Source organism: Myodes glareolus, chromosome 2 (assembly GCF_982192425.1).
Source record: "Myodes glareolus chromosome 2, mMyoGla1.1, whole genome shotgun sequence".
NCBI classification, from domain to species: Eukaryota; Metazoa; Chordata; class Mammalia; order Rodentia; family Cricetidae; genus Myodes; species Myodes glareolus.
In genome coordinates this window covers 62,263,162-62,335,250 of record NC_142027.1, presented here as the reverse complement: position 1 = coordinate 62,335,250, position 72,089 = coordinate 62,263,162, and the positions used below count along the sequence as shown (strand labels likewise).

Genomic DNA, 72,089 nt, shown 5'->3' with positions numbered 1-72,089 from the left:
CTAAAATATGATACGATCCTGTTTCTAGGTTAGAAGCTGCTTAGAATTTTTGATTTAAAAAGAATATGGTTGTCTTATTATGACAGCAGAAATAATGATTAGAACCCTTTATTTTTCTAACATAATTCAGTTTGTGACTTTCAGCAAAGAGTCACTGGAAATACGAACCACAATCCCAGTGTGTTTATTAGCAAATAGGGTAATATTGGTGAGTGGATACAGTGAGTGCTCTATAATAGCCATCAGTGCTTCCATTTTCAATTATTTTCAGTCTAATGGTTTTGACCAGGCATTTCCAGAAATAAGCATGCTGAAGTAATTCAAGAAACAAGGAAAAGCCCTACAAATATGGGGATGATTTAAAAGCTTTCTTCAACTTATTCAGTATCAGTTACCTAATAAAGTTGTTTCCTGCAATTGAGCATGTGTAAATACATAAGCGCCAGGAGATAATAATACTGTAGTCACCACAGACGCTTCATAGAAAGTGTCTATCTTATACCAGCAAGCTGTCCATTTTGGGCAATGTCTAAAAACAATTGAAAAAGCAAACGGCAGTTGAGGTGCAATGTTAAAAAAGAGCAACCATACACCAGTATTTCCACAAGCGCTTTAAAGTCCACGAATTCAGCAGTTTTTAAATAATGTTTTCTCCTTTTGTGATAACATAAATGCAATATAATTTTAGTTTTATGTCTGCTTCTTAACTAATCTACAGATTCACGCTTTTATCCTGATCTAGAAGGAGAAAGCTAGGTGAGAGGGCCACACCTATATTCTGAGATCTCAGGAGGATGACTGCAAGTTCAAGGCTAGCCTGAATGACATAGAGAGAGACTCTACTTCAAACAAATACATGCTAACTTATTCTGCTTTTAGATTCCTTAGAGTAGAAGTACTTTTCAGATTGCTGAGCTGAGAAATCCTTTGTACTTGTGCATGAAGCTTGTTTAGTCACATTTTCAAGTACAGCTAAATGAGTTTTTTTACTTTGTCCATAATACACAGCCTAAAATTCCGAGACACAGAGCTAATGTCAGGCGCTACAACTAACTTTATGAGTATCTAAAGATCCTATGGCTCTCCCATTAGTAAAAACACCATTGGGTTATGCCTGTAAGATACCAAAATACCAGACGAAAAATATAAATAGGATTGGGCTGAGAGGTTTTTGAACATAGTGCCTAATGAAAGGGGGAAGGAGAGAAAAAGGAATGATTGAGGGTATGTTCAATGTAAAAAAAAAATTCTTATACAACACTACTACTATGAAAAATATTCTCATACAATATTACTATGAACAATGAATATATCTATAAAACAAACAAACAGAAATCTACTTTAGGGCTGTAGGGTTGAATGTGTTGTCCTAAATGGAAAATTAAAACATGAGTATTTATAAGCTTCTGCATGTAAGTGAACTTGGATCCATTTTAAAGCACAAAAAGAATTTTGAACATGATGGTGAACATTTCATCGAACGAAAATGACAAACTACAAGTTGGTTTCATTTCTAAGTAATATAGCGGTTTATAGTAGAGCCTTGGCAATGCAGCAGTTTATAGTGGAGTTAATAATTGGCTTTAAAGACAAAAATCTAACTTGATTCTTCATAATGAAAAGACATTTATTCTAAATGATGCAAAGGATGTAAATCTCTTGTAAGTATGACCCATAATTCTAACTTACATAATCATAGTTTCCGATCATGTGCTGTGTCATGGAGGAATTTGGATTTGCCTTTTCTAGCTGCAGTAGCTCACTCTTCGAAGGTGTAGCCAAATGACTTTTAAAGGATGTTCCGGAAGAACCAGCCAATTGGAGGAGTCTTCTTAAGCAGAGTGCCTTCTTGCTCTAAATTCAAAATCTTTTAAGAACTACGGTGCATCGTCACTTTCTGATTATGAATCATTAAGTCCTTTTCTGGACAGGATAACGGCTCAACTCTCCACTTCTGGTGCTATCAGATGCTGATGAATATTTTATATGAGTAAAATTATTCTCTGGTAGAAGCATATGCATATTATCAGAAAGCACAATTACTCAGACATTTAGCCAAGAAACACAGACTGGAAGACAGGAAATTTCTTTAATTGAGGGCTTAGAGCTTACATATAACTGGAAATTTTTCTTTCAGAATTGTGTGGGATATGTGGCATTGTTGTGAACAACATTTTCAAAGGAAAAAAGTAATAAATAATGCCAGCTATTGTATCTCAACCATTTTATCTTTTCCTTGCTGAAAGCCTCTAATGGAATTACTGTCTTTTTTAGCTAACCAGTGTGTAGAGTATGTGGGTAGTGGTATTCAATATTTATGAAATGCTTGTTTCTCATAAGACTAAAGGAACTGATTCTTTTTCTAGAGATGACAGAATTTATCAATTGCTGCTTGAACCTGTTGTATTATCATCTTACGACTTAAAATGGTGGAGGTCATGGCTGATACATGTTCAAAGTAAAACCTGAGACATCTCTTAGTAACACCTGGCTGAAAAACCTCATTGTACAGACAGACATGTAGGAGCCTCCAGAGATGAACAAAAGCTGATTCTCTCCATCAGCATAATTAGTACAGTGAAGTTGCTATTATTATGTCTATGTTTTTAATAAATTCTGAAATTATAAGGAATCTTATGTCTGTCCATCTGCCTGCTGTATATGTATGTTTGTTTTACAGTGCTAAAGGTTGAATGATGGCCTTGGTGTGTATTAGGCAAGCCCCCTACTATGAAGCTATATCTTCAGCCCTTCAAGGAAGTTTATGTTAATAGAATTTGAAAAAAAATCAATAGGGTTCTGTACCTCTCTTTGACTCATGTAAAAGAATATTAAGCTTGTTTTGAGATCTGACACCCCTTTGTAAAACAGAGCTTAGTGTGGAAAATAGCAAACTCTCTGAACATTAAACAAGAGGTAGAAGGCAGTGTGAGTAGCCTTGGGCTGTTATTCTTCATGGGTTACATTAGCTTTGAAATCATTTACTGTTTTGGAAAAGCCTTGGATTCCGAGGACTGGCTGCGAACTTAAAGAGGCTGAACTCCTGAGCTTCAATCCCAATTCACAATACCCATAGGCAACTCACCTATAACATGAAGGTAACTGAGAGCTTAAATGTTGTTAATGTTCTCTGAGCCAACTGAATAAAACAAAGTCTTATTCAGTTATAGCCCAGTGGCATTACTGGCTGAGTATTATGCTTTTTTTCAGGAGAGCCATTATTAAGTATAAGCAAAATGCTATAAATCAACACAATGGATTTCATCCTCTTGTATCCCTGAGAATAACAGGACACAAAGTAAAGCTTTGCCATGGCTTCTTTGAAGTGCCTTGAAAGGTATCCCCAAGGCATCTGAGTCCCAGTTCCCCACTTTTCTTTCCAAAGACAAAGCACAGGAGTAATTTGAATGGAATGCATATTTGACAGCTAGTTGGGTTCAAGGCTGCCAATGCTGATGGGGTGGGAATTATTTTGAGGCCCCCAAACAAAAGCCCGAGATTATACAGCTGGTTGAGGGTCTGGCTTCTTCATCACAATTGGGTCCTGTTTGATTTGTTTGCATTGCCATTTTCTGAGTCATTATTACCCCAATCAAGCCCATTTTCACAACGATATTCCATGACCCTTTTTCATCGCTACATGAAATGTAGCATTGAAAGGGCCAGGAATCTTTCACGAAACACAACAGGACATTGACAGTCAAAGAGATTATCTCCCAATTCAATCCAGGGGCTTACTTCTTACTTTACATTTCTTTTTCTCTGTAGACCTGCAGACTTTCCCTCATCAGGCTGACCAAGGCTGTCTTCACACATACCACTCAAGACTTCTGGACAGCGTCAAACAGAAGATCAAAAGCAGGTATGGAAAAAAGGAGCCCGAGACTGAAATGAACGCTGAAATAAGCTCAGGTTTCATGTTGGTGATGATTAGACTCACAAAATCTCAGAACCGTGGAAGCATTTCTACTCGTCTAAAAACCCAGCTTTCTCTTTCATTGAAAAGACTTTTCATAATAAGCAACTCTTCTCTCATTTGAAGGTTGGAATCTTTTCTGAAAAAGTTTGGTAGGCATTTGAACACTGTCACATGCAGTGAACCAGGCACATGGAGGACAGCTGACTCCAGAATCAGGAACTTGGGTAAGTGCCCAGCGCTGAAGCCACTCAAAGTGGCCGCGAATGCTGCCTCTAAGTGATCATGGAAGACTCGTTTTAATTTAATAATGTTGTCTTACACAAGACAACCATTAGTCACACTCTCTGAAGTGGTTTCGGTTCTAGTGATCGGTAAAGGTTTGGAGTGGGAAACATGTAAGAGTAGCAAAAGGAAATGAAAAAAAAAAAAGATTGTTCCTCTTTTTGCTTCAGAAAGGTAGATACAAAATAAGATTTGTGTGTGTGTGTGTGTGTGCGCGTGTGCGCACTGCAGTCCTTTGTGATTATTTTGTTGAAATTTGGAAAGAGACCTACTATTTCCTCCATTTCTTTAGCGGTTTGTGTTGGGGTGGGGAGTGGGCCTTGAGATCCTAAGTTGTGTAGGCTTTTCACACCATACTTTGGTGTAAACTCTAGTCCCTTTCCATTCCCAGTCTGTTAGAGCCCAGAGATATTCGGGTAGTGGAAGGAAACAGTCAATTTATATTGCAGATTTCTTACCAAGGATCCAATGTAACAGAGAAGCTGGATGGATAAGGGTGGCATCATCTCTAGTTACAAAGATGATATCATAATTGAAAATAATTGTGTCTTGATTTTCTGCTAAATGAATATAATTTTAGCTACCAACTTTACCCTGTTAAGTTTTGCCCTGGAATCTCACATGACCTGTGAGAACTTACCCTTGACTGACTGGATACCATTGATTTCCATTTCATGGGAGCCTTTTCGTTCCTGTAGCTCTTTCTGTTTGACACTTACTAGAACTAGTTGAGTGTGTGTGTGTGTGTGTGTGTGTGTGTGTGTGTGTGTGTGTGTGTTCAAGCTGTGTTACTTCTTGGGTCCATATTTTTGAGACAATAATCCTTTTGGACTTTTGTTTGTCTTGATGAGTTTCATATAATTCACTTTACATGTTCAAGCAAAATAGTTTTTAATTGCTGGTTGAAACCTTTTTTTGCAACAAAAAAGGACATTAAATTTACTTAAACTCAGAATTTTTCTTCTTACATAATAAGAAATCTGTCTTAATTTTCTTTTCAATCACTGATCTTTCCTAGTATGACAGACTTCAAAACTCTTATTTGAGACATAGCTTCTAGTTTGAAGTGTTTAGTGTCCTTAAGTGATTTCTAAAACTCTTATTTACAATTATAATACTTAGCAAAATATAAAAAATTTGGAAATTTGCTGCATGTAATCTTATTTAAGATATTATTCAGAAATGTTTTAAAATACAGCCGTCATTCTTAATAAGTGCCTAATACAGTAAAAAGATCAGGATAGGTATTCCAGTAAATTGCACACATCAGGGGTTTTAAGCTTTATTTTCCCTCTTAAAGAGCACTTATGATACACAAATGACAGCTTAATTGTACTGCTGGAAATTTCTATTTTAAAGATAGATTTTGATCACTTGAATCAAGGGCAGATGCTTGGATTAAAATTCATTTAGCTACGGCATCAAAGCTTAAATAACCAAAGATTCACGTTTTTATGACCCTTTCGGTAGCCCAGGCACCAAGAGGTTCTTTAAGGGCAGAAGCGCCTGGTGATGTCTGCATCACTGGAAAGACTGTTAGGAATACCCGCTTGCAGCAAAATCCTGTAGTTGGCTAGTTTACCAAATTTATGCACCGTATTTCTGGTTTTAAGTTGGGATGTAAACTAGGTCAAGACTAAAAATTAGTGTTGGTTTGTTTGCTGTGTTTTGTTTTCATTGCAAAATGGTTTAGCTGGGAAGTGGATGTTGTAACTTTGCCAAGACCCAGCCAAGTCAAGCCTTAAGCTGAGTTCTACAAGCTTAGCATTATTCCTCATTGTGAGGTGATGTCAAGGTGGGCAATTAGAGAGCATCCCATGCCCATTTCTTCAACGATCAGGAAGAGAGGTTCCTTTAAGGAGCAGCCCAGCCACCTGGCCAGTTCAACATTGCTGTTCCAAATGCCAAGTGAAAATCACAGCAAGGTTCATGATCCGGGGCCTTTACTGAGGCTTACAAAAATTAATAACAAATGAATAAAAAAATAAGCATTTAAGTAAAGTTTCACACACTGTATTTAAAAATTTTGTGTAAATAGTCATACACTAATTGTTTTTGTTATGCCAGCGAAGTCCTCCACAAAACAAAATAGGAAATGTTTCATTTCTTGCAGATATCTATCTCAACTGCTATCTGTCACTGTAGCTCAAAGACAGTCGTAGAAAATAGTGGATGCAAACAAGCTGTGTTCTAGTAACACTATATCTGTTGATACCACATTTGAATGTTACGTAGTTTTTACACTTTTAAATGAGAGATTACGCTTTTCTTTTAAACATTCTGACCATGAATCTACAAAAATAGGTTATAACAAAATTTGGTATTAGTTTAGTACCTCTGGTGTCAAACTTTAACGTCTAGAACTCACAAAATGACAAGCTAACATAAAATAAAATAAGTAAAATAACATAAAATAAAAATAATATAAAATAATGCCCACAAGTCTAAGATATTTTAGAAAATTAACACTTAAAAGTGGAAACAAACTCAAAGAACCCCAAAGTTGATAAGTTTTAAGGACATCAATGCTAAAGCTAGGTCACTTAGCTTAGTGATTTCTGTCACCACCTGTCTAAAGAATTCAGACTCTAAAGATCTACTATCTAAGAGATTCTTTTATTTTTCTTTCACTAAATTAGAGCTGAGAGAGAAATAAAAACTCAGTGGCTTTATTGTTTGCAAAGATAAAAGTCTATGAAATAAAGCTTACTTGAAGTTTTTGTCGATATTACCCTCATTAACTCTAAAATTGCATCATTCAACAGAAAAGAAAAAAATGAACACCACTTGTTATTTTACCTTAGGCTGCAGGGTTTGTTAAATGTGTTTATCTTAGACATACCCAGCCGTATCCTCAGCTGTGTCTAGCAAAGTGTGTTCTTTTCCACAGGACAGCACAATCTGTATTTCGGGATCTGTCTTTTCATATTAAGACGTTTTTCATTAGAAAAGAAATATTATGGGCTGGAGAGATGGCTCAGAGGTTAAGAGCACTTGCTGCTCTTCCAGAGGTCCTGAGTTTAATTCCCAGCAACCACAGCCATCCGAAATGAGATCTGGTACCTTCTTCTGGTGTGCAGGCAAACATGGAATATTGTATACATAACAAATAAATAAATCTTTAAAAAAAAGAAAAGAAATATTATGATTTTGGGAAAAAAATTCACGGCCAACTTTTCTATTTCAAATGCAGTTTATGAAAATTTACATATAGTAAATTATAACCGTTTTGCAAATTTTAGGAATTAATCTAAATTCTAACCTTCTATAGAGTTCTTAATCATTTGTGGAATTTATTTATGTTTCAAACTCATATGCATTTAAACTCATGAGTTTAAGATCTGAGACAGAAGCTCTAAATAGAAATTTCTTTTGAATAAATCTTAAAATTGTGGGACAATTATATATTTCTGGTTTCTAAAAATCTTTGTTTTTGTCAAGTTTATAAAAATGCATACCATCACTATTAATAGCAAGAATGAAGACTTAATAAAAAATTGTGCTATTTACAATGAGTATTCTTTCATGTGATATTGATATTATTTATGAGGCACCAAAAATACTAGCTTAAAAGATTTTTAAGTGAGTCAATTAGTCAAAGTACAAAACATAAATAAACTAGTCAGATATTTTTTAGAAAAGTGGATCAATTTATCAACTAAATTCAAGTAGTTTTAATTTATATTTTTTATAAATTGATACAATTTCAAATCATTTTGTATATCACAAATCCCATTTCTTTTTTCTCTTTTTATGTTAAAGGAATATTAACCCAATATAAATTACTTTCATTTATTGGCAGCTGATTGAATTTTTAGTTGGTTAATGTTTACATCAAATTGAAAAGTTTCATTCCATTAGTGATGGAATATCTAAACATTAAAGTGTTGTCTTGACAAGGTCTAAATATTGATTCGCTTGATGTCGCACCTTTCCTTTGGTTGCAACAGAATCATCCATTAGCAAACAGTTTTTGAGAGTCTGCAATTCCTCTTGTCCTCTGCTAGATCCTAAATATCAAAGATGCGAGCACATCTTTATTCTTCAGGAGCTTATGGATTTATTAGGAGGGAAAACAAAGGTCCGCAAGGGTAACTGTGGATAGACACCACTGCCTGGAGTCTTTGAGGGTCACAGTTTGAGTGGCCAAGTGCGCTGTCACTCAACAAACAAAGAATTACCTGAACCAAATTACCAATAGCACTGACCTGGAAATTCTGAATTAAATGCAGTAAAATTTTAGGACTGGGATTATAGAATAAGATACAGATTTTTTCTCGGAACACAGGAAAAGACACTGTCAGATATAGAAAGAGAGGAGATGTATTGATGGAGAAATGCCCTGAAAGAAGAGTTAGCAGTAAAAAGACTCCTGAAAAGTGGGATAGAGAGAGACATTCTTGTGGAAGTAGCGGGAGAAGACTGGAGTACCTGCTTTCCAGAACTCCATGCAGAGGAAGCAAAGTGAGTCAGGGTGAAGATACACAAAACAGCTTCTCACCTCTGGGAGCTATGAGAACCCTTGAGTAGACAGGATGGCTGGAGGAAACAGAAACCTGGAGTTGGACAGGTAAGAAATTATTTATTTATTTAGCCAGTTCAGAATGTCACAGAGTTGAGTTGGGGACTTTCTTCTGCATTTGTTTTTGTTTGTTTTGTTTTGTTTTTTGTTTTTGTTTTTCAAGACAGGGTTTTGCTGTAGCATTGGAGACTGTCCTGAAACCAGGTCTTGTAGACCAGGCTGGCCTCAAACTCACAGAGATCCGCCTGGCTCTGCCTCCCGAGTGCTGGGATTAAAGGAGTGCGCCACTGCCCCAGCTCTTCTGCATTTCTTAAAATTCTCTAGAGATTTAAAAATTATACTGTGTGTGTGGTATATGTACACATGTGTAATGTTAGTGACACGATGAGATTTTGTTTTCATGTTGTCTTTAGTACAACATGGCCCAAAATACCACTAAGAAAATTTTCCTAGAGAAGAGATCTCAATGTCTACAATGATTTATGTTTAAATTTGTCCTACAAGCCAGTAGCCTAGTTACAATACAATATAATCTACAATCTTATTCACAGCGAAGCATCGCCATCTCGGGGCTCTCACTTCCTTCCATTCTCCTCCGTGGTCACTTTGCCTACCACCGAGTTCTTCCAAATGGAGAGCTTAACACTGGCCCCCAGCTGTGTCTAGAGTGGGGCTCCTCCTTCCGATCCCCAAAGCCACTGCTGTGAATGAGACAGGAGCTGAGAGTCATGTCTGGAGTTATGTTCTATATTCCCAACTCTGGCTAGTGCCAGACTATACTTTTGTTAGAAGTAGGCTCATCTCATTCAGACTCTACTCCTCATAAGCAGTTTGAAGAGCTAATACCCTTTCTCTCTGTCAACCTTGACAGTCTTGACTTTGATAATGGAAACGTCAGCCTGATTTCTGTCCCTTTGTGTGACTCAACTAGGGAAAGGATGAAATGCAATTAAGCACATCTGTGTGACATCGTTATAAAGGCTATTACTTGCTTAGATCACGTGGGTCTTTATTCATAGATAGCAAGAGCTGAAGGAAGGTGCAATGCGCCAGAGATGCCGCACAATGAGCTATTCAGAGATCATTTGTTTTTGAGCTTTCGTATGAGACATTTCAAGTACACTACATTGAAGTAACATAATTGTATAATTGTTTATATTTTGCATAATTCTCACAAATTTATCTTTTTTGATGACCCATTTAAAAGAGAAATACAGTTTCTACTTAAAGTCTAGAGTAACAGTTATTTCTTTTTAATGAGACAGTCCTTTTATCTGAACTTTAAGTTTGATACAGTGGTTATCTTTACTGATCTATGAATGAATTATTTCTAAAAATTAAAAAAAATTGGTAAAATAAAACCAAATGGTGCTTAGTAAGAAGATTAAGTAAAGCAGGAGAGATAGTTGGGTGAGAGAAGGAACTTGCTGCCAAGCTTGATAGCCTGAGTTGGATCACAGACCTGTGTGGAAGAAGGAAGGAACTCCTGGAAACTGTTCTTTGATCTCTGATCGTCGTACACATGGCATGACACATTCCCAAGACCCTCATTCGCACCCCCTGCTCTCTCTCTCCCCTTTTCTTTCATAGACATGTACAGCACACACACACACACACACACACACACACACACACACACACACAGTCTCTCTATCTCATACACATGCACACTCATCACACAGTCTCTCTGTCATACACATGCACCCACGCACATACATAAACACTGAATAAATGTAATAAAAACATCAAAAGGAAGTGTCAATATTGAGATTTAAATTTCAGATGTTCTTTGATTTCAGCATTTATCTGAAATAACTTCCGTGTAAAAAGAAACTTGCATACTTGCTCCAACTCACTGCCACTCCCATGGACCTCACGTTTTCCTCATTATCACTGCATCACATTTGTGTTAGTGGACTGCTTGCAAGCAACTAAGTCTTCAGTTTTAGAAATATTCTGGTCGCTGATTTTTATTCTCTTTATTCGGTTTACTCACAGCAATCATGCATTTAGTCTCTTGCTATCATTTCCTCTGCCTAACAGATAAAGGTGGTCTGTTGCTTCTCTGGTATTCTTCAGAGGGAGGCCACAAAACTTATTATTATTTCCCCTGAAACAACTTAACAAATAATATAAGAACCCAGGCACAATAATGAGAGCAGGGCTAAATGTGTATTTTAGGCAAAATAAAGTATTAGCACAAATTACCAGTGGCCTATTTTATTTTGTGAATATTGCTTCCTAAAGCCATTTGAAGAAAAGCACCAAAATTGTCATAGCAAGGAGACATTAAATAAGCTCACACAGCCAATGGCAATGTACTTTCCATATAATTTAAACTTTACTATTTTATTTCATTTTTTGTTTGTGGAAGGAAGAACCAAACTATCCCAAAGTGACAGGGTTAGTGCTTCCTTTAGGTCTAAGAAAAGGAGGCTGGGGGGCTTCCTCCATATTTTCTTTCTTAGAATGAAAAGTAAATATGACAGTCTTCTGGGTGTACCATCTACAGCTTCACCAACTGTCACGGTGGGAAGAAAAAAGCAGGTTACCAGAACCTTTTCATGTAGTGGTCTAACCTTGGATAATAGGCATAAGTGATCTTTCTCCTGCATCTGTTAAAGCTTTCTGGGTTTATAAGCTCTTTTTAGACTGACATCATTCTGCAACCCCACACTTCATACTTGAGGTAATGGATATAAGTTGATCTTGTGACTTTGTCAGGTCACACTGAAAATTAGCACAGAAGAGAGGCAGGATCCAAACTCATTGTTATGTTACTAACAAAAGTGTGTTAGTAATTGTGACACAGTATCACATTCCAGGAAATAGATACCATACCTGCAAATATCTGTTGGAAGCCAAGAGAAAGTTATTAGATGCCTAGATTATGTTTTATGATGCTGTGGCATTTTTTAAAAAGAAGGAATCTTTCATTGCATTTAGGTCATATAGTCAAAATTAATTTCTAGAATCTTTACTACTGTTAACACGATGATGAAGCTAAAATGTTTCCCCTTTGATCCCAAGCTTCCTAAGAGCACAAACACATGCTGTCTGTACCAATGCCAGTCACACCGCACTGGCATTTACTGTCAACCAGTTCAACCACAATTACCACAAACTGCGTAAACAGACTTCCCATTATTCTAGTTACTGTGTTCATTACTATATAAATGTAGACACAATTCAGGCTGAATCACTCTCAGTGAATTTAATACTAATGTAACTGCCATACACAATTACATCTACTGTAAAATAATTTTAACAATATTTTAACTTATGTTTGTGTGTTCGTGTTCTATCTCTTCATACACGGATGTTCAAGGGCAATTTGTAATATTCTGTTTCTTCTATACTGTGTGGGTCTTGGGTTCAAATTCAGGTTGTCAGGTTTGGTGGCAAGCGACTTTGCCTGATCAGTCATCTCACCTGAACAGTATTCACGTGTGTGACACATTTTTATGGCCTACGTTGATATGTTGGAAAATACATTGCAAGATTTGAAGATTAATATTCAATCAAATATATAAATTCTTCACTTTATCCTTCTAAACTTTAATTTTGAATTTCAATTCTTTTGGAATTTTATAGCCATTGATAAATGTTTGTTTCTGCATGAGTATATCCAGTCTTGTCTCTCAGTCCTTTAGTTCGAAACCTTGGACTCCTGAGATCAGCCCTTCCTGACATCCTCAGCTAAACCAGGTTATTCCTTTTGAATTTCTCAAGGAACCTTTTATGTTTCTCCTCCAGTATCACCAAATGCGTTTACAAACACCTTCTGACCTTGAGAGTTTGATGCTGACTCACTCTTTAGTCTGTAAGTGCTGTGGAGGGGAGGACCATGCCTACTTTGCTCCATCATTGCACCTCAAGAACTCCAAGTCTCAAACTTAAATGATAAAATGTTTAATAATTATTTGTAATAAACAAACAGTGAGCAGATTGACATAGAAATTTAAAAGACTGCAAACAATTTATTACAGAGTTAGTCAAGGATTCCCCAAAACATGCAGTTATATTTCCATTACTTAGTACTGTTGACAAGAATATATTTTTGATTATTGAGAAATCAGTTAGAGTCAGCTGGAATAACTCTTAAGATCATTCTCACTGAATGAGTCCTTCGCTGTGTCTTCTGGTAAATATTATGTAAATCATCTCTACTAAGAAAGAAATATTTTCATTCTGTAATAGTCATTCTAATAGTCAATTGTCTACTTAATTAGATGGAAGTGATTATGCTAATCAATGAAATTATCATTTTATTATTAATTGGTTATGATTACACTTAATGTAAGAAGGAGGAAGTCAATATCCTAACATAGCACCAAAGTTCCTTCAGAATGATAAAATATACAAATATTCTGCAAAAGAACTTAATGAATTATTAAGAAAACAAAAAGCTCTTAAAGTGATTTAGTTCAACGTGTCAGCTTCCTTACTCCCCTGAAACTAAGGTGCAAGGGTAAATGTTCTAAACTAAACACTGTGTGTCAGTTAATCTCTAGATGACTAGAGGAAACCCTCAGTAGGTAGACAGATGGAGAAGGTGGCAAAGGAAAGACATGGACCCTCCCTGTGTGTCACAGAATACTGGCATAGGTTTTTCTCCTAGGAGCAACATTTAGCTCTCATATTTCCTTGTGATATACATCAGCACATTCAGAGCTATAAAATTTTGCAATGTGCTCTTGATAGTGACACACATTTTCTTCTTTGTTTGAGGCATTGTTCTGAAACTCCATGATGGGTTTTATTCTTCATTTAGCAAGACAAGGATAGGTTATGTAAAGAATATATGCGTAATAATGGGTGTTTCAGTTGAAGGTTTTATATTTTCATTTTCTTTTCCATATATATGTTGCCTCTAGTGTCCAAGCATAATAGAAATAAACAATATAGAGCTTTAGTCTAGACATTCTGTCAAAAAACCATCTATTTTTATTAAAGAACCATGTTCTCCAGCACTCCAGCACTTTCAAAACAGTGATTTTGGAGGATTAGTAAACGCATTCTCCCTCCCCCACTCCCCACAGTGTGAAGACTGCAGCAGCAGGATTCATAACTCAGAGACAGGAGTCTCCTGGAAAGCATCAGTCCCTCTTTACCCAGGTCCTGTTGCTTGCTCCTGAGAGGGGAGTGGCCCTCATTTCCACACCTCATACTATGACATTTATTGAAATACATTTGTTTTCCTCTCTTTCTCTGGAAACATTAGTTTCCAGTTATTTGAAAGTTGTCTGAGATATTTAGGATGTTCCCTGGGAAGGAGGCTGAGATACATAATACAGAAATTTGGGGATTGTTTCTCTGGCTGCTATTGACTGCACAACTGTGCAGGGTGGAGAGAGCTGGGCAAAGATGATGCCAGAGCACAAGCCTTTGAATCGTGTGTGTGTGTGTGTGTGTGTGTGTGTGTGTGTGTTTCAGACTTTTAGGTTTAGCTTAGTGAAAAAGACACCAATCCTAGACTGTTCATTATACATTTGAAGAAACGATACTTAGCTTGCATTTTCCATTTTTCTTCCTAGGTATATAATTGAGCACATACGAAACCCATATAATTCAGAAAGCATGAATTTAGGTAAATTGTTGCACCCATTAGTCTTTGCAAAGCTCTTTTTCAAGTGCAGATGAAAAGTACTTTCAGGCATGTTCTCTCCCCACCCGCCCATCCCTGGTCACAGAGGAGGGGCAGGGATACTTAAGGAGTACTTAAGACTACTTTTCTCAGGCTCTACTTAGTATCCGCCTTTACACATCTGCAAAGGTTAATGCAGCTTCTCAAAGTGTCTAGGTTATTCCTAGAGAATAATTTATGAGCTGAAAAGTATTTTTTCTTTTTAAATTTGGGTAGTACTTAAATAGCGAGAAATGAAGTATAAGTTATGGGCAGAAAGAACTGGTTGTTTATAACTTAGAGCTGTTCATATGGATTGATGATAAATCTCTGACTGCTTCACAGACAATTTCTGTACTTCATTCCCACTTCCTCAGTCCTCACTCTTTATCTATTTATACCGACAGCATTTATCACATACATTTTTTATATTGTATTCATAGATTTCCCCCCCCTCATCTCTTTTATTACAATGTAAGTTCTATGCAGACATTCCTTCCCCCCATGGCTGTACTTTAGTTTTGTCCTCTTCACATAGTACCAGCTACATGAAAACATTCAGTAATTATTTGATAAATAAATGTTAGAAAAATACTGCATCCATCAACTGTACTTTGTGAAAGCGAAACTTTCATTTGATTTGATGCCTTGTGTGTCTTTTTGGACTAGATTGTCACACACTGGCTGGGCACACTTTCTAGAGTCTTTGAACATAGATCCTGTTATAAACTGGATGTTTAGCTTCAGGCTCATTTGTTAACAATTCAAATTCTTCATTTTATTTCCCCCAGAATAAGGAGAATAAATTACCTATTTGTCTAAAAGATATGTATGAAGTGCTTAAAACGTTCTGGTATACACTTGACCCTTACAGCTCATTTGTACTTTCACTAAGTCAATTTTCAAAAAAGAATGATATTCTTCATGCTCACCTTGCCTAAATAAAATATAGTTATAAAAATTACATAGATATTAAGAAATATTTTGGCTCAATCATCTGAATGATTTTGCTCAGAGCATATTTAAGCATTCATTATTAATATAATTTACTTTTTTGTGAAGTAGAAGGACATTAATTTTATTTATTGAAAAACTCAATGAAATAAAATTGCAGTATAATCATTGCAAAGGCCAGGCTGAATTTTTAATTCTGGATTGCCATTTCCTAAATCTGTGACCCTGTATAACTCAATTAAAGTCTTGCAACATGGGTAAACAATTAAATCTATATTAGTAGTTGAATATTAAGCACTGCTCTGTCATTGGCATATACCAAGTCTATACAAAAAAGAAAGTTCAAAATACTATTTTATAATAAAATCTAGAGAATGGTGTTTATGAGATAATTATATCAATTTTATGTTTATGAGAGAAGAGAGATTTTATTTTTCTCATTTTAAATGTAATCCCAAGCAAATTAAAAAATGTATACATTTGAAGAATTTCCCACTTTAAAAGGAACTTATAAGATGGTAAATATTGATATGTGGGGCAACAAATCATTTAGCAGCAGGCTTCCAATGCGTTGTTAATACTTATTAGTACCAGTTTGGGAAGTGTCAGGATTTCTTTGTTAAATTGATATTTATACCTTCTTTCTCTTTTCCTTGGCAAGAAACAGAGTGTTATTATGTATTCTGGATCACCCATGAATTCATGACAATTTTACTGCTTCGGTTTCTTGATTGCTAGGATAACAAACACACACTACATTGTCTGGATTCTAATCTGTTTAAAATTCAGCATTTGTACATACAATCCTCTTTTCCTCTGCAGCATTCAGCTTATGTTTATGACAGTCTTAAGTCAGATGTAAAAATCTTTTGCATATGAATATTTTCAAGTTTACTAATATCTAAGCATGTCACTGATATTTATAATTTTAACTGTTAGGCCATTTTACAAACCACTGTCCCTGCCTACATAGGTGTTCTGGTTGTTTTACTTACATGTGGTGGAGAAGAGTGCAGGCTCCTCTGCAGAGTGTCTAGGAAGAGTTCCCTGGAGCCAAAAATCACATGTAAGACAGTTTAGGGCATCCCATGGTGGTCTACAGATATCATTTGCACCTAAACTTTTTAGTAGGATTAGGACAGAAATAAACCCATGTGTGTAACAAGAAGAGCTGGGAAGCTTGAGCAGACAGGACAGCATCCTGTGATGAATGTGAATTAATTTTATTTCAGAGAGAAACAAAAGAAAAAAAGGCGCCATGAATCTCCCTTCCTGTTATAGCAAGCAGAGGGTCCTATTTCCTCTGCAGTCGGGAATGGTGGAGATAGAATAGAGGATAGGAATTTCGCAATTTTGCAAGTTGAAAGCTTTGTTTTATTTTCTCTTGTGAGTAGACTACAGAGTGCTTTTAGAAGTCTTAAAAATGCCATGAACACTGCCAATGTATATGTATTCAAAATATATATTCACCTATACAGAAGATGTTGATGTCCGCATACCACCAGAAATCAAGAAATGTTATCGACTGTCACTAACCCTTTTGTCTGGTGTTGGGGTGGCACAATGTTTAGTTGAGGAGTGCAGGTCTAGCCAGTGTTCTTTTCCTTGGTGATTCCAGTGCCAGAGAGAACTTATAGAGCAGTGTGTGCTGGCCCTGAATTGTAATTTCAAAGCTTTCTGTGCGCTTAGAATTCAGGGCTCAGAATTAAAGGCTCAAGATCAACATCCTGGCTTTGAAATGACAAACCCAACAAATGGCTGGGAAGAACCTGAATCCATACTTGCTAACACAAAAAGCATAAAGCAATGTGTTTTCTATTAGTGGATGCTGCCTCCTACTTCTGCCTCTTCTTCATCAAAAAATAAAGTGCCTCAAGTTTGAATCTTCAGGATGTGGCAGCAGCGTTTGTGCAAAAAATATGCATGGTGAGAGGCTTCTTTCGGATAGTCTGAGTTTTGATGTATAGCGCGTATTTTACTATGGCTCGTGGGCTGATTTAATTAGCAGGAGTATCCATCTATTTTCAATAGCACAGATGTGTCTAATATTTTTATGCTTTTTTTCACAATGAGAGAGGATTGTCTCCGTCAAAGGAAGAGACAATATCTATTTTCAAACTTGCAATACTAACACCAGATTTGCTTATTCATTCTCAGAGGAAAAGATCCATGAAAGGGTACAGTCTTTGAAAATGCAAAGGAAATGGCCACTGCTGATGGATGGAAATGAAAATGACAGCTCAATCATTTAGTAACTGCTGGTGCATAGGTAGCACGCTCATGCAACAGGCTTGCTCTCAGGAAACATTGAGGATAGAATGGCTTTTCCTTCACTCACTTTTCATGTCAGTTAAACATGCCGAGACTCAGTTTTTCTCTTCTGTACAATAAAGTAATAATCCCAACCTCATCCATTCATTAAAGGTTTATAAATGAGAAGATACAGGCAAATACATTATATAAATGAGAAGGTACAGGTGAACATCTGTGGGAAGTTGTGTTTTGTTTCTTTAAACAGAAGCTTGATGATGTTTCAGTCTAATAAAAATAATCCAACCAGATAAAGTTCCAGTCCATGGACCTGTCAGACACATTCTGTTTTTGGGAGTAAGCAGTATGGGTTTAGAGTTTCCAATATTTTCTGGGGCTTACCAGGGATCACAGTTATAAGGCTGTGGCAACATCCCATTCAGACTGCCCTGCTCCTTTTCCTAGCCATCTTTGAGCCTCTAAAAGAATGGGCTTGTTCTGTTCTATTTTAAGTCTCTTGATGACTAGACCGTGGTGATGTAGATGTGGTCAGCAGAACCCAGAGTGTGTGACAGCCATTCCAGTGAGCCCTTTGTTTATGGAGTGCCCCAAGGGAGTAGACGTAACCAGATAGACCGTTGTTCTCGCCAAAGTCATGAGGCTTGTGATTGAGGTGTGGTATGACATCGAAGGAAGGATGCTCCTGTTGAATTATGTTTTTCAGTCTATTTTGGAGAGTAAAATCATACCTTCCTTTCCCACATCCTCACCAAAGTGACTCTGTTCACCATAAACTTATCGTTCTAAACTGATGATTCAAAAGAGGCACATTTCCTTCCTTATGCTGAAGACTTAATTAATCATATAAGTCAGATCTTTAAGGGCAGTTAAAATATTGTTTTTACCCCCAAAGTCCAAGCTTTTAAAATGCATTTGACTGAGTAAACATTTATACTTTTGTCGTCTTTGTGCCTTTCATGTGTAGACCCAAACCACTAACTGAAATGATTATTTTTTTTTTCAGTAAACAAATGTTACTGTGGGAATAAATTGAACATTTCTGGAAGCCATTTTAACTTCATTAGGCCAATAAAAGCTCATCCAAGAAAACATTATTGAACATTCAGTCAATGCCCATTTATTTTTTCAAACCCACATTGGCATCTTACAGAACAACTTCCTTTACTTTATCCTAGGAATTCAGTTTTTTTATGCAAAGATATTAGGTTTCACATCTCATTTAGGAGCAGTCATTCACTGGAGCAACGATAGTGTGATTCCCACACATACAGCTTTCCTAGTCTTTTGCTTAATTCTTGTGCTTCCTGAGAAAATATTACACAAGTCATTGATTCTTGAGACAATGCAATAGTCTAAAATTGCTGTGTTGAAAGCAAGATATTTCTGATGTTCTTTGATAATTGAGAATATTGATAATATTCTCAGAATAGAGCATCGAATGCTTGAATACCCTGGGCTATTTGTGTACCCTGGATATTATTCAGGTACTTTTGCCTCTAAATTCATTAGTCTGCTTAAGTGTGCTGTGCGAACTGGCTAGATATTGAGTTGAGTTCATCCTACTTACAACTGATTTTTTTCTTTCTCATAGTGCATATAATCTAGTCCTCTTTTAGGAAAAAAAAACATTAGCTTTGTTACCATTTTCAAACTGAAGTCAAGGAATTAAAATTTGAGCCATTGTATCCAAAATCTCCGTCCTCATTTTTTATGATTACTTTCTATGACCTCCTGACTTTGACTGGTGATCTATAAGCTCTTTGTCCAACAAAGGGCTGAGATCTGCCTCAGTCTTTTCAGGAGGAAAAAGTGATGGTTGGTGATGCCCCCATGCTTGTTATTCTTTTCTAGATTTTACCATGGAACGGATATGGTTGCTGCTCCTTCTAGCTGCTAGGGTACGTCCAGGGTCTGCTCAGTTCAACAGTTACAACTGTGATGCCAACCTCCACAGCAGATTTCCTGGTGAGTCTGACCTTCATCTATTGTCTAATTGATTCTGAGAAGAACAGCTATGCGTGTTTAGCAGTCATTTAAATACATATAGAAAATGAGGTCTGTCTGTCTCTTTACGTTGATTGAATATTAACAAAGGAAGACGAGATCAAGACAATATTTTTAATTTATATACACATTGACATACAGAGTGGTTATCAAAGTCAATAATATCATAATGACTGCTTGCAAATATAAAAAGTATAGTCAGTTGACAATAAATTGTGAGTCTAATTTTTTTCAAAATTTGACTAATTGATGACATATTTCTCAACTTAATTCAGACTTTTTCAAACTGCATTTACATGTGAATATATTTATTTGGAGTCATGTTTATTAAAATAACTGTGAAATGTTATGTGATATTTCTAAAATATTGTTTCCATGAAATGTTTGTAACTATCAAATTGCTTAAGTCAATTTTCAAATGAATTTCACAAAACCTACCCATATAATAATAGTTGTGAAATTTGTTCATATTGGTGGACATGTCCTACAGATCAGTAAACCAACACATAATCAGGAGGTACTCTAAACCTTGTGTAAGTGTCATTCTTCATTAGCTAGAATTACCTCATCTCCATTCCACATTTACAAAGTAACTATCAGAGAGTTAGAAACTGCTTTGCAAGTCCACATGTGAACTGCAAGACCTTTGTTCAACATTTGCCTTCTTCATACTTGCCAAACTTTCAATTTTGGAATATGTGAGAGTAATAAACCAGCATAAAACAATAAGTAGGTGGCTTCATCTGTTGAAGTGAGACTGGAGTGTTGCCAAATGGTTTCATGAACTCAGACCTATTGTCTGGGTTCTTGGCCTGTGAGGCAAGATATAGAGGTCTTTGTGAAATATGTTCAGAGGTGAATCTGTAGAATATTTGAAGGTGAGATTTTAATAGTACTGAGTGTTGCAAATAAATTCCCTTTTAAAGTCACCTTTACTTTACAGCTAATCCTCACTTATAATTGAGTACATACCATGTTTGTCTTTATTGGTCTGGGTTACCTCACTCAGGATGAATTTTTCTAGCTCTACTCATCTTCCTTCAAATTTCCTGATGTCATGTTTTTAACAGCTGAGTAAAGCTCCATTGTGTAAATGTACCACATTTTCTTTATGCATTCTCTAGTTGAGGGGTATCTAGTTTGTTTCTAAGTTCTGGCTATTGTAAATAAAGCTGCTATGAACATAGTGGAGCAAGTGTCCTTGGGATATGGTTGAGCGTCCATTGGATATATGCCTAAGAGAGATATCACTAAGTCTTGAGGTAGATTGATTTCCCATTTTCTGGAAAACCACTATTTTGATTTCCAAAGAGGCTGTACAAGTTTGCACTTCCACCAGCAGTAGAGGAGTGTTTTCCTTGATCCAATCTTATCCAGAATAAATTGGCATTTGTGTTTTTGTTCTTAGCCATTCTGACAGGCATAAGATGGAATTTCAGAATCATACTGATTTGCATTTCCCTGATGGCTAAGGATATTGAACATTTCTTGATGTGGGATTCCCTTCTGTAGGTTGTGAATATCATTGGTTACTAAAAGAACTGCTTTGGGCCTATAGCAGAACTATAGGGGAACAGTGCTAGGCAGGGGAAAACTAAATGGAAATCTGGGAGGAAGAAATACAGAGTCAGAGAGAAGCCATGGAGCTACCACAGGAGACAGATGCTGAAACTTTAGCCAGTAAGCCACAGCCATGTGGCTATACACAGATCATTAGAAATGGGTTAAATTAAGATGTAAGAGTTAGCCAATAAGAAGCTAGAGCTAATGAGCCAAACAGTGATCTAATTAATATAGTTTCTGTGCGATTATTTCGGGGCTGAGCAGCCAGGAACAAACAAGTGGCCTCCATTTCAACAAACTGGTACCAACATGGCAAACTAAAATCCACTTAAAAACCTGAGAGAGCTTGAAAAGGAATTCTAGATACAAAAATATAGTTTAATACAGCTTCTTGCTGCTTGCTGGTGGTGTGCTGCAGCTTCTTTAACGGAAGTTTTCCTGACTCAGCAGTAGCAAAAACAAGCAAGCAAGCAAACAAACAAACGAAAACACACATGCTTCAAATGCTGGCTTTCTGGGCCGTGTTGTCAGCGAGATCTCTGGCTCTTTCAGGAGACTGAGAATTTGAATGGGGTTTGTAAGCAGCATGTTACAAGCTGCTTAACGGCTCGACATAGACTGGCTGCATACTTGGAACTGAGGCAATGAGCATGGCTTGCAGAGGTGGTGAATGGACTTCCACCATATTGGACTGTGCGGAGCAAGCATGAAGTACCATATATACCCTAGTAATACCTGTGGATTGCTTCCAGACTAATGTGGTTTAATGAACCAAGAAACCCTGAAATGTTGCCTTGAACATCCTTCAAAAATTACTTCACCCAATGCAGGATACACCATGAAAGACCTGATTAACAGCACCCCAATCACCAAGAAGTAGTCTAGAGAACTATGCCTGAATTCCCAAATATTGTTCATAAATGTTTGTTAATATTTAAAGGGGGATATGCTATAACAATGGATACTTTGAATTGGTATGGCTCTTGGTTTTTTGGTACAAATTTAAGGTCAATTCTGTTATATGTATTTCTGATCTTGATTAAGGTATTATGTTTGTCCAGCTCACTTAAAAATGTAATGTATACTCAAGGAATATAGGTTAATAGATAATCATCTATAATAGTCAAGCTTGTAGTCATGTTAGTTAGATTTTCTAGATGTACAGAGATATATTTCAGGTGGATAGGCATTCTTCAAACCTTTCAAAAACTACAGAATGTAGCATTTAAAATGTTTTAAGAATTTAAGACTTCTCATGACAATGAGACACATCTCCTCCTGGCCGCACCAATCTACTTCAGGAGGAAGATAGGCATCCAAGAAGCTCCTTATGGAGTTTGCTAGCCATTTGGACAAAAAATAAAATCCTGCTTTTGCCTACATGGGTTGGTAAACTGGACATGCAGTACCCACAGAGAAATGACTGCTGAACTTGCCTAAAGGTTAGTCGAGCCTTTGGAGTTCCTGCTTCATGAAAGAGTCTGCCAGACGTTATACAAGACAGAGAAGAAAGTAACTGACAAACTTCTAATATAGGCAGAGCTGTCTTTGAAATTTTCTGCTTTGTGGAAAAATCTTCTTGATACAACGGGCCTGTAGACTGAAGATTGGATGCCCCAATGGTACAGAAGAACTTTGGGTGATTGTCTAGGCAGTGAGATGTCTCTATCAATTCTAGAGGTTTGGAAGTTGCTTACAATGAACTTACTGTTTATTTAGGTAATAGTGTATTCTTCTGGAGTCTTTGATGGAGTTGAAGAATAGATAGTTATTATTATAATTATTGTTAGTTATGATAAAAGATAAAGTAGATATAAATATTGTAACTAATTCTTGCTTGATACCTGTTTTGTTATATGTAATTTTACTATATTAAAGTTGAAACTCTAAATTTTTATTTTAACAATTTCTTTAAGTGTTTCTCTGCCATTTGAGATTTTTCTCTTGAGAATTCTCTGTTTAGTTCTGTGCCACATTTTTAGATTGGATTATTTGTTTTTGGATGTCTAATTTCTTGACTTTTTTATATATTTTGGAGGTTCACCCTCTGTTGGATATGGGGTTGACAAAGATCTTTACCTATTCTGTAGTCTATCATTTTGTTCTGTTGACATAAGCTTTTCAGTCCCATGAGGTCTCATTTATTAATTGTCAATTGTCATGGCTCAGTAACAAAAAGAGCCCAAGCAGGACTCATGGATTTCCCTGGGATGAGGAAATAGAAGAGATCACCCAGGTAAACTGGGGGTAGGGATGGGAACTTGAGGAATCTGATTGGGGGGGTCATGGAGAGGAGAGTAATAAAAGAGAAGACTGGGAAGGTAGGTCATTTCTGGGTCAGGTATAAATGTGATGCAATGGAAACTCCCATGAATCTACAAGGATAAGTCCAGCTAAGACTCCTAACAGTAGTGGAGATGTAGCCTGGACTGACCATCTCCTGTTATTATATTGGTGACTCTTCTAGTTGTCATCAGAGAGCCTTCTTCAGCCAGTAACTAATGGAAAAAAGATGTAGATGCACAGCCAAACATTAGGCTGAGCTAGGGGAAACTGCTGAAGGGAGGGAGGAAGGACTGTAGGAGCCAGAGTGGTCACAATGAAATGTACAGAATCAACTAACTTGGATTATAGGAACTAAGAGCGTCTGAAACAACAACCAAAGAACCTGCATGAGACTGACCTATGCCCTCTACATATATGAAATAGTTGTGTAGCTTGGTCTACCTGTGGGACTCCTACCAAGGGGAATAGAAACTATTCATAATGCTTTGGCTGGATCTTGGGAACCTACCTCTTCTTTATACTGGATTGCCTTGTTCAGCCTTAATACAAGGGGAGGTACTTAATCTAATTGAAACTTTATGTAACATGCTCTATTTATACCCATGGGAGGGCTGGCCCTTTCTGAATAGAAAAAGAGGAGGAGTAGATTGGGGTAGAGGCTGGGCATAGGGGAGAAGAGGAATGAGGGGAAACTGGTCTGGATGTAAAATAAATAAATAAAGTAAATTAAAACAATCTTTAGGATGGACAATTTCAAATGTACACATAAGTAAGAAATAGTTTGAAAAATCTTAAGTTGGTCATAGAGATTAATTTACTATGTATGCTTATAATTTTTGTTTCATCTCTCCCTTCCACTCTTCTTTCTAGGCTATTTTAAGTAAACTTATTTTTCATGCTTTGGTATGCATATCTAATGGAAATAAGTTTAAAAATCATTAAACTTTATGCATATATCTAATACACTTAATAATTCCTTGATATGCTTTAATGTTCAGCCAAGTTGCTTCTAATTTGATCATTTGTTCTGTGCTATCAAATCTATAGGATCTTGACACTTTGGATGCAGCTGCATGCAAGTCAGAGACACTGTTAGCACGTTCCTCTTGCAAACCATATGAACTAATTAGAGCTGTAGTTTTGAGTAAATCAAATTTAATAGTATTTGGCAAGAATGTTCTCCGTTATATAGTGTAATGGAACTTCTCTTATTTTATTTTGTAGGCAGGGTAGAAACCCTGAATCTTTTGTAACATGGTTTTTGGTACGTGTGATACAGTCTGTTTTTTTTTTTTTTTCCGAAAGACACGTTTGGAAACATAAAAGACACAAGTCAGAAGAGACTATAGGCAGAGAGAAAGACTAAGGAGCTAGTGGCAGTGGGAGTAATAGGAGGAGACAACGTTGTTAAGAGAGATGTTTCTGTTTTGCTCAGCAGAGGGTGAGATTGATTTGATTTGGGAGAGTAAGGGACGGCTAGATGATATTTTGCCCACAGGCAACTGGTGTGGATGCTGTTAACTAATGTGGAAAATAAAAATAAAAATACTTCGTGCTTTAAAAAGAAAGTTGGATTTTGGAAATAATAGTTTGGGAACTTTCTGGAGAATGGATAGTGGCATCATCTCTCTCCTAGTAGGAAGTGCAGACCCGAGTCTGAGAAGGGATATCCACAGTGAAAAGAGTGCTACAAAGTCTGAATTTGGTGTGTGAGCAGAAAATGGGGGTGATATAAATATGGCAGGTTTGGCAAAAAGGTGACTGTTAAGATTATTTTTATGGTGAAGGAAAAAGAAGAGTAGCCTAAGCCAGAAATTTAGATGAGGAGTGTTTTTAGAGCCTGAGCGCTGCATCCTCAGAGTAGAAAGTCCTCAGATACAGGAAATACTAAGGAAGACATGAATAATAAAGAAAGAAAGTATAGAATGGTATAGGCAGGGGATGCAACCCTGTGAGTGTAAAAACTGTTGCTTTTATTTAGGAGAGAAAGAGAAAGAAAGACACAGAGAAGAACAGAGGCACTGACTGCTCCTCAAAACAGGCAGTGGGAGGAGCCTTTGCAAGAGCCGAAAGACCAGATGGCTAGATAGGGCAGTCTAGACAGGAACTTATTTGGGTAGGTAAAGGGGTTCACTTGTTCTAAAGATTGTTCAGCAGAGACAAACTGGCTGATGTAATTCCATGTTTCTCTCTCCTCCTTTTCTCCTTCTCCTTCTTCTTTCTTTTTTCTCTTTCTCTTCCTCCTCCTCCTCATTTTCTCCTCTTGTTTCTTGTTGCTCTTATATTATTTTCCCATTTTAATTTTTTATAAAAATTTCATACACTGTATTCTGATCACTCACAACTTCTCCCAGATCTTTCCCGCTCTCCCACCCACACAACTACACACCATTTATTTCTTTCAAAGTAGAATGAAATGTGTTGATTGGCCACAAAGTGACAAAGACAGCAAAAGATTATATTTATCCTATGGTATAAACTAAGGGACTATGCTAAAATCATTCCTTTATAGTAGCTGATAGTATCTACTGACCACTTACAAGAAAATCATTTAGAGTAGTTGTGGGATCCATTACCTCACCCTAAGTATGTCAGTTTGGTCTCTAAATATGACTGAAATCTGTATTTGCATCTTATAAATGAACCTAATTAACATTTATGATTATTAATCAGTAGTTATATGTTCTTGATTTGTTCCAGAATCCATTATTCCACCAAAAATGACAATCATGTGTTGAGATTATCAGTGAAATAGAATTTCTTGGTCTAAAACTTCTCTGTGCTTACATAGTAAAGAAGAAAACATCTTTGGCATTGAATAAGCATTAATCTCAACGTGTCATTTGTACCATGTCAATGGCATGGATAGTTTGAAGATTAAAGAATTGCTACCCTCTTACTCATGTGAAGCAGTCATTCTGTGTATATTTAGACAAATAATAACTATTCTTAGTATAAGACAGTGACAGCACCATTAGTCATATATCCTAACTTTACCTGGTAATTGACTGCTTGTGTTGTTAATCATGTTTATCTAGAGAAAAATTTATCTTCCATACCATTGTAATTGATGTTGTCTTGCTATTTGAAGCAAAGTTTACTCTAAAGGCAAGCCTTTTCCTCCTCAGTGTCTAGGAGATAGCGATATTGTTATCTCCCTTGCTAAGTAATGGGATTCCTGGGTCATCAAAGTTAACCAAGTGCTATCTACTTTTTCGAAAGAATTTGTATATATTTCAAGGAGGATAGAAAATACAACTTTATGTGATTTAAAGTAAATCCTCTAAGAACAGGGAGGAAGGAGAATTCTATAATTTTCAGCATAAAGGGCCAATTTAACTTCCTGTTTCAATCTTACAAATGCCAAAACAGTCATAGGCATTTCCCCAAATCTTTCCAAATGTACCTACTTATATACAATCACCCACATATACCCATGTTTAGAATTTAAAATTTATATTAAAGGAAAAAAATCCCAAAACCCAAATAAAGTAGAAGTCTCAGTAGAGACTTTAGGATTTTATGAGTATTACTTCTTATTATGTCTTATTTTGCAGGTTGTTTGTGAAAGAATAGAGTGCACAAATAAAGCCTAAGAGTTAATTGCTCACTGACCTTTGACTTTGCATTTCTTTCCCACATTAGAGTTTTTCTTGGGGTCGGCAGGAGCTCCAGGATCCACTCAAGATTCTAAGCAGAGACAGAATGAGAATGAGCTTGGCAAAGGAGAAGGGCTGTCTAAATGCAAAGCATGTTAATAAAGAAAGGAATTATTCTCACCCCATCCGACCTCTGCTGTTTTAGGACATTGGAGCTATTTTCTCTAATTTCCATGGCATTTATTCTTGGGCCAAGATAGCCACTATGGTCCTAATTTGTTTAAATTTAAGGAAATGCCATCTAATTTTAAAAGTAGTGAACTCTTTGCTACCCTAGCTAATGACAAGGAACAGACTTACGAGCCACTGAGATGATACACACTTCCCAAACTAAACACACAGCTAAGTTTTCAATGCTGGAAGCCATATTTGGACAGGTGAAGTCTATCAATAAGAGTGCTAGCTTTTGAGACTGAGGGCTATGTTTTGGAGGCAGCCTCTGGTTTCAGAAGGGAGTAGTAGGGCAGGGTTAGATGAAATTTATAGTCTTGTGAGAAAGCACAACCAGAGAGACCACTGGTTACTAGAACACCCATGTTCTGATACCATCAAAGGGCGAACTAAATGGTTATGAGAAATCCTGGGCAAATCAGTGTTTCCTAACTTTAAATTTGACATTCCATTTAAAATAACACTAATACCAATACTAGGTTTCAGGTTCTGAATGTTAGGTATAGCCTTATTTGATTTCCCACAACAGACAAGCAAAGTCACCTTTAAACCTCATTTTTGTAGTAGGAAAACAGGTTAGATTTTGTCTCATGTTGTCAAGTTAGCACTCAACAGTGACATAATGGTAGGGCTCTTTCTTCACCTGTTGAAGCCCTTGCTCCCCAAAAAACTTTGGATAGCAAGTTTAAAGATGATTATAGGATGATGAATTTTACATAAAACTATCTCCTCATTAAAGAATCAAAAAGCCATATGGTGTGTTTATTTGTTTAGCCTTTCCAGTGTAAAGAATTAATGGGTGAGCTACACATAATTAACTCATTTTGTGTTTGGCTTTAACGGTTGCATTGTTTCCTTCCTGAGGAGCAGGAATCGTAATTCCAGAGAACATGTCTGTTCATTCGTGAAGATAAGTAAAGCTATTTCTCCTGTCTTCCTCCTTGGGGCAGTATTTTGGTCATCCGTTTGTCAAGGGGATGTCTGCTTCCTGCTTGGCACGTGTGACGATAATTCTTAAACAGACAAGGCTGAAGGACTGATTCAGGCACTGTGTCTGTCACATTCTTATTAACCGACAATGATGAAACTTTGAGGACGAGAAAGCAATTAGTCAGCAAGAGCAGCAACTGAATAATTCAGGATCTACCCCCCCTCTTAATAGCGAAATATTTACTACATGAAAATTCGACTTCCATTGTACAAGTAAAACCTGTATCTCCTCCCTTTTTTCCCTGCCTTAAAACGTTTATCAGACTCCTCTGGTTCCAAGGTAGAGCAGCAAATGTGATTATAAGTCTTCAAACTTTGCCTCCGACTCCACATGAATTTCTGAGAGCCCAGAAACAGCAGCCTGTGTTTGCTAACGAGAAACAGATGTTGCTATGAAAAATAAGGTGGTGAGAAACCTGTTCAATATAGAGGGGAAACTTGAATCCCTAATCCACTTTAAATTCTTCATCAGCTGCTGGTATTTTGCGTAGATGAAATATCAATACCCCTTAAGGACTTCTTGCTGTTTTAGTACCAAAGCCCGATTCTTGTATAAAAACTTTGTGAAAGGAAATATAACTTTACAAATGAGTTAAAGAAACATACACACATGTTCTCTAGGTAATCTGTAAACTCGGTGCAAAAATCCACTGCTTTTATTTTAGGAACAGAAGAAACAGGAATGATATATACATTATTCTTAAAGTCTATGATGATGGTACAGGTTATTATTAGAATATTTATTGCAGTCCAGGAGGTAGGTGATTTCCAGGTGAAATTTTCTGTGAATCTGAAAGCATTCTGTCCTTGTGCAAAAACATTCTTTCTTCTGCACTCAACTGGCTTTTGTTTATACTGTCAACTTTGCACCGACACTTCTTTTCAGCGTGTGCACATCAGCCTGTGAATGTAAGTCTAAGATTATGTCTACGTGATCCTTGCATCTGAAGTATATGGAGCCTCTACCTGCTCACAGTGGACCATCCACTGTGTTGCACATCTCCAACCATTCCAGAGTCTCCCATGGGCAGGAAATAGTTCTTCTCAGTCCCTTCATCACAGTGCACTGTCTTTGCTAAAAGCACCACTTTTAAAAACACCACTCCACTTGGCACAGTAGTGTTCTGCCATGGTTTGTGGAATGGGGTATAGATGAGAAAGGGTGACTGGTTCTTTCCTCAGTGCTGTCACGTGGGTTGTTCCTAGCATATTAAAGCAGAGGTAGGCTCAGGCTCAAGACACTTCTGTTCTATTTCATTCAGATTCAAAATCAGATATTTTCTTGGACTAAGAAGGGAGTTAAACATATATATATATGGCTATATATATATATATATATATATGGAGTTAAATATATATATATATATATATGGTTTCTCTCCCTCCTGTTGCTTTTATATTTGAACCCCCCCTCTTGTTCACCCATGCATCCTGCATCCTACCCATACCCATTTCGTGGGAATGCTTAGTTCCTCCAAGTAAAATCCTCCGAAGAGCTTCTGCCCAATCAAAATAATTAGCCATATCTTAGCAACTGAATTGACTGAGAGACTTATCACATCAGCATCACCTGGGAGCTTGTGAGAGGCGTGAGCAGTGCAGGCCCCAATTAAAGTCTACTGAAGCAGAATCTGTATTTTAATGAGCTTCCCTGGTAATCCACTTTGTCTCTAAAGTATAAGAGGTGACACTTAGAGAACTCATGACGGGCTTGCTGGCTTTATATATCGAAGTCACCATGCCACTGCCATCTACATCCACAAGTGTCTGACACTCGCTGCTATTAGTCATGACAGGTATCTGGCATCAGCAAATATGTCAATGGGAAGAGCAAATGATTTTAAAATTTCAAGAAAAGAGGTAAGATAACAAGTTACCAAGATTCACGCACACTTAAAAAGTAAGTAAAAATACCCGAACAAGTAGCAAAACACTATGAATTGCGTACTATTTTAAGCCTTTCAACGTGAAGTCAAATAGTAGCTACCAATAAGATTACCAGTGTTCACTGAAAACTCTGAAGGCAGAGCCTTTCTTAGGCAGTTGATAGAGACAGAATGAGGTACGGACAGCCAGGGTGGGTCCGTCTGTCACCATATCTTTTTTTTGAAACTAAGAACCCCATGTTACGTAGTTAGTAACCAGACGTGCTGTTTGTGAAAGATTTACAGCAAAGGCGTAATAGAAAAACATTTGCTAATATTATTAGGTACTCTGGGAAGAAAATCTAGAGCCTTTGATAAGTTTATAATTTAACGGAAAAGCAAATATCCACTCACAGATAAGATGAAGGTAATAAAAAAAAGGAACATAGCCTTATTCTTAAAACAGTATGGAGCATAGCACGTGATGAGAACAAGGAATATCGATACTAGGCAGTCACAGCAAAGGACTGCTTTGATATTACTTTGTCTGCTATTAATTTAATTTTCTTACCTGATTGTTTTCCTGAGTGGTTCCAGCTAATAGCATAGCTCATTATTTAGTGTTGACAGAGAGCAGTTTATAGGCCCAATTAGCATTTTTGTTCTTTCCCATTTGATATTAATTTACTCTTCGTTCTGATGCCTATTGTCCCCTTTGTCTTGAGTGTCCCATACAGACACCAGCCTCTCAAAAACTAATTCTGTCCTCTTTATTTTCCCTGAATTCTTTAGCTCAGGGAATAATTTCCTCAGTCAATACATCACCTCCCCCCACAAAAAACCAAACTGATTGTGATTGATACCGACGGCTCTTCATGTTGTCACCTAATCAACTTCTTCTAAGCCTTAGACAACTGAAATTATTTCACTTTTTACTGACCGCCTCTTTCCAAACACCCTTACTTGACCAAGGTAGGTGATAGGTCATGTTTACAAAGTACTTCCATGGCATCAGTCTATTGCTGTAAGGGGCCATTTTCCAAATTTCTCTTTTATTGAATGAAGCACAATCCATAAGCTTCTTGAGGTAACAGTGCATCCTCAGGCTGGGTGGAGACTGATATCTAATAAGTATATGACAAATGTATTTTTGAATCTTTTATTGACATGAGGTAGGATTTAGTTTGGACACAGTAACATTAATAGCCTCTAGTCTATAACAAAAGTAGTACATGATTTTTAAGTACTAGAATATGTATAACATTTTTATGTACTAAGTAATTTTTGTACTAGATCATGGTCTAGAACAAAAGTAGTTCTAGAACAAAAGTCTGGAACATGCTTTTTAATGTTTTCTGTTTAAAGATACTGAGTGCATTTAATTCAAAGACCTGCTTACATAGTCACATAATAGTCATAACAGTCATCATGCCTTACCCTGATGCAAATTTATTATAGTCATGCAAAGTATAAATGGGCCATCACTCTGTCAACTACCTAAATCCTCATGTATAAAATAAAGTATCCTGATTGGAAGTTCATAGACTATACTTACCCTATAAATGGGTTAGAGACATGGCAGACCTCAGTGTACATATGTGAATAACGTTAATATAAAACTTCTTTCTCCATGAGTAAAATACTGTTCCTTTAAAATATGATTGTACTTTGGTCTTTAGACAGCACTTACTAGCAACATGTTTGCAGAATGTTATACATATACGGAATAAGTAAAGCTGTCTTTGCTCTTTTCCTCAACAACCACATAGTCAATTTATGTCAATTCAGCAACATACAGATGAGGCCACAAACTCTTATCTTGTGACAAGCTGACTCATTTATATATCATCTTAGTACTTTTGAAATTTTAATTAATTAATTTATTTTTCATATCAATTGGTGCAGGAGAATTATCTGTATTCTGTCAATCATATTTTAATAAAATGCTGATTGGCCAGGCAGGCAGTATAGGTGGGAAAACCAGACAGGAAGTAGAGGTGATGCAATGAGAACAGGAGAATTCTGGGAAGCAGAGAGGTTCCTCTGCCATTTCCTGTGCAGACCACTGAAGAGGCAGCATGTAACCTGCCCAGCTGAGAAAGGTACGGAGTCATGTGCTAACATAGATAAGGATAATGGGGTAACATAAGTTATAAGAGTTAACAAGAAGCCTGACCTAATGGGCCAATCAGTTTATAACCTTATGGAGTCCTGTGTGTAATTTCTCTTTGGGATTTGCTGGCTGTTGGGGTACCGGGCGGGACGGAAACCCCAACAAGCTGGCCCTCATGCTACAAATGGCGCCAACGTGTGGACAACTGTATCCACATAAAGCCTGAGACAGCCTCCCTCCCCTTTTCTTCTCTTCCCCACCCTCAACCTTTAACTGGGAGATCTATATCACCTTTAAGTTCTCTCAGAAGACTTAGCTTTGTCAAATTATATTATACTATTATAAGAACCTAGATCAGTGCAATTAATGAAATCATTGGTATCCTTGTATCTTCTGATACTGGGATCGAAATATCCTGAAATCTGGCATTAAGTTAGTACTAATCATTGCAGCACAGTGATTAATGTTTGCCTGATAACAGAAACATCAAAATGGAGGTCAGTCTTTACTATGTTTTTAAGTTGTAGGATGCTCAAGAGTCGAACATAAGACAGAGCATGAAAAATCAGAGTTAGATGGTTGACAAAGAGATGGCACGTTTACACTCTGCATGACTTTAATAGACCTGCGTCAGGCTATCGCATGGCTACACTGATAGGTGACTGGAATATGCAATGCTGTTTTTACCAGTTTGCTTTATTAATATATATTTCATTTTTTTAAAAATGAGACACTTAGGCTGTCTACGATCTCCATGAAATACTTTGGCATGTTGACAATGTAACTGCACACAGACTGTGTAAGCATTTCTGTGGGTTAAATGCATTCAGTATCTTTAAACACAAAACTTTGAAAGTCATCTCCTAGGGACAATCATTGCTTTGCACTCATTATTGACTCTTATTGGATTAATACTCAAGTATAACAGAACAAAATGTCATTTATGCCAGTCACTGGCAACTAACACTTCCAAAAAGATTAGTTATTCTAAACAAGTGTTAAATAGCTGGAAAAATATCTATTTGGACTGTCCTTTAGCAACTTGAAGTATCCTTTTCTTTTCCCAAATGGTGAAGTTGAGCTGAATGGATGTCTTTAGTATCTACAAGCAGGAAAATGGGAAAATGTGTTTCTCTCAGGGACAGCGAAAAGTCTTTAGAAAAGACCAGGATGGATTTGTACAGATCTCCTTTCTTCTCCTGTGAAAGTCCTTTAATTTGTTACTATATCTTCAAGTGGAATCAGTTTGTAGTGAATTCAGCTCGATTGCAGGGTTACAAGGCTTCAGCAGTGAAGCAGAAAATGGAAACAAGCTTACATCTGGACCCAGAAACCATTTCCATCCACTCGGTGAATTCTAAACAGCAATTAATTCTCTCAAATAGACGTGAGGAAGTGGAAGACTCTGGCTGGTTTCAGTCAAGGAAAGGAAACCTGTCTCTTTGAATGTGTATATTGATATGTAATTTTTTGTGCATTTATGATATATCAAGTAATATAATCTCACTTGTTCACTGACCATCAGGCAAATTATTAATGAACTTGTTAAATGCTGAAGATGCCACTCAACTTTTAGGTAGATATTTTGCCATGGTAAAAAGACAGATCATTTTGTTTACAAATGTTTCCCAGATCTTAACTGTTCTTGCCATATGGCTCCATTTCCTGACATATTTTTTTTGTATTTTAAAAAATGATGTAAATGACACTACCTGAATCCCAAACACTCAAAACATATTTTTTTTATTCACACAACCCCACTGGTCTTTAATATTTTGCACTCTTTTATTTTACATAACTACCTCCTACAAAATTAAGCTCAAAGCTGTCTTCTCCAGAAAGCCAATCTTTATAAGCTCACTTTGTCAACTTTGGCTTTCTCTGCCATCCTCACATATGCTGCACAGTTCTTCTCTGGGTCATGCTATTGTTCCTGCTTTCTTGAATTGATTGATATAAGCAGTTCAAAACCCTTAGTGCCAGTCTATTGCTCCAATACTTTATATAATGAATTAATTCCACTCTGGGGTGCATTGGTGAATATAATAGGTTTGGTAACTTCTGTGATGTTTAGTTTATAAGACAAATATAAAAATGCATGCATAATTTTAACACTATATGACAGCAAAAACCAAAAATGGCATACTTTCTATTTGGGATCAAGGAAATATTTGAGAATAGATATAAAATTTGAGACCTGCTGGGGTGAGTCAGGGTTACTCAGGTACAGCCTGGGTATGGAAAGATGCGACACACACTCCTTGTCCAGCAAGAAGGAACGATCACAAAATCAAGAATCCTTCTCAATCACAATTTATTGGAGCCACTTGATTAAAAAGGGGAATGGGGAAAAGGGATGATGAGAGAGAGCGGAAAAACCCAAAGGCAGCCGCTTTTCTAGGGTGAGAGGCTCGAATGCTGATTGGTTGATGCCATTCTGCTAGGGCCCAAGGCCACAGGACCAAGGCTCTGAAATGCAAAACAAGGCCCCAAGCACTCTGGCCTGCACGCAGCATCAAAGTATACCTCCAGGCTGTAGGACCACTGGCACTATCTTGCCAAGGGGACATCCTGGCGGCTCCTTACAGAAAGAGCTTACAGTACCTTGTTGAAGATTAAAGTGTATGTAGTAAAATGTGCTAATCTTAAGGGTGCACTTTGAAATCTTGGCATTTTAATCTGGGGTACATTTATAGAACCCCAGCTAGATTACTAGTCATAACTCCTCCAAACATTCTTTATGCTCCCATGCTAGAAAGTCCTGTCCTAGGAGGTAAACACATTCTGGCATCTGTCACTCACTATAATTCTTTTAAATACCTGAAAAACATGTTGTTTAAGAAATTGGGGGAACGGGCATAATACAAAGAAGAGAATGTAGAGTGGGGTCATTGAGAGACCAAGGGTAATCTTGCACAGCTAGTTAAGGTGTGGACTTTGACCTCTAGGAAATGACTAACTGTTGAGGATCTAAATAAGTAGTTAGCATAGTTGGATTAAAATGCTACCAACTACACAAAAACAAGAGGGCAAAAGTAGTTCACAGACACTCAATAAATTCTTTTAAATGAACTTTTATTTATTGTAGGAAAGAGGATCATTTAAAATTATGGTTACTTTTAAATGGTTAATGTTGCTTAAGGCTGTAGAGACATTGCCCAAACTAAGTAGATTTATTATCATCTGTGTTGGCCAACATATATTCATTTGTCTGATTTTCCCACCTATGAATAATTATAATTTTTGTCATACACCTTATTTCTACTCTTTTTCTTTTGTCCAAAATGAAATTTTCAGTTACTGCACATAATTGTAGCAAGTTTAAAATTATTATCAAACATGGAAACTTCCACATTAACTTATTCACTTTCTCAAAATATAGTTCATTTTTCTAGTAAAAAAGTATAGAAACGGGCAGTGGTGGCGCATGCCTTTACTCCCAGCACTTGGGTGGTAGAGGCAGGTGGATCTCTGTGAGTTCGAGGCCAGTCTGGTCTATATAGAGCTAGTGCCAGGACAGGCTCCAAAGCTACAGAAAACCACGTCTCAAAAACAAAAACAAACAAACAAACAAACAAAAAACAAGTGTAGAGAATCATATTTCAAAAATCTACTATTGACACTATTTAGAAGATTGAGTTATTTAAGTAAATTAATTCTTTGCTGAATATCTTGAATGAGATTTACATATTTCTCAAATGAACACTGATGTGGGATGTCCTTTTGTATATGTGTTGCTTTTATTGGTTGATGAATAAAGCTTTTGGGTCAATGACTTAGCAGAATAAAGCCAGGCAGTAAATCAGAACACAAATAGAGAGAGAGAGAGAGTAGGCGGAGTCAAGGGGGTCTGGACAGCCGAGAATGAACAAGCAGTCTCCACCAATAAAACAGTCTATATCATATGCCAAAAACTATTTTACTCTATTTAGTTTTTTCTTAAACAATCAGGATAATTTATCAGAGCAGTACAAATGCATCTTGTTTGTTTCTACATTTTGTAAATTCGCTGCCTGCTTCAGATCCTTCATTTTGCTAGGAAACCAAGTGAAAAGTGGTGAACTTGCTGTATTCATTTTCTGCACAGACTTAACAAAGTCTCACCCAGAGAGCAATTTAAAACAATGGACACATCTTGTCACCTAAGGTGAATTAAAGCTAGGGATGATTATCTCACGGTTCTGGAAGCCAGAAATTCAACATCAAGGTATAGCCCCATTCCCATCAAGAGTATCTGACTAGCGCTCTATCCTGTCCCTCTGCAGCCTGTTGATGTTCAGTCTTGGTGTGCCTCTGCTTCGAGACACGTCATTCCACTCTTCTCTCATCAGCTCAAGTGCTTCCTTGGTCTTTCTACTGCATCAGCCATATTCAACAAAAGTTCACTTTGTTGCAGTGGCCTTATCATCCCTTAATTATTTAAATTTGTAGCAATTGCATTTTCAAATAAAGTCTTTGGATAGGACACTGCCCAGCGAAAGTAAAACCTGCCTCTAGGAATTACTTATCCTTGGAACTCTCCATTTTCTACTCATTTTTCTTTATTATTTGTAGGAGATTGGTTAGAGGCATGAAAGGTCTCTCTCTCTCTCTCTCTCTCTCTCTCTCTCTCCTCTCTCTATTTCTCTCTCTCTCTCTCTCTCTCTCTCTCTCTCTCTCTCTGTGTGTGTGTGTGCTGTGTGTTTATGCATGTGCTCATTTCATGTCTAGAATGCTTCCTGATAAATAACAGAGCCATAGGGAACCACAAAAGTTATGTTTTGCTTTTCTATGGCCAGCTAATGCATGCATAATCACTGGCAATTTTTTTCTTAGAGAAAACTATGCATTTTGCACTCAGTATCAGCACACTATTCTTCATTTTCTTTCTCCAAGATGATTTACTGTAGGCTACATAAAATGGGCCTGTTCACGATGCCTTCTGTTTCTGTGTGCTGGATAGCATGAGCTACCAAATACAATGTGCTGAATAATTTGATGGAGGGCAGGTTTTAGCTGCTTCCTTTCTCTTGAGAAAACACATCATTTGTACTGCTTCACTCTAGACAGGAGATCCGAATAACTCAGTTACTCCAGTCCTAAATTTCCTCCGTAACCTGATTTTCCCCACTCAATTCTCCTGTCATTCAACAGTGCTAGACTGACATTTCATGCATATCCTCTGAACACCAGGCTCAAGGAAACAGAGGTGACTTAGAATATCTTAAAAAAAAATCTCCTCTTAAATAGTAAGTCAATGGCGATTTTTCATGGCTGTTTTTCTTAATGACCTGTACACTGGATTAGACTAGAAATGAGTTAGACAAAGGAGATGGCAAATAAACCAGGCAACACTCAGTCATCCACCTGCTTTCTACTGTGCTTTTATGACTAACTTTTTGCTTTTATGTATTTTTTGTTTCAGCTGAAAGAGACATCAGTGTCTACTGTGGAGTGCAGGCCATTACAATGAAGATTAATTTCTGCACAGTCCTTTTTTCGGGTTATTCTGAAACAGATCTAGCACTGAACGGAAGGCATGGGGATTCCCACTGCAGGGGCTTCATCAATAACAACACCTTCCCAGCAGTGGTCATTTTCATCATCAATCTCAGCACCTTGGAGGGCTGTGGAAACAACTTAGTGGTAAGATTCCTATAAAACCCAGTGCTATATGAGGTCATAAATAAACACACTCCCATTTCATGAAATAATCAGGAGCCCAGTCGGTCTTCAGGAAGAAATTCCAATAAAGCCAAACAAATCACTTTCTTTTGCCTGTTTGAAGTATGAACTCCCAAATATACAATTCTGTCTTCTCATAATGGTTGTGTTGAGAGGAGCTGGACCGTGGAGAGGCATATGCTCGGCTGTGCTACTCTAAGCGGCTCTGTTAGACTGACTTTGAAGGACATCTCTAGCCACAAGTTTTTGTTCACTTTATGGATGCAACAGTTTTTGTTCTTTTGTAGTGCTATAGACCTGATGACCCCATTCAGTAAGCAATATTAAATACAGAATGGGAGATCTGAACTCTTATTCCACATTTACCCTTGACTGGTTGTCACTGATACTTTGTAAGACAGCTGTGTTTCTTGTGTGAAGTTCTTTACGGCATGGGACTTCCCTTTGCATTTAAAATACTTATCATACCCAATTTTTCCCTTGCAATTCTGTCAGCACCTTTTTTCAGTTATTTTGATAACCAAATCAGTGATTTGAGCATTTTTATCCTGACTGAGAATTCATAATTAATATCATTCATTATATTATTAATCCACTCAACACCAAAAATAGGATTAAAGAAGAAATCTACACTCCAGGGAATGAAAATTAATTGAAATTAATAATATGTGGTAAGAGTATTAATTACATTAAATTTCAGCTAGTACTCTATTTCATTTAGCTTACTCAAATATTATTTTATCAATAAATCCTAATAAAAGTGGCACAATACACACAATCACTTAGCACAGTAAAGAAGAAAAAATGACTTTCAATCTTCAAAAAATTATGATCACAGATTAAAAAGGAAGGCTTGATTAGTCTAAGAGCATGGTTTCTAAGATTTGGTAGGGGCTAGCAGACAGGAAAGAGATTTATTTGAATCTCCTTCTTTATCTTATCCCAAAGGGCAGTTACAATATTGTGCCCATGACCATTTCCAAGCCTGCAGACTACGTATTGTTGACTCTTTTTATTAAAAACGTTTATTCATCTCTCTGAGTTGTGCTCACAGAGGTTATAAAGCAGGCCTAAGGGAGAGGGCGGTTAGTTGATTATTGCATGTTTTGTTTTCTAGTGGAGGGAGCACAGGTAGGGACTAGTAGAATTTCCCCTCCTCCCTTTGCGTTCCAATGCCTCACTTTCATAGATTGATGTCATTGTTGCCTTGCTGCCTAGAAAATAACTTAAGAGAAAGGGCATGGAAAATGCTATTTTGCACATGTGTGCTCTTCACATTTTAGAAAGCTGCTGAATATAAAAAGTGTGTGTGTGTGTGTGTGTGTGTGTGTGTGTGTGATTTACAGAACTGATATATTTACCTAGTAAGTCAGGCAAATGGTGGAAGGAAGAGAGGCCTTCTGAATTTTTATATTTTACCTTTGGTATTACCAACTTTGTAGACTCCTCAGAGGACATTCCTATGTGAGAAAAAGTCATTAGACTACTATATCAGTCTTTACGGAATTAAAATGAATGCTCCCTTCCTGCCTATTTTGTCTCATGCATAAGCAAGATATTTGCCTTAGCTCTGCCCGTGTACTGTTAGACTCATGCATAAAGTTTATAATATTACTGAAAATCTAATATTACTTTTTACAGTAATATCTTCTAATAATATTTGGTAAATGTTGTGTGATATTTGGCATGGTGAGAGAACAACTGTGTCCATCTTTGGTCTCGTGAAAATCATAAACATTATTATTTCAAAGATGACTTTTTTTCAGTTTTAGCAGTATTTGGGAATCTAGTGAAAGCTAAACAGTGTTAGGAAACATAAAAGTAAGCAACATTCTCTATAACTTCCGGGAGTTCATGGTCTCCTTGGAATTTGCCTGAGAATGAGGAACTCCATGATCTACCAAAGAAAACACTGGAAAGGATAATTCTTAGTAGGTTTGTGCCTTGCATTTATTTGTTCAAAAAGCATTGGTAAGACCCATGCCATGGTGCTGCGGGGAATACAGCAATGGAAGACCGAGGTGGGACCTGTCCACCGGGCTTTCTGAGGCTGGTTGAGGAAATGCAAAGAAGGTAGTCTGCTCGTGTGCTGCAGAGAGAAAACATTGCAGGCATGTGGGCAAGTCAGAGGGTTCACTGGGGAAGAGGTGGTGTTCAACGTGGGTAATGGTCCTGAGGAGGAGAAAAAGAGAGAGGTGGTAGGAGTATCGAAGGCCAGAGCAAGGAGGGCTTGGAGCAGGGGCGTCTTATTCATACTGGAAGTCTAAACAGGCTGGCAAAGCGGCTTAGCTCGGAAGACCTGGTGACGTGTACTCTAGTGACAGAGCCACAGAAAGGTGGGAGAAAAGAATCAGTCCCACAAAGTTGTCTTTCGAACACCATATGTTCACCATGGCTCCCATGCCGTACGCACACAACAGTAACATGGCAAAGTCTGGGGCTACAAAACTAATGTGACAAACAGAGCTAAGACAAATCTTTTAAGACATATTAGAAAAGTTGGGATTTATCAATGAGGTTTAAAAAACTTAATTGTTGACTTCTACATATGTAATTTCTCCTTTCTTTTTTTAAAAAAATTATTTATTTATTAAAAATTTCCACCCCTTTCCCTCTTCCCATTTCCCTCCCACTCCCTTCACTCCCCCTCTCCCCTCCCTCTCCAGTCGTAAGAGAAGTCAGGGTGCCCTGCCCTGTGGGAAGTCCAAGGCCCTCCTCTAGCTAGCTAGAAATATGCATAAACTATTAGCATATTACATATTAGCATAATACAGTTTCTGTGTGATTATTTTGGGTCTGAGCTGCCAGGAACGAATAAACTACCTTCTCCCACAACTACCCAACAAACTTTGCCATCTTTTTTTATGATTGAACTATTTATTGTATATTTTATTAAAATTTAATTTGACCGTATAATATAAATCAAATTTGTGTTTTATTAGACAGTTACTATCTGCACTACCTTTCTTTTATTATTATTATTATTAAAAAAATTTCTGCCTCCTCCCTACCTCCCATTTCCCACCCCCTTCCCCCACTTCCCTCCCCCTCCCTCTCCAATCCAAAGAGCAGTCAGGGTTCCCTGCCCTGTGGGAAGTCCAAGGTCCTCCCCTCTCCATCCAGTTCCAGGAAGGTTCACAACCAAACAAACTAGGCTCCAAAAAAGCCAGTACATGCAGTAGGATCAAAACTCAGTGCCATTGTCCTTGGCTTCTCAGTCAGCCCTCATTGTCTGCCATGTTCAGAGAGTCCGGTTTGATCCCATGCTCTTTCAGTCCCAGTCCAGCTGGCCTTGGTGAGCTCCCATTAGATCAGTCCCACCGTCTCAGTGGGTGGGCGCACCCCTCGCGGTCCTGACTTTCTTGCTCATATTCTCCCTCCTTCTACTCTTCATCTGGACCTTGGAAGCTCAATCCAGTGCTCCAACGTGGGTCTTTGCCTCTATTTCCATCCATCGCCGGTTGAAGGTTATATAGTGATATGCAAGATATTCATCAGTGCGGCTATGCGATTAGGTCAGTTCAGTCACCCTCCCCTCTGCTGCCCAAGGAACTAGCTGGGGACATCTCCTTGGACACCTGGGAACCCCTCTAGAGGCAAGTCTCTTGCCAACCCTAAAATGGTTCCCTTAGTTAAGATATCTTCTTCCCTGCTCCCATATTCACCCTTCCATCTCAACCATCCCATTCCCCCAAGCTTTCCCCAATCCTCCCCTTCTCCCTTCTCTCTCCCCATCTCCCCTTCCCCCCTCCCATTCCCATCCCCGTGCTCCCAACTTTTGCCGGGTGATCTTGTCTACTTCCAATATCCAGGAGGCTATGAAATAAATAGAAGTCAAATGCCTTTGGTACACATAAAGTTCCATTGATTTTAAAAGATACCGTGTCACTTAAAATGTTATATAGTATTATACTTTCAAATCTATGGCATTTTATAGCCCAACCAAAATGAGAAATAGGTGGTATGTAAATTGCATATATGTACAGATAGAAACATTTAATCATTGAACTTGATTTGATGTCCTAACAGGTGTCCACGATTCCTGGTGTTGGTGCTTCTGGAAATGCAACCTCAGTACAGATAGGAAATATTTCAGGATATATTGATACTCCAGATCCGCCAACAGTCATCAGCTATCTTCCTGGGCTCCTTTACAAATTTAGTTGTAGTTATCCACTGGAGTACCTGGTTAATAACACCCAGCTTGCTTCGTGAGTTCATGTTTTATTCTTCTTTTCTCATATTTTTTTATACTTTCTTATTATTTTTGATGAACTTGTAGTAAACTTCAAACAATGTAATGAAGAAGAACATGGTCTCAACTCTATCTATCTATCCATCTATCTATCTATCTATCCATCCATCTATCTATCTATCTATCTATCTATCTATCTATCTATCTATCTATCTATCCATTCATCATCTGTCTGTCTGTCATTTACCTACCTGCTTACTTCTCTATGTATGTATCTATGTATCTCTCTATTATCTCTGTCTGTCTGTCTATCTATCTATCTATCTATCTATCTATCTATCTATCTATCTATGACTATCTAGCAATCTTCTTATTTCATTTGCTCAAAAATCATGGGTGCTTATGTAGTTCTGAAGTTTTGCAGTGTTTCCAAGACATAGGTTATCATATCTATAGGACAATTCTGGGTCCTAAATGGCCACTTGCTCTCCTGCTAAATTAAATAATTCCAGACTCTGAGTTCTTATGATTTTTGCAGAGGGGTGAGGATGGATGTCATAATGCAGGCCTAAGGAATTCTAGACAAAGGGCTGGAGCTACGGGATATATCCATGGAATTATTGATCATTTCTAAAAATCCATACATGAAGAGACAGTATGTATAAATACAATGATGTAAATTTTTTGAAAACTTTGACAAAATGAAATAACTGAATAATGAGTTTTCCTCTCTAATTTAATGGTTTGTATTGTAAGATTATAACTATTATTTCCATCTTAATACATGGAGATAAAGAAGTTACTTTTTGTTTCAGGGTTAAAAATACAGGATATTTTGATAGTATATTGATGGTATGTGATTCTGTCAGAAGCAAAGTTTAGATATGGCAATGTCTAAAAGATAGAAGAAACATTGCTCATTCTATCTTCACCTGGCATATCTAAGGAATATGTTCATTTATTCAATTAATGCTTATTACATCCCTATTACTTATTATGAACTGTGTATTCTAGCATGGACAAACTCGAATAAATCCCTAACTTCATAGAATGTCTTGTGAAATTGATGACATTCTATGTTCCTCAAATTTAAGTTCTTAGGAAATGAGTTTTCCAGAAAAATATCTTACATATGTAATTCCAAATAAAAAGATGACTTTATCAATAAAAATATCATAAATGACAGTCTGTCTTTATTTGAGTTTCCTTGTTCTTTGATAGCTTGTCATGTTGATGATTTAAACACTACACCTATGAAGGTATAGTTAAAAGTGTGTCAAGCTAACTTCAGAGTTTATTGTCTAAAATCTAACATCTGGGTATAAATAAAACTTTTAATTTAAAATCTCATTAGTGCTTTCCCTCTTTCCAATCGGTTTTAGGTCTTCAGCTGCTATTTCTGTGAGAGAGAACAATGGAACATTTGTCAGCACTTTGAACTTGCTCCTTTATAATGTGAGTTGATGGGTGAAAGACATTATTTTTCCCTTTCACTGTTGTGAGGAGTCATTTATGTGAATAGCTTTTCTATAAAAACCTCCTGAAAGCCACATTAACCCTGCTGTAGCTTGGTAACATTTATCCATCTTACTTTCATTTTCATATATCTTAGTTATAAAGGTGTGCTATAAGCTCTGTTAAATTTTCTAAAAGTCGATGATTGAAATTTCATACCAAAATGTGATTCTGGGATAGTTACTCTGAGAATCCATCTACATTTATTTGCACCTCTCTCTCTCTCTCTCTCTCTCTCTCTCTCTCTCTCTCTCTCTCTCTCTCTCTCCCTCTCTGTCTCTGTCTGTCTGTCTGTCTCTCTTTCTCTGTGTGTGTGTGTGTGTGTGTGTGCACATGCATGCGTGCTTGTGTCCATGTGTATGTGTGTGTTCATAGTTAAGAGAATATTTGGAGGAATAATGTGTTTTTGAGACGATACACACAGTTTGAATGACACTTCTGGGAGGCATCATTGGTGGTGAATGTGTTAATATTTTGAACATGGGTTCTGACTGATGATAGTTCTGTCACATCTGAAATAATTTGGATTGATGACATAGCATTGTCTAAACTTTTTTCATGTAAATATTGAGAATGGCAGCAACACGTGAAAAATACATGGATTTCTATTTATAACTGTAACATTAATCCCCCAAATGATATTTTCATGTTGATTAAAATTTTTATTCATACATTTTAAATGCCTGATTTAAATATCAATTTTTCAATCTATCAACCAACATTTTTGTAAATTATGAATCTGATTTTTGCATTATTATTCATGTCATCATGGCACTGAGTTATAATTCATGCAACTGATTTAAAAGTCAGTGCTTTATCCTTTGAATATAATGAGCTATAAATATTGTAGTAGGACATTTTCCAAAGGCATTTTAAAAATCTTGTTTATAAGTTTGTAGTTTGACACCACAGAGTTCTAAACAACACATTAGAATGTGTTGAACTGAAGATTGCCTTTCTGTCATTTGTAAACTTTCTTCTGCAAAGAGACTTTGCCAATTGACTTGGTTCTGTATATGCAGTAACCATGTACTTGTATTTTGTTCAGAGGGTGGCCAGCTATTTTATTGTGTGCAATATTTATAAAAGTATTTTTATATTATAAGATTTGTCTCTATTGAGTTTGGTGTGTAAACTCTTTGAGGTAGAGTTGAGGTGGAACATGTTAGAGTCAACAATACTTAATAATGTTACTGAGTGAGACAGAAATGAGAATTTCCATTATTAATACAGTGAAAAATACGTCCATATGCCACTCAATAGCATCTTTATTTTTTGTAAAATTAAACTACTTCTTTCCATTGTAAAAGTAGAAAATCAAACTACGGAAGTTTGAATCTCTTCACATTTCAATTGTGTAGTAGAAGATAAACACTTTATCATATTGTAAACAAAAGAGTGCTAAAATTTGAATTTTTAGTCAGTTTTCAATAAAATATTAATAATTGAATTATGTCAGGTGGTGGTGGTGCATGCTTTTAATCCCAGCATTTGGAAGACAGAGGCAGGCGAATCTCTGTGAGTTCAAATCCAGCCTTGTTTACAAGGGCTAGTTATAGGACAGCTAAGACTGTTACACAGAGAAACCCTTTCTTGACAAACCAAATAAATAAATAAATAATAAAAATTGAAAATTTTAGGTTCCTTACCAATTACATCTTACAATTCAATCATTTTCAACAGTTTCTTTTGTTTCTTTTATATGTCTCTCTGTGTGGAGTATGTGTGTGAATGTGTATCTTCTCTATGTGAGAATGCATGCAAAAGCAAATGTGGCAGCCCTAGGTCATTGTTGGTAGTCTTCCTGACTTTCCTCTCCTTATTGAGTCAGGATCTCTCAACTGAACCCAAACCTAGTCTAGCTAGCCAGCTTGCTCAAGGGATTCCCTCTCTGTGCTTCTTGCATGCTGGAATTACAAGTGGGCTACCATGCTCACCTGACTTTTTTTTTTTTTGTCTTTGGAGGAGAAGATTCCTGGGTTTCATGCTGTGTAGTAAGACTTTTAACCATTGAGCCCTTTCATACCAGGTTTTAAATTTATTTTTTTTTAAAAAAAATGCTTACTATTTTTGAAGCAAATTTAGGAATACAGACCATTTGCTTTAAAAAAAATAGAACATTCCAACACATCCTCATACCCCTGTACACATTTTCCTCTATTATTGTGTCTTCTATTATGGCTTATTTGTTAGAACTAATGAACTGGTTTGGAGACATTCCTGTTAGCTAAGATTGACCATTTGCTTCTGTTAGCTAAGACTGACCATTTGCTTTTATTGCACCCTTCCTATTGTATGTTCAGTGAATCATAGGATACACATTCATTGCTGTCTTGTGTAAATATCACTACCGCAAACTATTCTAACATCATATTATTTAGTTATATAGGAAGACGCTAAAAACTATGAATTCACATTGTAAAAGAAAATGTTGGGATACTTTCATTAATTGATTCCAAGTAACATTTATTATTTATTTGGAATATTAATATTTAGTCACCTAATTGTAATTGTATTGTAGCATTTAAATTTTAATGTCATTTTACAGCCATTAAGAATTTGTTTTCCCCTAGAGAATTTTTTGTTTGTAAATCCTTAGGCATGCTTTCAAGTTGTTTTACATGCCTACTGCTGAGCTCCTTTCTCTGGTTTGGTGTTAGGACAGAAACAACTGCACACTGTCCGTAAAAAACCCTTTTCCTTCTTTTGTGTTTATGTATAATAGGACACTATCTATGTGCATGGGAAAGAGGTAGTTATAAACAAACAATTTTTATTGATGATGAATTATCTAAGTATGAAATCTATCCATCCATCCATCCATCTATCTATCTATCTATCTATCTATCTATCTATCTATCTATCTATCTATCTATCTACTGGTTTTTGGAGACAGGGTTTCTCTGTGTATAGCTCTGCCTGTCCTGGAACTTGCTTTGTAGATCATAGTGGCCTTATACTCACAGAGATCCCCTGCCTCTCCTTCCAGAGTGCTGGGATTAAAGGCATGCACCAATTGCAGCTTTCTCTTTGTAGAATATAAAAGTAGCTGTTTTCTCCTTTGTGGAAATAAAAAGCAAGGCTGTCTTTTCTGTTTGAACTGTTTGTAACTATTACTGTTTGCTGAGTGGTTGAATAAATAGGACCATGCAAACAGTGAAGAGAAATTTGATGACTCATGACCCAACCACAAATGGGTTGTACATCATTTGCAAATGTTTTATGAGCTTATTTCTTTTGAAGAAAGTCAGCATTCTTTGGGACAATATTAATGCAAATATAAGACGCAGAAACAAGATAGGTAAAGAATGGAAATTTACTTAAAGATATTGGAAAAGAAATTCAGAAACATTATAAAGAGCAGTATTAGCTGTCTGCCATGACTATAGAAGTCATTGCTGATAACCACAGAAATATAGAAAATAATTAGAAATTCAGTGCTAATGCTTCCCCAGATGAAGCATGCAGTTCCGTATATACCTGCAGTTTCAAGAATGGAATGTTTCTGCATGGATACAAAATTTTCAGATTCCAAACATTCAAATCCTACTGTTTTAATGTTAAAAATTAATTCTATAAATACTGCCTTTGTCCAATCAGATAAATGTGATATTCTCCATATTCTTTGGTGACTAAAATGTTACAATGAATGTTAAAAATGATTTCACCATAAAACATCAATCTCTTTAGAAATGCCAACTCTGGAAAACATTTTTTTTGAAAGCTAAATGATTTGTCCACTTAGATATTTAGGAACTTTTCCCTTGGCATTTTATGTAGTTCTTTGTTTCTATTATCAACTTTTAAATGCTACTTTTTAAGTTTAATTTAATGTGCTTTAACCTACTACTATGTGTATGTGGTGATAGGAATGCCTTATTTAGAATGCTCTAAAATAAGAGAAAGAAAAATTAGTTTTTTAAAATTAATTTATTTATTTAAAAAATACAAATCCAAATTCCCACTCCCTCCACACACCCTCCCACCCCCCCATCCTAAGAGAGGGTAAGGCACTTTGCTTTGTGGAAGATCCCAGACCCTCCCCATTACATCTAGTCTGAAAAAGGTATACATCCAAAAAGAATAGAATCCCCAAAAGCCAGTACATGCAGTAGAGACAAATCCCAGTGCCACGGCCAGTGGCTCCTCAGTCTGCTCCAACTGTCAACCATATTCAGAGGGACTAGTTTGGTCCTATGCTTATTCCTTCTCAGTCCAGCTGGAGTTGGTGAGCTCTCTTTAGCTCAGGTAAACTGTTTAAGTGGATAAACTCTTCATGGTCTTAACCTCTTTGCTCATATTCTCATTCCTTCTTCTCTTCAGCTGGACATTGGGAGCTCAGTTCAGTGCTCCAATTTGGGTCTCTGCCTCTGTTTCCATCTGTTGTCAGACGAAGGTTCTGCAGTGATATTTAAGATAATTATCAGTCTGACTACCGGGCAAGGCCAGTTTGGGCGCCCTCTCTTCTGTTGCTTAGGGTCCTAGCTGGGGTCATCCTTGTGGATTCCTGGAAATTTTTCTAGAGCCAGGTTTCTTGCTAACTCTTAATGGCTCCCTCAATCAAGATATCTCTTTCCTTGCTAACCTATCTGTCCTTCCTCCAACTGGACTATCCTATTCCCTCAATTTCTTCTCAACCCTCCTTTTCTCCCCTCCTCTTCTCCTTCTTCCCTTCCTTCTATACACCCTGCCCCCATGCTCCCAATTTTGTCAGGAGATCTTTCTGTTTCCAATTTCCAAGTGGGTCTATAGATGTTTTTCTTTGGGTTCACCTTATTGCTTAGCTTCTCTAAGATCATGAACTATAGGCTCAATGTCTTTTGTTTATGGCTAGAATCCAATTCAGAGTGAGTAAATACCATACTCATTTTTTGGGGTCTGGGTTACCTCACTCAGGATAGTGTTTTCTAATTCCAAATATTGCATGCAAAATTCAAGTTGTCATTGGTTTTTTGTTTTGTTTTGTTTTTGTTTTGTTTCCACTGAGTAGTATTGTAATGTGTAAATGTGCCACACTTTCTTTTTTTTTATTTTTTTTGAAAGTAATTTTATTAAATTATAAAAAGTTTCCATTTACGCCCCTCCTCCCAACACCCTCCCACTCCCCCCCTCCCTCTTCTCCTCCCTCTTTGTCCCCAAGGGCAGTCAGGGTCTCCTGCCCTGTGGGAAGTCCAAGTTCCTCCCCCCTCCCTCCAGGTCCAGGAAGGTGAGCATCCAAACAAACTGGATCCCAAAAATCCAGTATATGCAGAGGAAACCAGTCCCAGTGTCATTGTCAATGGCTTCTCAGTAAGACTGCAGGCCAGCCACATTCAGAAAATACGGCCACATTCAGAGAATCTGGTTGGATCACATGCACACTTTCTTTATCCATTCTTCAGTTGAGGGGAATCTAGGTTGTTTCCAGTTTCTGACTGTTACAAATAATGTTGCTATGAACATAGTTGAACATTTCTTTGTAGTATGATGGAGCATCTTTTGGGTATATGCCCAAGAGTGGTATTGCTGGATCCTGAGGTAGGTTGATTCCCAATTTTCTGAGAAACTGTCATATTGATTTCCAAAGTAGTTGGACAAGTTTACATTCCCACCAGCAATTGATGAGTGTTTCCCTTATTTCACATCCTCTCCAACATAAGCGATCATTAGCGTTTTTTATCTTAGCCATTCTGACAGGTGTAAGATGGTGTCTCAAAGTTGTTTTGATTTGCATTTCTTTGATAGCTAAGAAAGTTGAACATTTTCTTAAGTATCTTTTAGCCATTTGAAATTCTTCTATTGAGAGTTCTCTGTTTAGTTCAGTACTTCATGTTTAATTGGGTTATTTAGAATTTTAATGTCTAATTTCTTGAGTTCTTCATATATTTTGGAGATCAGTCCTTTGTCTAACATGGAGTTGGTGAAGATCTTTTCCCATTCAGTAGGTTGCCTTTTTGTCTTATTGACTGTGTCCTTTGCTTACAAAAGCTTTTCAGTTTCAGGAGGTCCCATTTATTCATTGTTGCTCGTATGGTCTGTGCTACTCGGGTTATATTTAGTTATATGTGTCCATGATTGAAGGCTACTTCCCACTTTCTGTTCTATCAGGTTCAGTGTGACCGGATTTATATCGAAATCTTTAATCCATTTGGACTTGAGTTAGGTGCATGGAGATAGATATGGATCTATTTTCATTCTTCTGCACGTTGATACCCAATTATGCCAGCACCATTTGTTGAAGATGCTTTTTTCCCATTGTATAATTTTAGCTTCATTGTCAAAAATCAGGTGTTCATATGTGTGTGGATTAATATCTGGGTCTTCATTTCGCTTCCATTGATCAACATCTCTGTTTTTATGCCAATACCAAGCATTTTTTATTATTGTGGCTCTGTAATAGAGCTTGATGTCAGAGATGATAATCACTCCAGAAGGTCCTCTATTGTATAGGATTGTTTTGGCTATCCTGGGTTTTTTGTTTTTCCATATGAAGTTGATTATTGTTCTTTCAAGGTCTGTGAAGAATTGTGTTGGAATTTTGATGGGGATTGCATTGAATCCATAGATTGTGTTTGGTAGGATTGCCATTTTTACTATGTTGATCCTTTCTATGCAAGAGCATAGGAGATCTTTCCATTTTCTGGTGTCTTCTTCAATTTCTTTTTTTTTTTAAAGACTTAAAGTTCTTGTAAAATAGGTCTTTAACTTCCTTGGTTATTGTTACCCTAAGATATTTTACGTTATTTGTGGCTATTGTGAAGGGAGATGTTTCTCTTATTTCCCTCTCAGCTTCTTTATCATTTGTATATAGGAGAGCTACTGATTTTTTTTTTTTTTGAGTTGATCTTGTATCCTGTGACAACATTGAAGGTATTTATCAGTTGTAGGAGTTCTCTGGTAGAGTTTTTGGGGTCACTAATGTACACAATCATATCATCTGCAAATAACAGAAGTTTGACTTCTTCTTTTCCAATTTGAATCCCCTTGATCTCCTTATGTTGTCTTATTGCTATTGCTAAAACTTCAAGAGCTATGTCTTGTTCCTGATTTTAGTGGAATCGCTTTGAGTTTCTCTCCATTTATTCTGATGTTAACTGTCGGCTTTCTGTATATTGCTAACTCTGGAAAACAATTTTTTGAAAGCTAAATGATCTGACCACTTAGGTTTCTAGGAATTTTTCCCTTGGCATTTTATGTATTTCTTTATTTCTATTGTCAACTTATAAATGGAACTTTTAAATTTCTAATTTAATGTGGTTTAACCTACTGCTATGTGTGTGGGGTGATAGGAATGCCTTATTTAAAATTGCTCTAAAATAAGAGAAAGAAAAATTTGAACAAGACTTTTATAGCAGGCATTTTTCACAACTCAGAGGCTATATTGCATGCTTTCTCTCTCTTTCTCTGGTTTTAAATTAAATTTTGGTAATTTTAGATGATCAGAGAAAGAATTCTAGATTAATGAAATATTACAAAAAATTGAGCACCTGACAGTACAACAGTGAATTGCTTCAATTGAAGCACATTTAATTAATGAAAACTGAAATTTATGACAAATATAAAAAATGGACTCCTAATTTAAATCAACTTATGATTGGAAACTGAATACTAAAAAATGACTACTAATCACTAACTATTGAATATAATTTACGTGTACTGAACATTGACAACCATATATGATAAATTCCATGATTTATCAAACATATGGAACAACGATGGTGTATGCCCTGATATAAACTTGTTGTATTTACTATGGGTTAAGAGAAGTTCTGCCAAGATGAGCATAAAATAAATCCCTTTAGAGTCAGTGATGTAGCTATATGTTGATTTGATTCCTCTTTGGTTCTTTATCAGTTCTAAATAGTAAATGTTCTATTGATAGAAAGATGACATGTGGATTGTCTATTATTTCATCAATAGGATTCAACCTACAGAGAGCAGTTAATTATCCCAAGTATAGGATTACCTTTGAAAACCAAAGTATTTGCAGCTGTGCAAGCAACTAATCTGGATGGAAGGTAATTGTGCACTCTTATCTTGATTAGCTAAAGTACTTAACCTTCCCCAGTCATACTGTTAGCTTATTCATTCTGAAGTATTATTTGACACATATGGTCATTGCCACAGCATTAAGTCATTCTAGTAAAAACAAACAACAAATTATTATGTCTAAGAGATTGCTACTCATTTTATGTCATTAATTGAGAAATAACAAGACTCCTGATAAATAATTGGGAGTAGTGACTGAAGGAGGCTGTGTGGAGATCTTCTGGGATGTTAGAATGTTCTCTGTTTCTTCCTCAGAAAGATGACTAGCCTAGTATCATTTGATACGCTTGTTGTCTAGGTATGCGTGTTTAAAAATCAGAAAATAACTGTCATAAAAATCTGTTCTAAAATTATATAAGATAGTTTTGTGAGAGAACTCTGAAACAGACAAACAGAAAATTCACTCAAATTTTCTAGAAAAAAAATCTAGAAAATCCTTCTAAACTGAAAAAGAACATATCATGACACTGCTTAAAATAAGAACAAAAAAAAGCAAAGCAAACAAAAAGATCTTGTAAGAGAATTCAAATTCCAAAGAACTAACTGAACTCTGTTAATAATATGCAGTACATGATGATTGATTGGGGGGCATATACTATGCTTTAAATTTGGGATTTTCTACAATATACCCTTGACTGGTATATCCTAGAAATGGTGTGCCTCTTCACATTCTCCCTGTCTCTTAACAATGGATTATACAACATGCAACTGTTTAAGATCATTTTACCAAATATAGGAAGTTAATTTAATATTATTGATATTTACTGCCTATGGTAGTGTTTTTTTTTTAATTTTTGTGATGCACAAATCTGGTATGATGAAATTTGTAAACCTTGCTCCAACATGACTCTGTGGAATAAAGTTATGCACCCACCTCATCACTTTCTTCTAATAAAGTCTCATCAGGAAATCCCACTCCTATGCCAGCTGAGTCACCTTATACACTAAGCTCATTATATATACATACACACACATATATGAATATATATATATATATATATATATATACTATATTTATATGATGTTAGAGTAACAGGAATAGAGTGAATGGAAAATAGTTCATACTGAAACGTATCTGTGTATCAGCGCAAGCTCACTTTGTAGTTTTGTCCCTTTGGTCTTTGGCCATCCACCTGCCTTATCTCTTATTATTTGTGACATTACTCTCCATCCCATTTGACAATTGTTGCAGAATTATAAATATGTAGATTTTAGATAAATTCTTAATAACCAAGAAACTTCTGCAAACAGTAAGTATTGAAAATATGATTCATGTGGTAAGAATTTGGCTAATGCTTATTTTCTTTGGATTAATTGCCAATGTTCCAGGGAGGACTCTGATACCAGATCATGTTTGCTTCTCTCTGCAGATGGAATGTATTAATGGACTATTGCTACACAACCCCCTCTGGGAACCCAAATGATGACACTCGATATGATCTCTTCCTTAGGTAGGTGTGTAAGTCTTGCTCTGAAACTAAAGATCCAGTTATAGATCATTAAAATGGAATTTATAGAACAGACACACAAATTATGCAGCACTCCTGTTCCTTCTTAGTGTATATTCTTACAATTTGAACTTGTAGTCTTGTAGTCTTCAGTACAAGTTAACAACAGTCTGAGACACAAAATGCTGATAAGGCTATCATAGAATGAGAATTGTAACTAAATGACATTCACCAACAATGTTTTATTCATGTTTAGGAGATATGGGCTATTTCATTGTCTTACATATAGCAAAGTAAGATTATCATTCTCAATAAAAGATGGGAAACAGGGTGGTATTGCTTATTGGCAGCTATGCCTTCTTATCATATGTCAAAAAGACAGTAAAATTAAAGTAATGGTTGGATAATTTAGATCCCAAAGCACTTTTGTTCATTTATCAGTATTTAATATGAAAGTGCAATATAACCCACTACTCCTTTTTTAAACCAGAGCCAATAACTCCAACTTTGTTCTTCAATAGACAGTGATTGAGTGAATGCAATCTATGTCCAGGGAAAGGGAACATTGATCATAAAACCATTCAATCATTCCAGGCCCCTTTCAGCATTTTTATCTGACAACAGAATAGACTTGAGAGTTAAGCAATGTCTTCTAATCATGCTTGTAAAATACAGTTGGCTCAGATCATTTCAGTTATTGACACATGATGGGAGTAACATAATGGAAAGTAAAGAATGCTTTATTGGCTAATCAACATTAAGGTGGTGTCAGAGGATATGTCCAAACCACAACTTTTAATATATTAGATTGTTGTAAGTGTTAATCTCAGCAAAGTTTTGGAGGAAAAAAATGTCAGTGTGTATGAAGAGGCTTAAAAGAGTTCAATTGTTTGATTTTATTTTTCCAAATTGAAAAGTGTATTTTGAAGTATTTATGATATTCTAGTCTCTATCAGTTTTATTAAAATAATAAAGCATGGGAGTAAATTGCACACACAGCAATAAAAAATTACCAAATGAATGGCAGAGATCAGTAAGCCAGGCAGTTCATTCTGGTGCCACTATCATGTGGTCACTTATTAAATGGAAAAAAAAAACACCTCAGCGATTTTATTTTATTTTTTTTACCTTTCTGCCTTCTTGATATTTACTTTTCTGAAAATTAAGAATGCAACTGTATTAAGAAACAAAGTTAAAGAATTAACATGTTTACTTTAGTATATTCTGAGACTCACTATCTAAAAGAAAACCCTACAGGCCAAAAGGCTCACTGTGGGTATTTCTTCTAAGAATGCATCATCTGATATTTGTTTTCCAACATTCTATAATGATCACAAATTAGTTATATGGAATGTGATCATAAGACATGGAAAAAATATGGTGGCAACTTCTAAATCACCTCAGGTTTCTTATTGGAAATTTTAGAAGGTAAAATATGAGTGCTTATGTTGGAAAATTATAGAAGCAATTCTAGGAAACGTGGCTGTGAGCCTTCTCAGTTGGATATGTTGGGAGTAGGGCTGAGGTCCAACAGCTGCCAGGGATGGGGAACATCAGAAAAGAAGTTGGAGAGACTTTCTAGAGATTCCACAGTGGTAGATCTCATTAAATGAAAAGAAAAGAACCTACTAAATAGGCAAAACACTTACCTGTGAATGTCCCTCCCTACCTTTGTAGAGCAGTTAATGAATTCTTTGAATTTCTTCAAGCTCAGACATGCAGAGAAAATTCCACTATAGAACTGCAATGTAGCTAAACACTTCAGTTATTATAAAACAGAAGCATAGAGCGCTTGAACTTATGCAACTGTGAAGAAAGTTGCAACCATTCTACTTTGCTTTAGGAGTCTCTGAAAGTAGCAAATCCAGCTAAATCCTAATACTTCAGATAGGAACAATAATCAAAGGCAGGTATTTCTTTGCAGTGTTGGAATGCACTAAAAAGAAAGAAATTGAAATTGTCAGAAAAAGAGTTTTAAATATAAATTCATCAGAAAGAAAAAGCATAGAACAGAAAGCGCTTGTAACTCAACTTCGCAACGCTGGTTTTTAAAATTATTAAGAGCAAGCTTCAGTGGCAATGATTGAATTATAGAAACTTAGGAAAATGAAAATAGAAAAATAGAATGTTGGATTATGAGGATGTGAAAAAAGAATTGGACAAATTTAAGATGGAAAAGGAAGATGTGACTGGAATATTTTCATAAAAGTAATAGATGTACATGCTCACATAGTAATAGAGCAAAGAGCATGAAAGACAAAAATAATGAATGTAAATAAAAAGAAACACCTCTAAAGACAAAAAGAGGAAATTGATGGTGAAAAGACAGATACAGGTAGTTAATGGAATAAAATACATGTATTTATGTATATATATGCAATTGTGTGTATTATATCATATAAAATAAACAAATTATATTATAATGAAACTCCTTATAAAGAATCTAAAATAATAGAACATTGTTTAAAAATATAATTTAAGATTATGTTATTAAGCTGAAAAAAATTAATCACAATAACTTATTGAAAAGATATGCACGGTGAAATTTAAGGTTTCCTAAAGTGACAACTAGAAGAAACTAAGAAAGACATGGTCAAAAATCCAGTAAAAGTTAGAGACATATCTCTCAGGAAACTTAAATGAGATTAGAAAATAAAAACACGTCTCCAAAAACAAGATGAAGAGTAATTGAGGAAGGCAACTGAGTTCAACCTCTAAACTTTGTGGGCATGTACATCTATAACCCCCCTCACATAACCACACCCCACCACACATGCATACACTTACTTACCCACATACACACATACACACTCACACACATCCCTCCACATCCCACACACCTTACACACCCCCACAACCCCCACACATGCACACACGTAAATACCCACATACACACATACCCCCACCCCCCGTATGCATACACATGCATACCCACATACACACATATACACTCACACACACCTCCACATCCCATACCCCCCCACACTCCCCACACACCCCCACACACGCACACACATACATATACCCCCCCACATACATATACACACATGTAAAATGTGTATATACATATGTTTTCTATCACACACACTCATACCCACTCATACACAGATACACTCTCACATTTGCACACACATTATTGACATAATGATTATAATAATATCATAAAACAGAATGTCTTGTCACTGGGACAATCTAAAACTCAGAAATAACAGCTGACTTTAAAAATGAAATGCATTAGCAAATTCAAATACATTAAAGAAAAGATTTGAACAAAAACAAAATTCACATTCTAATATGATAAAGAAAAAAATGGCTTGCTGATGCATAGAAAATGCAAAATATCTGGTAGAGAATGAGAATGGAAACCAGAGAGCGTGGACCGTTAGTTTTTTATTACAATGAATGATCAAAGAAATCGATCGTGTGTAAATAAGGAATTGACTCAATAAATTCTAGCATATGTGTACACTGGAAACATTATACAATTGTTTAAAAATAATGAGGGTGCTTTTATTCTGACATAGAAAGATCTGTGGAATGAGCTACTAACTTAATAAAAAAGCATGCATTATATAAAAATGGACTAAATAACAGTACATTCTTATTCAAATATACATTCATTTTTTATATCCTGGTAGAAATAAAAATAAATGCAATGATTTTTTTCTATATGGTTAACAAGTGGGTGTGGTGTGGTGATGGGAGGGTGATTTAGTAATGTTTATTTTGTATTATTTGCAACTTTTGAATCCTGGGATAGTATGGTGCTCCCAAAACTTGACATTATTCTCTGATCAGAAACTGATCTGCTTGCAATTTATGATTGTGTTACATTCGTCAAAACCACCTGATTTATTTATATTCTTCCCATTATTTGCAACACTGCCAGCTTCTTTGAGCTTAAATATAATGAGGATGTCCTTTGTACCACACAGATTAATGTACAAATCCCACTTGATTGGTACTTCCCAATGATGTTCTGTTTTCACATTCCCTAAATTATAGCTGCGACAAAGATCCTCAGACCACCGTCATCGAAAACGGGAGAAGCCAGCGGGGCCGGTTTTCATTTGAAGTGTTCCGTTTTGTGAAACACAAGAATCAGAAAATGTCCACTGTCTTCCTGCATTGCCTCACGAAGCTCTGCAGAGCTGATGACTGTCCCCTCCTCATGCCAGTATGTTTATAAGCACTTTTGTTTAGCTCTCTGAATTAATCTAAGCTGAAAGACTATCAGATCTCAGGAAAGTCATAGGTCAGAGTGAACTATGACTTGATAGTTCATCCAGTAAGGATTTATTGAATGTTTACTGTGTGCCAAGATGAGGACAAAGTGATGAAGCTATCACGGATTAGAATTCAATTGGTTTATCTTTTAGGATCATGAAAGAATAATTGAAAAGCAAAACTAAAATAGTAGTAGCAAAGGCAGGCCTGTAGTAAGAGCACGCTATTGTCATTTGAGAAAGGAGAGGACAGACTGGAGGAATAGACAGAGGAGATGGTCTGTCTAGTGATTCTGAGAATGGACTAACCCCAGCAGGGCAAAGATCAAGTGTGTGGGAGAGAGTCCATACCAAAGAATCCTCAGAAGTTGCAGACACATGTACCAGAGTGGTTGGAGAAGAAAGTGGAGGGAAATATGATTAGGGTTTGGTTGGTTTTAGAAGGTAGATTAGCAGTAGATGGTTCGGGAATCCATTCAATTAAAAGTTAAAATCGTTGAACGATCTGGTTCCAATGGGATGCAGCTGCCATCAAAATATAGATACAGTGAGTAGGAAATTTTAAAAAATCAGAACTTTTATTAAAATAGGCTCCTTAGAATTACATTACTATTACCTTGAGGACAAACGTAAGTACTTTTTCAAATTTTAATTAGCTTTTATACACACACACACACACACAATTGCTACATAAATACGAAGTTATTGACTCATTGATTTCTTTGGTCTTAGCTTGCTGTGTCAGATGGAGGCAAACGTAGAGTTCACATTACCTTGGTTCTGTGCTGACCAACATTTTAGGGAAGAATTTATTAAAGGCTTGAGAGAAATAAACGTAGCAAAGTTTGATAAACACAGCTCGTTTTCAGGAGAGCTGTTGAGCTATGTAAACTAATGAGGCAGTGCACAGTTACAGAAGGGAGGAAATAAGAAATGTGGTCCAAGCCTGAAGAAGAAACACTGCAGCAGTTATATGCAAAGTAATTAAATAAATACACAGAAGGAAATGTATAAAATTAAACATGTGGTGTATCTTCCAAAAGAATCTGCTTTCCAAATGGCCATAAAGAAACAATTTTGTGCTGGTGTGGAATTTCATTTGTTTCCATTAACACCTCAGATTTGTGGCAACAGAAAAAAGAGAGATGTTGGGAGCAGAACAACTTGGGTTCCTCAGAGCACTTCTGGAAACGCGGTCCTGTCTGCTGGTCCCATCATCACTCGCAGCGGTAAGAAAGCCCCTCCTTTTGTATGTAGCAGGAGAGGAATCCGAATTGGCCAGCTACTTGGCCTCCAGAACTCCAGGTTTCTAAAGAATACTACTTAGCATTGAGACTGGTGAACCATTTCCCACTTAGTGTTTAGGCCAGAGGTAATGTGTCTTCACTACATTTCTTTTGTTTCACATGGCCCCCCTCCCGCCAGTGCAAATGTTTCGTGCTGTGCCTCCAGTTTACACTTCCTGCTTGTATTCTTGCCTTGTGGCTTACCTGTATGAACTCTAACTACTATTTCCCTTGTTATCTAATTTTTTATTGAAATTGACCAGCAGGAGGCACTATTGAGCCTGGCCGCCACACAAAAGAAAGATTGTGTAAGAGTTTCCTTGGTTCTGAAGAGATGGCTCAGCAGTTAAGAGCTCTTGCTGAGTCTGACCCCAGCTCCCGTGAAGGTTCACAATATCTTGTAAAGACAGATTAGTTACAGGATGCCTCTGGCCTCCAGTGGCACTGGAACTTACTTGCAAACATATTTGTGCATGTGCACATATATACAATTATAAATACAAAGATAGGATCTTAAAAATAAGCAACACTTTTCTTTCTAAAGCTGTACTCTCTGGAAGCCTTTCCTTAACTTTCTGCCCAAGAAACATGCTTACTCTTGTGAACGCTCTACGTCTTGGTAAAGTATCCTAGTAAATACTGCTGAGTTGCTCACTTTGAGTAACACTTGCCTCATTTCTTTCTTTTGTACCAAGTGAGAACATTCACATTCATACATTTATATGAGCAGATGGACACAGGATTATACACACATATTCTCATAGATACAAATATTTTCCCCCACACATTTGTGCATAAAACTACGTGGATGAGACCAAGGAATATGGATTTAATTCTGTATGAAGCTCGAAGCTTCCAGAATTGACCGGATAAAAGAGGCATATGGTAAGTTTGCATATGCTAAAACTGAAGCTGGACATACTTGACTCTAGGTCCAGCTTTTACTCTAAAAAGCCACGTGACTATTAATAACTGCATTTCTCTGTGCATTCTTAAAAGTCAGAGTTTTAAAAGGTAGGTTTCAAGATTCTTTATAGTGTAGTTGCAGAATGTTCTCAAAAGAATAAAGAGAACAGTTTGGGTTTGTTTTATATGCTAATAGTGTTTTCTCAATTTTGTGTGGCTGTAAGGCTCTTATTAGCTTTCAATTAAATTGCCTTCACCTTTTTGCCAATGTCACCTACCTAATAGTAAAAAAAGAAGTTTGCCTGAAATACATAAATAATTAAGTAAAAGTACTTTAGCCTAAAATATGTATGAAATGGAGTTAATTATTCACTTCCTTGTGTTTATATAAGCATACTATTATTGAAAAAGAAGCTAATAGGAACTTTAAATAATGCAGAAAAATTTTAAATGTAAAGTTTCTAACTTGGTATCTATTCTCTGAGGATTTGTCTGGAGGGTTTAAAATGACTGCTTTGCATTTTGTGAAAGCCCCACATCTTATCTCTATCTAGTTATAAGAAATTACTGGTGGAATTACATTGGATGGAAATCTAACTCTTAGTTCCAGTAATTAGGAATGCTTCAGGATAGGCAAAACAAAGCTATTTGTATATTATGGAGTATTTGTAGAGTTGTTTTCCTTTTAGCAAAGAACTTTGAAAGAGACATCTGGGTCCATTTTGGATAGATGGTTTAGTTGTAAACCTGTTTCCTTCATACCCAGCCCAAGAAAATTTAAACATCATAAAATTTTGAATATCTTGTTAGGATAAGATAATTTCAAAAGTCAAAAAAAATAAAACCCTCCAACTCTATTAAAGATAGCAATTAAAGCTTCTAGATGTCACCAACCCTATGTCTAGATCCTTCAAATATCTCTTTTGAAAAAAAAAACATTTTCTTAAGTGTGAGTGAGATTCACTCTGTGTGTATAACACATATGTGTGAGTCCAGAAGGGAACTTTTTCCAGATTTTTTCTGGAGCTGGCCACAGGCAGTTATGAGTCACATTTAAGCGGAGACTGCTTGCTCATTTCCTGGCTGTCCATACCCAAATAATCACACAGAAACTATGTTAATTACAATACTGGCTGATAGCTCAGGTGTATTCCTAGCTAACTCTTATATCTTACATTAACCCTTTTCTATTAACCTGTGTATCACCACATGACTGTGGCCTACTGGTAAGGTTCCGGAATTTTTCTCCTTCAGCAGCTACATAGCATTTCCCTGACTCCGCCCTCTTTTTTCCCTGCATTCAATTTAGTTTTCCTACCTAAGTCTGTCCTTCCCTGCCATAGGCCAAAGAACCTTCTTTATTAACCAATGATAATATAGCATATTTACGTCACACAGAGGGGAATCCCACATCGTTCACATGATGTGAGTGCTGGGAATCTAACTCCGGTACTCTGGAAGATTAGCTAGCACATGTGATGTGCTATCTGATGTGCTATCTCTCTAATTCCAAAGTATCTATCCTTAAAGAATGAGAAACCAAGTAGAGTGCCTCTGCTGTCATGATCAGAGTTCTTCCTTCATGGTTTATGAACTCTTTCTACCTGAAGAATTTCTGACACATGGGAATTTAGTTTTCTCCACTGACAAAGCCTGCAAGAATACTTTTCAGATCTTTGAGGTACTTTTGAATACTTCTCTCTCACTCCACTTCATTTTATTTTGTTATTATTTTGATAACAAGTGTAAGCTTACTCTTTAAAATGGCTTCATTGTTTGCAATTCAATATATCACCGTTGTAATAATACAAGATCCATGCACTCTTAAAAATTCCTCAAGAATATAGAATACAAATCTTGTCTACCCTTGACACATCCAATGTAAACTTCCTATTGGGCTTCTTGGCCTAAGCTATTGTTTTTTCTGTTTCTTACTATAGTTTCTGCTTGAGTTGTTTAAAATTTCTTTCTCCAGGTTCAATGATGGGTTTTCTATAGACAAGTCCCACTCAGGCTTGGTTTGCTCTCTCCAAAGTCCCGATTCTTGGAAATTCTGCTCAGTTAACTCAGAGAACCACTGCTTGACCGAAGATGTTGTCTGGTTTGGATGAAGTCCACTAAGTTGAAAATTCTTAGAAATGCTCTTTTGTTTTTTTGTGTTAATGAAATGAAATCTGCTTCAGTTATTTTTGCTCGATAACATTAATACTTTTGTTAGCTGACTTATGAAAATATTCATATTTTTGAAATGTAAAATCCTTAAAGTTTCTGCAGTCTACTTACTAAATGCTTCCAAATGTTGATGTTTCTAAGGTAGACAATTGCCTGTAGCAAATGATTCTGCTACAAATTGTGGAAAACAATAACAATTGTTTTGTTAACATAAGCTGTTATGAATAATCCAAAGCCAAACTCTTACACAAGTAGAATCACAGTTTTATGGGTAGTTAATAATTCATAAAAGCACGCATATTCAGTCTCTACATAGGACAGGCATGCTGCTAAAAACTAACCCATGATGTAACCCTTTAAGAATTGTAGAGTTCAGGGCTAGACCTGCATAATACAATGGAAATTTAAAATAGTTCAGTGCTTTCTTTTAATGTAAAATAAAGGGTTTGTTTTACAGCATAAGTAATTAAACACTTTTTAAGTTTGCTAGAGATAAGGGAAATATTTTTTCTGCATATATTTTCCCAGTGAGTGATGTTTATATTTTCCATTTAGTACAACTTTTTAGATGAGAGGGAAACACTTAGTTGCAATGTATGTGTCATTCCTGGTGCACACAGCTGTGATAGTGCGACTGCTGCCTCGCCTGCGAATCCTCAGACAGCTGTATGTTATTTTGAGGAGCTCACTGAGGTTTATATTTAAATTTATTTAGTTCCTTTCGGCTTCATGCGTTTCTTTTAGCACATATGTACCTATCAACAACAAAACGACTGGAGGGAACACAGAAGTAGATGGTGACCTAACAGTCCAGGAAAGCATCTGCTTCCTCTTTGGAGTTAGATAGTATTTTTGCTATTTTCATTATTACAACAACACAATCACTTTGAGAATATCAGCAACAATAAACAGAAAGGCAAATCCCCATCAGAATTTATTATTCAAATTTAATTTCAAACTGCATTCAAACAGTACATGGCTTGATTTCAGCTATCTGACAACAGTACTATGCTTTCATCCCTTCTGCTCTAGAACCTGGAACTAGTGTCTTTATTTGACATGAGGGGTTTGGTCCTAATACACAGGGATGTTTTATCCATAGCAAAGTCTTCATAGGAGTATTCAGAATATTTTGTTTTCATTAGTGGGTGGTGATAGAAATACAGATGTTCTGATATTTTTCTAGCCTCAGGATGCAGAAAAATTGTGTGTGTGTGTGTGTGTGTGTGTGTGTGTGTGTGTGTGTGTGATGGGTATTCAGTCATAGCATCTCTACCTCATTCTGTACACTTTATAGAAAGGAGCTTTCTGTTCAAAGCAATCTTAAAGGACTTAAATATAACTCCTGCAAAAAAAAAGAACGTATTAAAAAGATTCCAGCTTATTCTGTGCACAGGACATGGATGTCATTTCAATGAATCGCCACAGTCCATTCATCCTATTTATTTCCACGAGAAAGAAAGTGCCTTTGTATAGATACGTTAGAAGGGGGTTAGGATCTTCCCATAAGTGTCACTTCTCATTCTTTGTTCTATCACAATGCACTGCACACTGTAAATCATCCTCTGGGTACCAATGCACATTGTAAAACGTCCCCCAAATGAACACCCATGTACATCGTAACGAGTGCCCTAAGTAGGTGCCATGATAGCTTTAAAATCTGTATTTCAGGACCTGACAACAGATCTGTATTTTTTTGCTATCAGTCAAATGTCTGAAAGGAAACAAATCAGATATTTTATAATATTTCCCCAGGGCCCATGTATAGAAAATATTTTTGATTATGGAGATTAATACTTTAGGCTATGAAATATTTTCTATTCTCAGTCAGTTTACATCATTTTAGACAAAAAGGCTCTGAACTAGACTGCTGATTTTAGCTTATGTTTACTTTGCCATAGAGGCAACGACACAGGGAAGTTTCCTCAGCTGTATAATGGAGTAGCAATGCTGTCCAAACCACAGAGCTATCATGAGGATTAAATGTGACAACATATGAAACAGAGCTTTATGAAGTCTAGTGCTACAAAGTTATACATCCATTAATTGTAAAAATATGTATAATCTGTAGTCAACAGTACAAATCTCATGACTTGAATAACAACCACACTTACACATGTACATATTAACATGGGTATGGAATAATCTAGTGGCCGGTTCAAAGGTTAATTTTAACATGATTGCAAATTGGTCTGTAAGAATGGGGAAACTAAGAAAGCGTGCTCATTGCCTCTGTCATGTTCACCAATGAAAAATGACAATCAACTGCTTCAGTCTTCAATTTTGCAGATACAAATAGAACTTCAGTTCAAGTTTAGAAGTCTAGTTGTCCTTCTGTTTAGTTATTAAGAGTGAACTCATCTTCTTGGATTTCAGAATGATATTTTTGCAGATTATGCTAGGCAAATTGGCAGCTCTTAAAATGGAGTGACACTAAATAATGAATATTTCTCTGTAACAGAATAACAAATGGCAGGTTATAAGTCCATAAAAAATGCAATAGCTGTTAACAATAACTGCCCTCACCAACCTGGCAGAGACAAAATGATGAAACAGCCTTGGCAGGAGAGAATACAGTATAATATATTTTGTGTTGTCATTTGTAGACTTGAGGATGAAATCTGGTACACAGGGAATAGAAAATGGCAAAACCAAGGCTTACAGGCTTTCATTCATGAATTGTCCATGGAGCTTGGGTGGAGAAGATGAATAGGGATGAAGTTTCAAAGTCAGGGAGTTAGAATACAGAAAAGCAAGTGTCTGGAGAGACATTTTCACTTTCGTTTTTCTGTTATCTCTCCTCAGATGAGACTCCAACCAACAATTCACAGCTTGGTAAGATAATTAGCAAATAAAAGAGTAATGTTTCAGAATGTTTTGGTGATCTGTTATCAAACTGTAGCTTACTAGTATAATGAGCTCTAGCTTCACAAGTTTTTAAATAACAGTTCACAGGGGAATTTTAAACTCATATGTGATGTGTTGGGCAATTTTTATAGCATTTTTAGCTTTTGTTTTGTTTTGCCTGTTTATGGGATACCACACTTCTAACCCATACAATACTTTGGGTCTTTGGTTGAATTATTGTTAATAGATTACTGCATGCTCTATTGTGACGCTGTGAGATAGTGGTGAGGGATATTCTGTAGGAGCAAAGTGGAAGGAGGTGAGATAAACACATTCTGAAGACATTATAACAGTGTGCTTGATTCTTACAGGTTCCTTGAGTGCACCTCCCTTCCAGCTGAATGCTGTCACCAGCTCTCTGATATCAGGAATGGTCATTCTGGGAGTCATGAGTGTCTCCCTCCTCGTGTGCTCACTGGCCCTTCTACACAGAAAGGGATCCAACAGCCTGGTATTGAATGGTGTAAGAAATCCCGTCTTTGAGTGACAATGACTGGTTCCACTCCCAAAAGGAGGCTTCACTGATTACTCCATGAGACTGTGGTCAGAATTCCATCTGAATCCAATACCAGCCACATTTGATATTCCTTTTTTAGTTTAGATATATTTCATGTTGTAGCACATGATTGTTAAGATAGTGAAAGAATTTTGATGATATTGCTACTGCCACCTGTGTAAGTGGTGGCCAACCCTATTTTCCTATCACCAATGGGAACATTGACAATAAATACAAGTATTCGGGACTTAGATATTAAAGACTCAGTCATTTCTCACGTTGTTTGTAATTTCTGTTGATGGTTGACGGAAGAGATAAATGTAAGCACAAGGGAAAAAAGAATTTGTTGCATTTTCTGCTAAGCAGCTAAGCCCAATACAATAATATTAAATTGTATATCTGTTCTCAAAATAGAAGTTACTTTTTTTTTATTCCAGATAATTCCAGCTTAAGGTTACATTTTAATGGGGCACCTGAGATTTAACTATGTTTTCTATTGATCTACCTGTGTCACCGGTTGATTTTCATTCCTGATGACATTTGTTTAAAAAGAAAACACCAAACAAAATGAAAAGCACTCTTGGGAAATCTATTTGTAAAACAAATAGTGAAAGTAGTTGTTAATGTCTGAAGCATACGGAGTGACCCTAGCAAATTACTCCTTGGAATGTGAATGGCTGCGAGCCCTTGGCCCCAACTCCCGTGAGAACATCAGCACCGGCGATTCCTCCTGCCAGGTATACACTCAGCATCGAGGCCACCATGGGAAGATTCTCCTTAATTCAGAAGTCATTGCCTAAGAAGAGGACACTGTCAACACCATGTATGCATTTCGCTCCTGTTAGGGTTTTCTAACAAGCTAGCATTTTTTTTTTTTTTAATCCCAGAACAAAGAGGAAATGCATATAAAGTTTGTGGAACACTTTAGGAGCCAACATGAAAAAGTTGTTCCTTTGTCCTAAACATTTCATGACACGTGGGGCAATAAATGTCCGAAGGGGCTGTCTTTGTCGGATGTCATTTTTTTAGATGTCGTGCTCAGTCGGGAATGAAATACAGCTTCCCTTAGTACTCAATAGTGAAAGGATTTGATCCTTTAACAGCTCTGCAAAAATATTTGTAAAGCCTTATTTTAAAGACTACATGTTTAACATAAAAGCAATAAAAAGGCACAGATTTTTTTTTTAGTCTTCCAATTATTCCCACAGCTGAACAAGTAAAAGAATTCAGTGACAAACAGCAAAGCCCGGTGTGCAGCTCCTGGTAATAACTGTGTTAACTGTCGACGTTTGATGTCACTGCTGTAATTTGTGACCTGTTATTCAGGACAGATTTTTAATATGCAATATGCAAATCAATATTTAGTTTTAGATTTGTTTCAAGGGGAGTATGTACACTGCAAATTAATATAATAATTAAATCAATCACCAAGTTGAAAGACCGCCCTTTCTCCAATTTGCTGGAATATTTCAGGAGCAAGTGTTTATATTACAACAATTAGTTATATAATTACCTCAACTTTTCTATTTCAAGGTGAGAGGCACAAAGTGAAATAGGATGCAGAAAAACAAATCCTGGATAATTTCTTCAATATTAAACAAAAATTAAATCACTTAAAAAGTCAATCTTGTCTTTGATTCTGTTTTAATGTGATTAACGGACCATCTCTGTGTACGCAGACAGTACTGAAATGCCATGATGAACCTATCTCAGCTGCCTAGGATAAGTAGGTGTTCAAGTTTAAGCTCTGTGAATTGGACATTAGATCCCTGAAACCAGTTTGTCTGTTAGAACTCTTTGCCTTTGGGTGACTAAGAGTGATTAGCATGGCTGGACTGCGTCAGCTTTTGGCCTTTGAGTCCTACACTTCTTTACATAGAGCTGAATAATCAGCAACATCATTTTGGAGACAACTTAATGTTATTTTCATAATCTTATTATGAAACATATCATAATATAACATAATCTCATGTTATTTTTTGTTTTGCTCATGGACAAGAGAAGCAAAGCTATGTGGCAATTAGCAAGGTTTGCTTCATTCAGCTTCCCTGGTACTCCCTGAACTGTAGGTTCTGTTTAGTTACACTGAATTTTTTATTTGGTTATTGTAGTGGGAAGTCCTTACAAACATGTGCAAATGTCTTTTCAATTTTAATACCTCAAACTGTTTTTTTTTCCTGAGGCTTCAGGGGTAAGTTCTGATGACATGTTACAAAATTAATAAAATAATTATAAATGAATATTTTGAAAATATTACTTGATTATTTAAGATGGCATTTCTTTTCCCTATCCTCTGTATCTTATGTTTTCATGAATGCTGAGAAAAAATGACTCTAAAATAAGCTTCAACATGGAAGGCAGGTGATATCTGTAGACATATGAAGTTTGTCCTAGCAGCACTGAGTTTCCTGGCCACAGGGCTGATTTTGGGTCCTTTAGTTACTTTCAGTGGGGATAAATCTACCCTTTACCTGGAGCTAGAGCGCTGACTAAAACAGACTTTAATACTTTGGTCGTTGGAGTAAAAGGTGAAAAAGAAAGAAGCTCGGCTTCTGTGTAGTTACAGATCCAGCAAGTTCTGGCTGGCATCCATCCACCTTAGGGAAGCTGAGGTGGAGATCAACACATTGAAGAGAACTCCTTTTCAGGACTCAGGGAGAATCCAATCTTTCTGAGCATGGCATGAGTTCTTTGGTCCTGAGAATTAGCTTAGGGAGCACCACTGCTTTGAGAGTTCTTGGGTGAAGTGCAACGCGAAACAACACTTTGGGTAGCCTCAGAGTAAGCCATCACAAGCCAGACTAGAGGGGTAACCTGCTGTGAAGATATATAAAGCGTAGTTCCTTGAATCCTCACAGTACTTGGTGGGAGAGAATTATGAGAGAATGGAGAACCTGAACATAGAAACTCTCATTCCATATTTATAAGCAAAAAGCCAAACTGACCGTAGACCAGTTGCTTTTGGCAATGAGACTATTCACTTATTTGCAAGTGAGGAAATCTGTAACACAAAACATACCAATTTATACTTTGGAAAAGAACTTTAAGACTTGATTAGTAAACAAAACAAATACCTGAAAAAGTTAAAATATTCCTCAGAATTCTATAGGAAAGAATAAACACTGCTATAGAGTCCATAAACAATATACACAAGAAAAGTATTTATATACAAAATAGAAAGTAATATAATTATATAAATATAATATAAAGTTATATAATATATAGAAGGAAATTGACATATAGTTGTGGAGTCTGAGCAAGCACAAAATCTCACTTCAAGTCAAAGGTAAGATAGAAATAAAGTCAATGCTTGGGAGGCAATAAGAAGGGAGATTTTATTCTTGCGTTTTGTTCTCATCAGTCTCTGATAAGACTGGATATCTCATGTTGGTTATAAACAAAAGTCCCTACTAAGTCTGGGATATTAGGGACTGAATGCATAAAATATGTTAGAAAATTTGACAAAACTGTTAAAGTTGTTTAAAATACTTATTACCTAGATCTAAAGAATCATGAGCCAAAAATCTGAAATTAGTTCTTGGAGGAGACAGTTCTAGAATTGTTAATAGCTGTTACCCTTATGCTACAAGATGCAGCCCATCTCTGGCACTGGCTCAGGGTAAATGGAAACCAGTTGAAATATTATATGTTTGTGTTTGTGAGCATGCCTTTGCCAGGCAGCTTTTGGGGAAACTGTATCAGTCTGCAATTCCAAGTAGTACAAGAGAAATAAAATAGCCTTGACTAATGTACTTTTCTGAAACAGCAAGGAAAGACTTGGTTTGGGCTGGGGTGGGGTTGTGCTCATTTGACATAACTCTTTGAAATCCCTGTTAAGTAGTCTTCTTTCTAAGACCAATATAAAGAGAAATTGAGAACTGATTGTAATCTGCAAGTCCCCTGTCCTTCATGAATCTGAACGTTCCTGTCTTCGCCTCCATTACCAAGGCAACGATCTCAATTTTTCCTTTTATTTTCTATAAAGAAAAGAGAAGCATTGTTGTGGTGTATAGCTACAGTCAAAAGCAACAGGGTCCATGTTTTGAGTTTCATGAGGAGCAAAGCTGTGTTAGCATTGCACAGACAGCATCCACATTATCTTGTTTGTCAGGCTAATCAATTTCACAACGTAAATTCTGGGAGAATGGTGGCTTGAAAATAGCATGCAACTTTGAATCAAGGATGCATAGGTCATGAAGCCATTCCTTCTTTCCTATGTAGCTTTGCTCCCATGTTTTTAAGTTGTGGAAAATTGACTACCATGAAAATTTACCTTACAGAAAATCTTGTTTTTAGTAATTATTTGCTTCTTGGGAATTAGAATCAACTTATTATTTAAAAGCTGTTATTTGTTACCATGGAGGTGCAATAGACAGAGAATAAAATAGCTGGCTGTTTTTGAAAGACATTGAACCCATTGAAATTTAAAAGATAAAACCTGTATTTTTAGGTATTTCCCCTCAACCACTGAGTATAATATGGAGCAAAGTTGATTAACTCTCTCTCATTAGTGTGTTCTTAAATTTTTAATTCTTTCTAGTTTGTCAAAGGAATATATATATATATACATACACACACACATATATACACATACACACACACATATATATGTATATATATGTATATATGTATATATATATATGTGTGTATGTGTATATATATATATGATTTTTGTCTTTACAGCTATAACACAATTTCATTTAAAATATAACGAACAGCATGATTAAATAAACAGAATGGCATAGCTATTTAGTTAATAAACTATTGCAGAGATTTTTAGGATGAAACATTGTGCATTCACTTGACGTTATGTTCACAGTTGTGTCTATGAAGAATTTTTGTCTCTACTCCACTGGCTTTCAAAGCCATTGACTCTTCTCTTTAGGTTGGTATTGCTACAATTTTTTTGTACTTATGCATTGAATTACTTATTCAAAGTGCTCGAAAATCAAAGTAATTCTCTCTATCTATCTATTTTGTCTATTTATATCAAATTACATATGCATATATGTAGTTTGAATTAGAAAAAATAGAGCTGTGGTTTGAGGATAAAAGGATTAATCAAGTGCGTAACATAGAAGTCCCCATAATCTTACTTCCGTTAAAATTTCGTAAACAGTTTTAAACTTACAGAAAAATGCATGCTACAGGGTTTCTACAATCCTAGAATAGTACATATGTATATTTTGATTTAATTGCTTAGAATATATAGAAGCTGGAATTTTCATGTAAATTCAAGTCCATTTTGGTTTCTCTTCTGGTCTAATTCTTATATCTAGTGTCCAAAAAAGAATCTATCTTTAAGGATGGTGGTTTTCCCTATTAGTATTTATTCACAAGATTCGGATGCTTTCCTGACAATAAAGTGTATCCTGATCACATGGCACATGTTCGTACTTCCAATTTAACATCAACATCCTGTGGCTGAAATCTCTTCATCCTTGTTCAGATTGCTTTCCTCCTCAGAATGGGAGCTGTTTGCTTTCCTCCTCAGAATGGGAGCTGAGCCATGTTGCCCTTAGGCAACTTCTCTGAGAGTGTGTGACTGAGACTCTGGCTTTCTGGTTCAGTATTGCCAGGTTGTTAGCAGAGGAGGAAACACAGGCTTTTTGTTTTTACAAGTTTGCATTTAAAGTAGTCATTTTCACATCAGTCACATTTTTCATCTTGAAAGGTAAAATATATAAGATGCTTAAACTTAGGTTGTGTTTCCTATAGATTGCTAAAGAACATTTGCCTAACCGTCCCCAAATTTCCTGACTTCGTGGCTATGAGAGAGAAAAGGACTGTGCGCGGGCTACAGTGTTCTTGAAAGTCTCATCTTCGTGGGTAGCAACAATCCTTTGTTTGGAAGCCTTGGAGCAAAAAAATAAACCCAAACCAAACCAAAAAAACCAACCAAACAACACCCAACCAAACCATCCAACCAAGCAAACAGAAAACCTCAAACGCTCAAAATCTAAACACTTACTAAGTAAAAGATAATGTCCTTCAACGTGAAAAGATGCCTTTTTAAAATAAAACCTTCACATTAAAATTAGGTTATAAGTTTCTGTTCTGAATGCCTATTATATGTGTATAGAATTCATTGAGTTGAAAGGGTTTTATGTCTAGTTAACTTGTTATGTGAGGTTTTTATTTACTTGGAAGATTTTAATAATAAAGGTTGGTTGTAAAATTAGAAATAAACCTAAATTTCCAAGGTATATCTTTGATACTCTATGGTGATGGCAGTGAAACAGCTCCATAAAATTCTAATGTGATCTCACACTTTATACACATGATCTTCAGAAAATTATGAACCACAAAGTTATCACTAAACTTTCTCTATTACATGAATGATACTTTTAATTCTATATGCAATATTAAAGAGAAAAAGTATAGCAAAACAGAGTATTTACTATTTCCTGAATACTTTATGTAGTATATCGTACAGTGATGATTTCATAATAGAAATTTTGCTTGGGAGTAATACAAAGCACATTTTTATGTGCACACATTCAAGGGATTATCTGTCTTCCAGGTTTAATTCATTAGTTAATTCACCTTTTGGAGTTAAACATTAAGAATTTCCTCTTCCCAAATTATTTTTCTTTATTTGGAACAAATATTCTTAGATATACCAATACTTATGAAAGATGAGGATTGATTACATCGTATTGATTAATGTGATTTTATAGATAGTGTACCACTAATAGATGGCAAATGTACCCCAGTTGGATATAGTATGTAGTGGTGTTATTATAGATACTATTGCTGTGTGTTAAAAGACTATGCTTGTTTTATTTCATTATAAAATGGGTGTATTCCTACTGTCTAGAACTGCATTCTATTGCACACATTAGTTACAAGATATGGTAGGTCCAATATACAATAGAGTTATCATGTAACTGTCAGGGCTGTTGGGAGAGGCAAATATACTTCCTGGAATTTTTTTTTATGAGAGAAAATTTTCCAGAATAAATTTATCTGGGTTGTACACTGCCTGTTTAGAATACATGAAGCCCCAGGTTCAATCTTA

The 72,089-nt window shown here is 36.4% G+C and overlaps 1 protein-coding gene across 1 annotated transcript; it reads left to right on the top strand.

Moving 5' to 3' along the window:
- Positions 1-19,433: 19,433 nt before the first annotated feature.
- Zpld1 (zona pellucida like domain containing 1) lies at positions 19,434-65,059 on the top strand. The gene is made up of 10 exons (XM_048454403.3): positions 19,434-19,539; positions 37,630-37,850; positions 41,919-42,100; positions 43,467-43,539; positions 51,499-51,596; positions 52,998-53,078; positions 57,081-57,252; positions 58,422-58,530; positions 64,471-64,500; positions 64,884-65,059. Exons 1-10 carry the CDS (start codon positions 19,434-19,436, stop codon positions 65,057-65,059), a joined length of 1,248 nt encoding a protein of 415 aa, XP_048310360.1.
- Positions 65,060-72,089: the final 7,030 nt, after the last annotated feature.

Bases quoted from the DNA above. Each gene is read 5' to 3' on its own strand.
- Zpld1 (XM_048454403.3), top strand. From the start codon at position 19,434: ATGGAACGGATATGGTTGCTGCTCCTTCTAGCTGCTAGGGTACGTCCA. The intron at 43,540-51,498 runs GTGAGTTGATGG...TTTCATCAATAG, and splicing joins TGAACTTGCTCCTTTATAAT to GATTCAACCTACAGAGAGCA. The intron at 57,253-58,421 runs GTATGTTTATAA...TTAACACCTCAG, and splicing joins ACTGTCCCCTCCTCATGCCA to ATTTGTGGCAACAGAAAAAA.